The 71348-nt window shown below is 44.6% G+C and overlaps 5 protein-coding genes across 6 annotated transcripts in view; 3 read left to right on the top strand and 2 right to left on the bottom strand.

Moving 5' to 3' along the window:
- LOC123401242 (zinc finger CCCH domain-containing protein 19-like) overlaps nt 1-1433 on the bottom strand; it is a 3584-nt gene extending 2151 nt beyond the window's left edge. The window contains exons 1-2 of the mRNA XM_045094992.1: nt 1215-1433; nt 261-371 (exon numbers count right to left, since the gene is read on the bottom strand). Coding sequence (XP_044950927.1) covers nt 261-371; nt 1215-1340 — 237 coding nt within the window. The 5' untranslated portion in view covers nt 1341-1433. The remainder of the gene's footprint in view (nt 1-260; nt 372-1214) is intronic.
- A 7004-nt stretch (nt 1434-8437) lies between these two features.
- LOC123403503 lies at nt 8438-23706 on the bottom strand. The gene is made up of 17 exons (XM_045097433.1): nt 23466-23706; nt 20097-20215; nt 19885-19930; nt 19582-19654; nt 19434-19491; nt 18917-19012; nt 18710-18827; nt 18071-18337; nt 17488-17589; nt 16957-17314; nt 16754-16867; nt 15932-16563; nt 15511-15704; nt 14138-14357; nt 13783-13902; nt 12632-13399; nt 8438-11983 (listed from the first exon to the last, which is right to left on the bottom strand). The coding sequence occupies exons 1-17, from the start codon at nt 23658-23660 to the stop codon at nt 8873-8875; spliced, it is 6591 nt and encodes a 2196-aa protein (XP_044953368.1). The 5' UTR covers nt 23661-23706; the 3' UTR covers nt 8438-8872.
- A 14048-nt stretch (nt 23707-37754) lies between these two features.
- Nucleotides 37755-40189, top strand: LOC123403502. 2 transcript variants are annotated; one of them, XM_045097432.1, is made up of 2 exons: nt 37755-37902; nt 38730-40189. In XM_045097432.1, the coding sequence occupies exon 2, from the start codon at nt 38752-38754 to the stop codon at nt 39895-39897; it is 1146 nt and encodes a 381-aa protein (XP_044953367.1). In that variant the 5' UTR covers nt 37755-37902; nt 38730-38751; the 3' UTR covers nt 39898-40189. The 2 variants fall into 2 exon arrangements, with proteins under 2 accessions (XP_044953367.1, XP_044953366.1); XM_045097431.1 differs by having other exon boundaries at nt 37755-37937.
- A 441-nt stretch (nt 40190-40630) lies between these two features.
- Nucleotides 40631-42932, top strand: LOC123403501. Its single transcript, XM_045097430.1, has 2 exons — nt 40631-40844; nt 41508-42932. Exons 1-2 carry the CDS (start codon nt 40699-40701, stop codon nt 42703-42705), a joined length of 1344 nt encoding a protein of 447 aa, XP_044953365.1. The 5' UTR covers nt 40631-40698; the 3' UTR covers nt 42706-42932.
- A 10243-nt stretch (nt 42933-53175) lies between these two features.
- On the top strand, nt 53176-58903 carry LOC123404135 (inactive leucine-rich repeat receptor-like serine/threonine-protein kinase At1g60630). Its single transcript, XM_045098059.1, has 2 exons — nt 53176-55060; nt 57898-58903. The coding sequence occupies exons 1-2, from the start codon at nt 53665-53667 to the stop codon at nt 58554-58556; spliced, it is 2055 nt and encodes a 684-aa protein (XP_044953994.1). The 5' UTR covers nt 53176-53664; the 3' UTR covers nt 58557-58903.
- The last annotated feature ends 12445 nt before the right edge of the window (nt 58904-71348 follow it).

Here is a 71348-nt window from a genome sequence, read left to right as displayed (position 1 = left end):
CGGGTAAATGGTCACTATGTGTTTGTGCAGAGCAACCGTTGCCGGCCAGAAGAAAGTAAATTATACAAACATTTCATAGCATACAGCGTTGATTTGTTTAACTGAAGTACTCCCTCCGTCCGGAATTACTTATCACTAAAATATGTCTAGAGACATCCATTTCTATGACAAGTAATTCCGGAAGGAGGGGGTAGTAAACAAAGTGACTAGAAGTGCTGCAGCTCTGACTGAAGAGATGGAACAGAGGAGGCTGTACGTACCGGGTGCCTGAATGAACATTTAGCATTCGCGCAGTTGCCGTTGAACCAATACCAGCAGTCCCTGGGATTCACCCTGGCAGCGTCGCTGTGACGGTACTCGCACTCGCTCCCCTGGACGAAGTAAAAAAACAACAACGTGTCAGCAGTGCAAATCATATGCTGGTTAGGTTTACCATTGTGCTGAAATACGCAGCGATAACAATCATGGTGACCCAACTCGAGATTTATTTACGCTCCTCAAAGTTAAAAACCAAGGCATTATAGTTGGCCGCGTTGGTATTTGGGCAAGCCGAGAGTATGTTGGTGTGACAGTTGGAAGACTATATGGCAGTAACTAGAGTTTATGGAGAAGCAATGGTAGACCTCTGCGGGTGCACCGGTGTGCAGTAAGTAATAACTAGAGTAACGCATAGAGAAATTAAGCAAGATGCAGGTATAAACGGAGGCCGAAATAGCCACGGAAGCAAGATTCAGACAGAGGTATTGAGTGCGAAAACTAGGTTAGGTACAAATTAAGCAAGATTTAGAGAGCGTGCAGTGATGCCCAGGAAGCCCTAGTTTGTGGCGGCGGCAATTGAAGGGCGTGACTGCATCAGCTTGTGTTGAAGCAGCAGATCTCGGCTGAAACCGTCGGCACCGAGCTGGGCGGAAGGGCAAAACCAAATCCAAATCGTAGGCCGGGCGAATCGGCGAGGAGGGAGGGGGGGCGGGCGGGAAGAGGATGATAGGATAGGGTAGGATAAGGAGAGCCCTGCGGCCCAGATCGAGACCGCACCCAACGGCCCACCGCCAGCCAACCAATTGGCGGCGCGCGAGCGAGCTCGGGGAGAGAGGTGATGGAGGGAGGGCGGCGCGGCGAGGCGAATTATGCATGTATCCATGTATGGATGTGGAGGGGGCTGAGCGGAGCGGATGGGAGGGGAAGGAAGGAAGGAAGGAGTGGACGGGAGGTACCTTGTTGCAGGTCAACGGGGATGCGAGGTAGTAGATGCAGTCGGTGCCCCGGCGGCGGCGCGCCTCCTCCTCGTCGGCCGGCGCGTGCGTCGCCTGGGACTGGGCGGCGGCGGCGGCGGAATCCATCGCCGCGAGGTCGAGTCGAGGGAAGAAGCAGAGGAATGGTTGAGGCAGGACCTGGACCTGATTTATTATTTACCACAGCTGAAGGCAAGCTGAAGCTCAGCAGCTGAGCTCACTGACTTTGTTGGTCTGTGAGACGGGACGGCAGGATCTCATGTGAATCAACACTTTTGGGCATCATCATCCACAATTTTTTGTTTTCATCTTTTGGCTAGTAAATTCCGGAATCGACCTTTTTTTCAAAAGAACAAATAAATCTGACATTATTTTTAGTGTCCATGGTGATGCCTAAAATTTCAGCGGGCCTACACCATCAGCTGACCCGTTGACTCGCTCACGTGGCAAAACAACCACACGCCATGAATCTTTCCGTCTCTCATGCAAACCAGACGTCAGGAATGTTGGGTTCAACAAAACAGACCAGTTTTATTTATTTATTTCAAGTATAAGGTCGATTTCGAAAGTTGTTAGCATAAAAGGTCAAAACAAAAACAAAATCATCCCATCACCATTGCAATGCCACTCTGGACGCCGTTTCTTTCTTTTACATGTGACGTCACCCCCTAAAAATGCATCATCTCTACTCCTAATTAAGAAGTTGGGTAGCCTGATACACAAGTTTTTTTCGTAAGCGGGTTTTTTAGGGCCAAGCGAACCCACAGTGGTGCAAACTGTGCGGTTCGCATAGGGCCCAAAATTCGGAGGAGGAGGGGCACAAAAAATTAGATAGGCTTAATATTAGAAAAATAGCGCATTACTGGATCAGTGGGTCGCTGGTCGCTGCTCCTGAGCCGACGAGGGTCAAAGGCACAAGGCCATTGAGGCTCGAGCCGTCGAGCGATGATAGTTGTGTGGTTGTCGATGTCGCTTCGCTCAAAGAAAAAGGTCGAAGGCTCCGTTGTTTTCGGATCGGGATCAGTAGAGCACGGATATTGTAAAAAAGGAGTGTTGCGTCGCTGCCCGCTGTTTCTGGTTTCCATCTCGATCGTGATGTTGGCTATAGGTACTAGATCATCGCTCTTCTTGTCGGCTCGTCGCCTAGTCCCTCGTCCTCGTCTTTTCTTCTCGTGGTTCATGCGGTTGTGTCTTCGTTCCTGCCGCCGTTCCTTCCTCGCCTCCTTACCTCCTTTCTTAATTTTCAGATTTGTTGACGTCGTCATCTTATTAGATTATCAGTGACCGACTCCAGTCTAATTAGGTGATCGGACAGGACCCAAAAGTAGCTGAGTTAAATGGTTCGTCTAATTATCAAACATTGACACATGATCTTCAATTGATATGAATGTGGATGTTCAAATAAATATCAAGCAGGAGTCGAATAGGTATGACTTTTTTATATGTTCAGTTGTTATCCAAGACATTGTATTATATACATTATAACATTTTTTCTATGAGATACATATACATTATAATTGCTCGTTATTTTTTGGTAAAATAGGGCCTCAATTTTTAGTTTCGCACAGGGTCCAGATTTTGCCGACTCGACCTTTTTTTTGGTTTTTTCCATCCCACCTCCCACCATTCCCTCCGGCTGGTTTCCTTTTCTATTGGTTTATTTTTCTCTCTACTCTTTTCATTCAAATCAACACTTTCCTAACATATGAAAGAACACATATCTCACTTTTCTAAGTTGTCAAATCTCACTGATCTCTCTAATTAATGCAATTTGTTTTATAAAACAAATGATATTTTTTTCTTTCAAATCAACATTTTCCTAACATATGAAAGAACACAGATCTAGCTTTCCTAACTTATCCAATCCCACTGGTCTCTCTAATTAATGCAATTTGTTTTAGAAAACAAATAACCTCTTTTCTTTTAAATTAATATTTTCCAAACATACAAAAGAATACAGATCTAGCTTTCCTAACTTATCCAATCTCACTGGTCTATCTAATTAATGCAATTTATTTTAGGAAACAAATAGTCTCTTTTCTTTCAAATCAATACTTTCTTAACATACGAAAGAACACAGATCTAGCTTTCCTAACTTATCCAATCTCACTGATCTATCTAATTAATGCAATTTATTTTAGGAAACAAATAGTCTCTTTTCTTTCAAATCAATACTTTCCTAACAACACCAAACGAGGCATCACGTTAATCTTCCGAACACCTAAACCCTAAAACCCTAAAACCCAAAAATAATTTCATTCAAAAAAACCCAAAAATAAACAAAATCTGAAACTCTTTAGTCCCGGTCCGTGTAACGAACCGGGACTAAAGGGCCTGCCCCTGGGGTGCTACGAGGCGCCCACGTGGAGCACCTTTAGTCCCGGCTTGGAACAGAGCCGGAACTAAAGGTTAGGCCTTTAGTCCCGCCCCCTTTAGTCCCGGTTGGTGAACCGGGACTAAAGCCCCTTACGGGCCGGGACTATAGGCCATGTCCCCACTAGTGAGAGTAGGATAATGTATAGAAGAAAAATGCAACCATGGTGCGCTCCTTCTTTTTTTTTTTTTTGCTTCATCTAGCTTTGTTTGAGGGACCACGTGAAGGCCACTGTTGAACACATATTTTTTCTTTATAAAAATATCACATGGACGCTAGCATCAAGCTCACTCTACACCACACATATGTACATATGTATAATCATCATGTGCGGTAGCTTGTTAATCATTCTCATGATTCTATTTCTATTTCTACATGCACCATGCCGACATCGCAGCAATCATGCATAAAAAAAGATTATATATGTATGTTCTGAATATTATGAACTTGCTGTCACTCCTCGAAATAACCACAAAATATGTATTTTTTCATTGTGGAAAACAGATCTTTATTGTAAAGGTTGGCTGGAAATACAAAGCACCCCAAGCATAATACACATTACATCAGGGCCGTTGAATCACCGAACAACCTCTGTCCATATCGCAGCCGGCTTGATCTTGTCGATGAAAGTCGAAAAATCTTCATGCATATATCACTAAGGACCAACATCCTTCCTGGAGCCGCAGTCGTCGCTGATGATACCCTTGAACCTAACACCAAATAATCTCGTTGTTGCGTACGCACGACGAGAATCCCTAACCTGGCCGCCTCCAGTTTGGTCTTCTATTCTAACTTAATCCCATCATTTTCTGTTTGGACTATTCCTTTCTTGTTAGTTATCATGATGGATCCCATCAGGCCTCATGTTCGGACAGAGAATTTTCCCATGAGGTTCAGTTGACATATCAGCAGCTCGTATATGGCCAATAAGCATTGACCAATAGTAGACTGTGTGCACTAATTACTGATTCAATTTCTGTTGATCATGTAATGATATCTATTATGTTTTGATTTTTGCACGGGGTGAAGCAAACACTTATTGGGAGGTACTCAAATTTGATCACTTTGTTGTAGAACCATGGTGTTCATTAAATAATTTCTTGACTAATTTTGAATCTTTGCCAATAGTTTAACATATTTTCAAATGACGCCTGCTGGGCACATGACAATTATGTGTGTATGAATTAGTATCATGTTGCTTGACATTGAACTCATAATCTTTTTTCTAAACAATGTGCTTTGTTTCCTGTCAAAATGACCATTGGTATTTGCTTTCTAGAAATCTTGTATGTTGCTTATGGTGATACTAATGTTATCTTTCTCGGGATTAGATTATGATCTTGAAGTTTACATGACGAGTATGTAATCTTCTCTGATAATTAAAATGCCACACAGACTACTTTTTTGCAAGGATTGAATTTTTTAATGTTTTCAGTATTTGTTTTGATTTTTTTTAGTCAACACGGATGTAGATGAGCTTGACCTCAGAAATGATTTTTTGCCACTTATGCCTTTTTACACTTGCATGTGTAGCTTCTTTTAATTTTTTATGGCATTGATTCTTGTTTTTTAAGTCTTTACGTGTGTAGATTACTCCTGCGGTGAGCTGGCAACTGGTGAGTCCGAGTGTGTGTGATGCCTTCTCACGGCATCTTGCCATCAATCTAGGTGGTCATTGGTCAATATCAAGCTTGACGAGTAATTCCTGAAGGTTGATGTACGCTTCCGTTGCGTCGCTGACCGAGGCCCGATCTGTGTAGGAAGCTGCTATTTTTTGACAGATTGGCAATGAGACACTTGGATAGGAGAAAAGAAGCATGAAGAGCATGAGAGATAGATGTTAAGAACTTAAATAATGCACGCATTTACATATTTCCTTGTGATTGTAGTATGTCATCAGAGTTTTCGTGTTGGTTGTACTATTGAATGTTCAAGCCAGTCCTAACTCATTACACCGATCTCAATTTTCTGTCATGCTCGGAGATTTGATTTGTGACTCTACAAATCAAAAAGCATGTCTAAGGCTCAAGGTAATGTTGAAACTTGGAGGCGATCAAATCCTATGCTTTTTTAGTTGCAAGAGCTAAAACTGACGTTACAGACATCTTGTCTCTAAAATTTCAGTTTATATTTATCTGTGATGGAGACAGGGGGCGCAAAAAGCTCACACGGAGCTTGGTTTGTCAAGCTTCTTTCTATTCTCAAGGAGGTGAGGAGTTCTCTTCATAAGGAAGATGATAGCCTTGAACCCAAGCTTCCCATTCATAGAGAAGTGCTTGAACGCAAGATGCTCCTCCAAGTCATTTGACGGATGCAAAAACGACTTTTTATGAAAGTGACCTAATGGTTAAATGTTTGGCATTAAGCATACCTTTTTCGTAGGTCTTTTTGGGGGGTTGGGAGTAGTATATGTTGTTTGGGAGGGCCTACTTTTTTTAGAAAATAAGGTTTTATTCTTTTGTCTCTATACTTATCAGAGTTCAGATTTATTTTCAGTTAGTTGTGAAAGGTACTTCTTAAATTTCCATTCAGCTATTCACTGCCAAAAAGACATCAAAATAATATTTCGAAAATTAATAATATAATAAATTAAAATATAAGATTTTGAAGAGGGCTTGCTTGCGGCAGTGTGAAAAAGGATGAAAGGAAATGAAGGGTAAGGAGAAAGAAATGTTGCAAGGGGGGAGGGGTTAAAGAGATACCACGGTTTCCTAAGAAGAAAGAAGTAGGAGAGCTAATCAATTTGTCTTGGAATTGAAACCATGTCTTATCATACTTAACACACATTTTTAATTATAACAACTTTTTTATGTCTTTATGTTGATCTGTGGCAATGCACGGGTATTTAGCTAGTAATGTATAGAAGAAAGATGCAAACATGGTGCTTTTTTTTTCTTTTTCTTTTTTTGCTTCATCTAGCTTTGTTTGAGGGACCACGTGAAGGCCACTGTTGAACACATATTTTTCTTTATAAAAATATCACATGGACGCTAGCATCAAGCTCACTCTACACCACACATATGTACATATGTATAATCATCATGTGTGGTAGCTGTTAATCATTCTCATGATTCTAGTTCTATTTCTACATGCACCATGCCGACATCGCAGCAATCATGCATAAAAAAAAGATTATATATGTATGTTCTGAATATTATGAATTTGCTGTCACTCCTCCAAATAACCACAAAATATGTAATTTTTTTATTGTAGAAAACAGATCTTTATTGTAAAGGTTGGCTGGAAATACAAAGCATCCCAAACATAATACGCATTACATCAGGGCCGTTGAATCACCGAACAACCTTTGTCCATACCGCAGCCGGCTTGATCTTATCGATGAAAGTCGGAAAATCTTCATGCACATGTCACTAAGGACCAACGTCCGCCCCTGGAGCCACAACCGTCGCTGATGAAACCCTTGAACCTAACACCAAATAATCTCGTTGTTGCGTGCACGACGAGAATCCCTAACCTCTCCGCCTCAAAGAAGCTGGCAGGAATCTACGACCGAACTTAAGTAGCCCGGAAGACAGTAACCGCAATCACAAGGACCACACACACAATGGTCCATTATTACAAACTTTTTACAGCATATATATCGGAGATGCTAGCAGCGGAAGACATGAAATACGGTAGAAAGTAGGAGCACGTGGTACTGTATGGTGTATGGTATTGTCGCTGCTGCTGGTGCTATACGTATGGCCGATTGTTGAGGCTGAAAGGAAAACAAAGAAAGTAGCCTCACTTGTTAGTTACTCCCTTCGTCCACAAATATAATACCTCATCTGTCCCAATATAAATGATTCTGATTCAGTATTAAGTTAGTATAAATTTTATGTTAGATTCATGATACTTTGTTGAGACAGAGGGAGTATGTTTTAACTTGTATGCGAATCGGATGTATATATGCATGTTTTAGGGTGTTTGTTCGTTTATTTCAGTCCGTATAGTTTATGTTAAAATGTCTAAAGCATTTTATATTTCATCGCCGGCCGGGGCCTGGGAATCCATCGTTTGTCAGCTCCTCCTCGAGCTCTCCAGGGGGTAGGGTGTAGTAAAGGCATAGTGAGGAAGCAGCCTCAATTTATAGTTGCAAAATCCTTCTCCTACTCATGCCACGCGTTCGTGTTGGTCCACATGTCTTTATCTTTTCGTTCCATTCCGCACGTGTGTTTTTTCTTTTCCCTCCTTTCACACACACACACACGTCTACTTGAAACAATTAAGACGTTGCAATTCTGTATTTTTGGAAGGAAAATGGTTACTATCTATCGACTGATTTTGCCTCCCCGTAAGCCCCCTCTCTCGCATGCCAGGAGGAGGACGTGAGGTGCTACAGTGCCGGAAGGATCAAGGCACGTCGGCGGCTGAATATTCATAGTCAACATTTTAAAAGTTTGGCTCATAGCACGTGGGCGGCTGAATATTCATAGTCAACATTTTAAAAGTTTGGCTCAAGGCACGTCGGCAGCTGAATATTCATAGTCAACATTTTAAAGGTTTGGATCAAGGCACGTCGGCGGCTGAAGTGGTTGTTCGATGGTCTCAAAATCTCAATGTAATTTTATGTTTGAGATATTTTGTACTTCCAATGAACATGAACTTTTATAATAGATCTGATATTTTCTAAAAATAAAAAAGATAAGAGGATATAGTAGGATGATGGATACAAGAAAACTGGAAAAAAGAGTGTGCCCTCTTTTTTCTGCTCTGGCTTTGTTGAGAGGCCACGTGAAGGCCACTGTTGAACACATTTAATAAACAAAAGCTCTGAATATTGTGAGCTTGTCACTCCTCAGAGACAGATAATCATATGAAAAAATAACAATGCAGAAAAAGGATCGAGGGTCCCGCTTCGTTTGGGATTATATATCGTCATTTCACAAAGCAAAAGATGACCAAAAAAAAAGATTTACACATGCATGAATACTGCTCCAGCCAAAACAAGGAAAACAAAAGGAAAGGATTGCCAACGACGCTACTGTACACTGAGCTCAACTAGAGTCTACAGCTAACATCCATATATATCATCAACTCCGCACCTAGGCCTCAGGATATATATAAATACAGGTTTCAAAATTCAAAAAAAATAGTTCGCCCAGTTCAAAACTAATCGAATTGTCGCTTGGATGCACCTCATCAGCCCTTTCAGCCAGGTGAACTAACCATCTTTAGCAGCTCCTATAGATAGATGTACAAACCACTTTGAGTTGACAAACAACAGCAGCAGCATGATCCTGCGCTGCAATGCCCAGAACGTCTGCTACCCGATGTTGGCCACGAACGGCACCAGGCGCTTGTGGTCCCGCTTGCGGCCGAGGGCGCAGGTATCAAGGACGCGCCCGAGAAGCAGCCGGGTGTTCTGCAGCGCCACGTCCCGCGCGACCAGCCCAGTGTCCACAGGGGTGGCGACACCGGCGCCGCCCTGGGCCGCCATCATGGACCCGAACCCCGACCCAGCGGCGTACTGGAGCGGCCCGCTCCGGGCCTTGAACGACGACTGCGGGAGCAGCATCCTCTCGAGCACCTTCTCACCTGTCATCATCCCGTGGCTGCCACTGTTCTCACCCGACAAGCCCAGGCTGTCGTCGCTGCCGGACGCGCCGCCGCCACCGCAGCTCCGCAGCAGCGCCTCCAGCACGTTGAGCGCCTCGGCGCACAGCGCGCTCTCGACGAGCTGCGACACCACGTTGTACACCTGGGGTATCTGGGACGGGTCCACGGGGGTCTGCTGCAGCAGCGACTTGAGCATCAGGAGCACCACCCGCTGGTAGTCCAGAGGGCCCCTCTCCAGGAGCCTGAGGAGGTGCCCGAAGGCCAGGGACGAGTGCTTGGGGAACCACTCGGCGCAGATCGGCGGTGAGGCACGCGCAAAGAGATCCTCCAGGGAGATGATTTCCCCGTAAGAGTATGATCTGAAGACCTCGGCTAGGACATGAAGAGATTTCACACGGCACCATCCTGAGATATTGGATGCCACATAGTAGGCCTTCTGGTTCTGTTCTTGTAGAGGTGAGGCTGACCCTAGGGAAGATACATCCTTGGTGAGCTGCAACCCGAGCCACGGAAGAAGACCTGTGATGTGCATCAGCAGCCTTGTCTCGGGATTCCCAAATATAGAATCACATGTGGGTATCGTGATCCTAGATAGCACCTCAATCGCAGACCCATGACTGGCGCTGGACATGAGCCCTTTCAGTACCAGCGGCTGCACGCCTTCAAAAGCAGGGACTTTTCCGGTCTCAGTGACAGACAGCAACCTCTCTGAAGTAGTTCTCGACTCCAGCCTGTGGAGGTCACTTATGTAACCATTGACGTCGAACTCATCACGGGGCATGCTGGATAGTAACACATTTTCAGTTGTCCGGTCACGGAAGGTCAAGCGATCAATCACCCTACAGAACAATTCAAGCACTTGGCAGTAGATGTGGACAAAGTCGGTATGCATCAGCGCCACACAGCCCCAGAACAGCTGCGGGTAAAGTATCACCTTCTCAGACTCCATGTTCTCAACCATGACTTGAAGTGTCAGCAAGTTTTCCATCGCAAACCCCAAAACAGCCGGGACAGGGTTACCCAAGCATCTGTGGACGCACCTCAGAAGCAACACACAGCTATCACTCTTGACACTAGGACGCAAGGCACGATATATCTGGTGCGATCGACAGGCCAGGTGACGGGATGTGCACTCCATGGCCCACTTAAGTGCTTCAGCCCCCCAAGTCTCACGAAGATCCCCCTGGAAGAAAATTGCACTGACCATGCTTTGTACGAGTGCTGACAAGAGTGAAGTGCTAGGAAGCTCAGTCCGGACAAGGGTAGGATCCTCGTTCTCCCACATCAGGCTGCCTCTTTTAGACTGGATGTATTTTATCAAGCTCACCACATGCTGTTTATTCTCCCTTTCGCTGCTTTCAACCTCATACAGTTCAAGATGCCGGCCAGCAAGCGAGTAGAGGAGATTCACCAGCAAATCCTGGCAATGCTCAAGCACAATGTCTTCCGAGCTATCCATTGAAACACACGTGACATGGAATAACAGAGGCAAATTTTCACGGAAGTCCTCATCATTTTCATAAGCAATTTCAGCAAGGAGAATCAAAGCAATGTCGGCACGTGAAAGCAAGTGCTGGTGGCCCTGTAATGCAGATTGGAGCTCATTAGCATTAATCCCATGAATTCCACTGCCCCCTTGATGCAGAAATTCATCGTTTGAATTTGGGGTGTCAAAATAGTAGTCTCCACTATCCCTGGAAACATGACGGCTCCTCAGATGACCAGCCGAGCTCCGGACACCCATCAACGGTCCTGACATGTTCATTAACGCTGGAAGGAGCTGGCCTGACCGGCCTGTAGTGGGGTTTGGGATGTTGGTCACTTCTGGGGCCAATGGGCTCAATGGGCCAGACACACTTCGTCCAGTTACCGTCGATGTCCGCCAGCTCAAGTTCCCACTGACATTCCTGATTGCACCATCAAGAGAACCACGGACAAGCAGGGGGGACATGTGAGGCTGGCTATCAATTACTGATGATACCTGAGAGGTAGTAGGTCCTTGAGAGAACTCTAGCACAACATTTGCAGAAGCATCAAACTTCCCAGGCCTGATTGGTTCCTCGTTGTCTTCAAGCATTCTCTGAGATAACTCACAGACCAAATGATCAATGGTCTGCTGTGGGCAAATTCGAGCTAGGTAAAGACTGACACGCTTGGCAACTGAAAAGTACGTAGCGAATGCACCAGTGATCTCTGCTGATGGATTGGCATCGCAGTCCTCTATCCCTCTGGTAATCAAGAAGTTGAGCACAGGGATAATATTGCGAGTATTGCTTGCAACGGTGCTCCATAGTTTCTCAATCTCATCAGGAAACTGATCACCATGCTTCCATGTCACGTAATAAAGACTTTTCAGCAATCTCTCACTCCACCCAGATTCCTTTAATCTCACAAAGTTGAGATTTTCTATCCAAGGAGCCATGCATGTGAGGACCTGATGCTGTGCTATAATGTCCACTGCATCAAGCTGGCGCTGCATAATTTCCTCGCATAGATGCTCACTGAGTTCAGGATGGTCCTTGGCAAGCTTTGAGGACAGCTTGTACTGGAATTGTTGGTACGAGTCTGGAAGGTTGCCAACAACAGATGCCCGATAATGTCCGATGCCATCAGCGTCATCTTCAGCCCATTCACGGAGAGAGAGTGTCTCCAGCATCTGGAGGGCACTGTCACGGATAAGTTTTGTTTGATCAACCACCTTGTAGAGGATCAAGCTTAAAAGTCTCTGGATCTCACATTTTGGAATTTCTTGACGCATGTAAACTTCAGCCAGAACACTGAAATACCCATCCGCTATTGCAGCGTCTGGAGAGTAGCACTGCAAAGATCAACAGATGATTGAAACCATCAAATTTAACAGTGATGGCAAGCAATACTGTAAAAACTATAAGCATAACATCCTAGAAGGAAATAACCACTTTTATATGGAACAGCTCAAGCTTAGGGTATCCCCTGAATTATTTGAGTTCCTAGACGCTTTTATATCTTCCATAGTACTCCCTCTGTTCACTTTTATAAGACATTTTAGACAACTGAAATTCAACTGTTTTGGGTGTTGTCTTAAATGTCTAAAACGTCTTACAAAAGTGAACGGAGGGAGTAGCTTAAATCGTATTGTATTTTGCTCTGCTCACCCCACCCCAGGGGCAAAATGTCCCTGCTCTTGTAAATAACTTTCCCTTATTAATTTTAACACAGTAGGAGCCACCTCTCCTGCTGTTTTCTGTTCAGAAAAAAAAATGAATAGCACCATCCTAAGCTGAACAAGATAAATCAACAAGATAATGGTCACCAAATAATTAATAGGCCAGTTTGAGAAGAGAAAATCAACATGAATGTATATTTTTTGCAGCAAATGCAACTAAATGGCTAATCTAAAGAACACACCATGTGTAACCAGTGCAATTAGTTCATTTGTTGCCACACAGTCAGAAATATAAGACATAAAAACAGAAGCAGAACTTACCTGGTCTATGCAAGCAGGGAACAAATCCAAATTTGTCTGCAAAATATTCTTCAACGCAGTTTTTGCTAAGAGAACTCGAAATAGACTAGCCTTTTGTTTGTCCTTCCCACCAAAGCGTCCTCCATCGGTATGCTTTGAGTATGATGGTGTTCGAGGATCTACTGGTGAATGCCCAAAAGGTGCTCTCAGAGCTGGTTCCCCGAACAAACTATTGATCCACAATATTACACGACCTGACATCTTTCTAGCATTATCATCAAAACAAGGACCATAAAGCAAAGAAGCAATAGCATGCATGGAAGCCCAATTGATGGCTTCCAACTGCTCAGCCATTTCCCTGTCAAATGCAAGCTTGTCGAGTGATTCCCTTGACCTATTATGTTGAGTGGCTTTATATCGCTCAAGTTCACGGCGATAATCAGTGCCGCTTTCCTGCCCCCATGAGCTGCCAGATTCATCACTCCAGTTAAGGAGAAGATCGAAAAGTTTCTTACGTATTCTGTTGTCAAACCTCTCGGACCTTGCATCAACAAATTCAGGAGCTAGATATCTTATGACAGATGCTAATGCATATCGGAGAGGCTGCAAATCCTGAAAGCCATCAGATGATGCCATGTTGATTTGGCGGTATGTTTCTTCAATAAACTTTAGAAAATGTAAACGGAGAACCGGCTTCCGAATAAGCATCCCAGGCCAAATCTTTTCAGCTATCATTCGATGTATGTTTGCAACATGAGTGCGCAAATCCTCACGGCGGGACCTAGGATTCTGCAGAGGCAAACAGATCAGAAAATAACTACAGTGAGAGAGTATGCATTATTGTGCCTTTTTTAAATGTTGATGTGCTTGTTCTTGCATATAGACTAAGGCAAAAAAATAGAAATATAAATGATTTGTGCATTTTACTATATTTTAACAAATAAGTTAGAATATTGGGCATGGAATATGGTCAAAGAGAAATGAAAGAGCTTATTAAGCTACATAGCTAAAATCATAGCTATGTAAAGCCAACTGAATCAAATAAGGTATGTCATCAGAGAAGTAAAGGTCAGGTTTCACTGATACGGAAAGGTCTACCAAATATTTGACCTCGTAAGAAGTTTAAGGAATAAAGAGGCAGTGACTTCAATGAATCCAAAAATTTAATGTACCTTCCATTTTGATTTTCCTTCAGTTTCTGATGAAACATCCTCAAGAAAAGATGCAAGTTCACCAAACATGATTTCACATACTTCTAGATGTGAGTGCCCAAGTGCAGCCGTAGCAGCAAGCTGCAGAAACAAAAATAAAGCAAAATGATAAGTCAATTCATGTATTGATGCCATAATCAACTAATCATGTACTATGTTGAAATGCTTGACTAAGATTCAATATACAGCAAAATGGCATTAATACTTTTTATCCATAGTCTGTTAGCTCATGATTGTTCCACAAAAAGGCATTATAGTGAAAAACTAGAGTAATATGCAAGGTGGGTTTGACCACTTGGAAAAATAATCATCTTACTGCATATCCTTCTGAACCATGGCGCAGAGATGGGAAAATTGTATGGAAGATGTCTCTCGCTGCTTTGGGGGTGAATTCTTTGTTATCAGGTGGGCAAGAGCATGCAAATGTTGCATATATCAACCACTGGTCAAGCTTGGCCTCAGAATCTTGTAATTGCTGAGACTTTCCACCTAGCTCGGAGGGAGTGATCTGATCAAGTCTCCTAACGACTTCTAATCTGTTGAGTCACGAAAGAAAGTCAATATGAAGCCCAGCCAAATTGTCAAATCAATGCAGAAATGTGAGTTGTTTATGAAGTGAAACTTAACAGCAGTACATAAACTTTTTAGATAACTGCACATCTTCATGTACCGTCCTGAAACAAATATACACCTTTTTTGGATGCAACCCAATGGTTCCCGGGTCTCTAGAAAACTTCCGGAACCAAAAGCTCTAGAATGAAGAGAAAAAGGAAAGAAAGAAGCAAGGTCACATTGATCATTGCTCTTGGTAGTGACAGAAACTGACACTGGTCCTTGACCTTGATACGAGCAGAAAACTGACAATGGTCTACGAAGTAAGAGAAAACCCTGACATCTCATCAATTCTTCACAAGCCCACACTATAATAACATAACATACTTCAACACTCAACCATCTTAGTGGAAACTTGAATAAAAACTAATCAATATTTCAAAATGACTCAAGCTCTAAGCGTTACACGATCACATAAGAGCAGTAGTTCTGATATTACCAAACTGTACAATGCATCTTTAGTATTGGTTTCTCACTTGACCATCAAATTCAATAAAACGACATACTAATTTTTTACACCATATAGTATATTTGTTTTTATAAGCTATTCAAAGAAATATAAGTCATCTGCAGCAACACATTCCTATGCTAGTTTGAATAAACAAATTCAGTAAATAAACCAAAGTCAAGGGCATGTGTCTATTGGGTGTCTCAAGCTCTCATCTAGTCAACCCTCCATCTAAGGAGATTTTAACACAACTGGTCAAACTCCCCATCTAAGGAGGTGAGCTGCTATTCCAAATTTCTTGCTGACAGAATTCGGAAAGAGAAAAGGCCCTACTGTAGTGTTTCCATAGTGCAGAGAAGCCTCTGCATAATGGAACACACAACAGAAAACTGACGTGGGAAAAATAAAAATAAAGATCAACTATAGCATATTAACAAACTAAACCATATATACAACAACAACTCTACGGCACAAGCGCACAAGATTACGAGAGACTGCAACCATGTGGTGTGGAATAGGGTACTGACTTGTAATTATTCTCTCTGCATGAACGATATGGTGGATAACATGATCACACTTTTCTTAAAAAATATATACAAAAAAATAAAGAAGAAGAGCGGAGTTCTTGCCTTGCAATATGCACAGAGGCAGGGCAAAGTTCAGCCGCATATTTCACAATTTCACTGAGGTAGCGGGCCCATCTGCTTTTATCAGCGCTCTCCAAGATGGATTGAAGTGTCACATCAGAAGGGATGGGATCCATCTCACGTCTCAGATCATAAGGTCGCCCTGGATCCCAATAACAGCTCTGAACAATGTCTTCCTGCAAAACTATAAATATTTACTTATCTGGTCAAGCATGAAAAGGTTCAATGACAAGTTTCAAGGCTCTGTTGGGAATGTGCGGGTATCGAAAACCGTAAGAATATTAGAGGAAAGAAACATCGTAACTAAATATTCAAGTTTCAAATTAAATTGTTGCATCTCAGACAAGTCTTCTGACAGCTCAAAAAAACTTAAATCCAACAAGCAATGATACAAGGAACTCACCCCATTCTCCTCTATGATGTCAATGATAAAAATTGGTTCAGGTTCAAGTCTCAGTTTATTGTCACCTTCATTTGTTGAGTAATCTCTCAGATCATTCTTTAGAGACCGAACACATCGCAATAACTCCAGAGCTGTAAGCCGTATTTGAACATCAGCAGAGCTGAGAAAGACAAGACCAACCGCATCCATTTCCCAGGCACGGAATTCAGATATATCTTTGGACTTATGAAAAGGAGATGATCTCTGTAGTGTATCGCCTCCTAGACTAGAACGTTTAAAGCTTTGCATATCTTTTGCCAGAAGTTCCTCAGAGAGGCAAGCTCTCCACAACCGCATAAGCTCTACTAGGCGTCCCAGTGAATTGAGAATCAAAATAGGGAACTCATCGGGGAGTTTCAGGATAAAAGTAGCCATTCCTTTCAGCACAGCAAACCGACGATCAGGTAGAAATCGTACGATCCTGTTCAAAACTAGCACGGCTTCTTCACGGACGACAGGGTCAATACTTGTCACATGTTGAGGTATAATCTCAGTCATTCTATCATTACGCCCCACCTCTTCTATCAAGTATGGTATACATTTAAGCACAGATCTGAAGAGTGATCCCTGAGATTTATCCTTTGTTACATTATCTGACAATACGATAACAGAAATCAGGGGTAAATATAGCAAATGGATTACAGAATCTGCTGCTCTCTTCCACAATTTTCAGTTTCAGTATTGTCCAAAAGAGGTCCAAAATAAATACATAGAAACAATAGCACTTGGCGGTATTTTGAACATTTGCTACATATGATGAATTGATGATAAGTAGCAACATACCAATTGTAGCCTTCGATGATGTAAGAAGGGCTAGGCTATAAGCCTTGCTACAAGACCTTAATATTGACTCGATGGCTAACTTGACTTTTGGAACATAGTGGCCAATACCATACACTGAAAATACAGAAGAAATATACTGTTCACCATATGGTGACAAAATAATTAAGTTTGAAAAATTGATACTGCTGCCAAAACCATGTTACCTTGGAAAACGTCCAAGCCAATTTGTTGATTTGATGGAGAAACAACAATCTCAAGCAAAGCCCTAAGACCAACAACCTTTGCTTCACTTAGACTATCTGGTTTCAACAGTTCAAGTATCATATGATTCATTGCAAAATCCAGGTTGCTCTCAGCCAAGGTCACACAGAACTCAACAAGTTTATCATGCTGGACATCTTGAGTCAGTAATCCTTTCTTCAACACAGTCAGCAATTGAGAGGTCACACTGTCTAAATAGTCCCACACTTGATTTCTGGGCTGATAATCCGCATAAACGTTTACATAAAATTTTACCAGCCGGTGGAGACAATCTAGTGCCATTGATCGATGATTCTTATCCTGTAAAATAAACAGCCAATCAGATGTATGCTTCATGCAGCACAAAGGAAGAATGCAAGTTTCATAAACAGAATCTCTATTATAAAGGGAAAAGAACAATACAAAATATTGATCAGTAAGATGGTATGAGATGATAATCCTGTTCTCATAATTAATATGTAGACATAAATTACCTTAAGATACTTATACAGGATCTCCAAATGCTGAGAGAAGTTAATGTTGAACGTCTGGGAATCACCAAGGCAAAGAAAAAGAGTGACCAGTGGAAACCCAACCTGCAAATAAGATTCAGCATCGAATATAAATAGGAAAATATGTGCTGCAACAACAAGTCAGAAACTACCATGTCACGAAAATAATGAGTGAGAGGAGTTATTGCCGTAATAGGCGTAATTCATCCACAACAGTTAAAACAACTTAATCCACACATAACCAAAAAAATCGTTAACACACTAAAAATTTAAAGAACATTAAAAAGGTCTCAGTCCTGTGTCATTAAATTCTCATGCCAGCAAGCAAATAACATGTAAAAACATTTGAATAAACTGAGTGATTTGATTGATTAAGGAGTAAGATAAAGAGTTTCGGACCATTTATGGAATCTAATATTTCTTCCAATTGAGAAGGCGGTGATCACTATCTAAGGTAAAAACAGGAACAATTGAAAGTAAGAAGTGTAAAGACAATGTTGATCAAACTGATAATGCAGGTTCAACTGTTCAAATATAATTATTAAATAAAATGCCATCAACTTACAGCAATATGCTTGCTCTGCTTATCCATCCAATACATGAGCTGCCCTCTTATTCGAGTAACAGCATCATACCAAAGTGACAGTGCAGGTTCCACACCTAGTGGAGGCCAATGATTTTTGCCTCCCTCGGCAAGTGGGGCCAGTATACTTGAGAGCATGTTGCACAAAGCATGTTGCAGTTCACTCTTTCTCTTGTTTGGAGGTCGATTTAGAGGATTTGCTTTTGCGATGAAAGATACTGAAGCATTCAGCCCACCCTCCGTCTTCACCTGGACAAATAAATTAAGGGAGCAACATAAGCCATCATAAATTTTATGATATAGATGCACCATACATGGCAGAAACAAAATCAAGGCATTCCATGCAGTCTTGTTATCCAACCAAAAAGTTCATTAGAAACATACATGATTCGGATGCATCTACTTATTGCTCATGTTACGGTTTGGTTAGCAGAATTGGAGCACAGTAGCATGCTAGGGAATATAATTCCTAGGAAGATCCTTTTTAAAAATAAATGAAATGGGTACAACAAGTTCTATATGTGATAACAGAACATATCACATTGGCCATGTCATGCCCTTTGAATCCTTATGAACTGGGACAAATATTGAAATAATGGAGTAGTCTGTGCATAATCGTACCCCCAGTTTGAGGTAGCGCATCCCATTAATAATGTTGAGTGTCTCACTTCTAGCAACAGGAGTATCAACACGGCGATTATTAAGCTCAATAAAAAACCTCTCGGTCACAGAACTAAACCTGCATGAATAATCAGAGTTCTCAGTAACTTAGACAGAGAGATAAATGTCCCTCTGATCCATGGCAGTAGGACACATTAAGAAACGTACCTGATGCGTGATAAAGCTCCTAAAAGTTGAGCAACATGATCTAAAAGAAGACCTCGCAGATCAACCAATGAAGGATAGTCTACTTGGCTAACAACCCTGGAGAATGCAAATAAGGTAGGGAGGGACTCAGCATCTACAAGTACATAAGTTTCCTTCTCTCTATTTTCAGGGTGATAAGTTTCCTTTTTATGGCACATGTACAAAAAAATTGAGGAACTTGGCACATGTAAAAAAAAATAAGACAGCATATTGGTGTTGCATACACATATTATTTATGTGCTGTTCCAGTGCTCAAACAATTGGCCGAGCAGCCTATTAACTGGCTGATTGAACGGTCACCAAGTTGAATTCAGCATATTCAACGCATTTTGTTAATATTTTAGAAGGGAAAGTTTGTGCTCATTTGCTAAGAATTAGATGTTCAATGTACAGCATTCTGCTTTAAGATTGCACAAGCTGGTATTGCCATGTTCTTACCATACAAGAAAAAGCATTTAAGAAGGCAGTAAATTCTCACCTGTCTGCATTAATTAGCCAATCAAATACGAAACTTTCCAAGCCATTCCAAAGTTTCTCTGGGCAAAATAACGCATAAGTTAGCCAACTATGTTTAAAATAATTAATTACGCAAAGACCTCACACAAACAACGGCAAAAAGAAATAACCTGTGATTCCCTCTTGTGGGCAATACTCAGCAAATCGAATGCAGGCTGAGCTGAAAATGCACTCGACAGCAAGCTGGGTAAAGGGAAGGGAAATCCAGGAATATTTTAGACAGGAGAATGCATTTTAAAATATATAGGGAAAGAACAAGTTTGAGAGATCAAGGATGAAAATGTTTGCTAGTGACAATCTCTAACTATAAGATAACCTATGGAATGCATATTTGGTGATGTTCATTGAGCATACAACCTAAGAGAATGTTGTTTTTTGTAAGAAAAAAAATAGATGGTCGGTTGATAACAGACCTTCTTTTGATATGTTGAGGCATCATGAGCACCTTTTGGCGATTCACTGTGGAATAGAGGTGTACAAAACTTCAGTGAAAAAAATAAAATACTGCAGAGAGTTTCTAGAGTAGGAGTAAGCAACAATGCTTAAAGCTCGGTGTAAAATAAATAAAAATCTTAAGTCTACCAGGTTGGAAAATTTTCAATAGTTATGATGGCGATCAGTGTACCTTTCTCTCCACCGAAGAAGAGCTTCGAGAAGAGGTAGAGGTGTGTGCCTTGCGACCATGGCAAGTGAATCAAGTACTTGCTCATAGCTTGGGTCAGATGGCCGTAGGTATTGTCCATCCTGCTTATTAAGAAGAAGAAAATTAGTGTTGCATGATTATAGCATTTTCTCTGGGAACATAACACGCAGCATCCTGCTGATGTGGATGATAATGAAAGAAATGCCTAACGTTTAACAGCGGAATGCACAGATATAGTAGATCATCAATGCTTTCCAAAGGAGCAAAAGGCGGAAATCGTAAAGCACAACTGAAATTAGTCTCCGAGAGAATTGATCAGGGCAGCATTTCCACCATGTGGGCAGGAGGGAAAAGTGCGCATAGGTTAGGCCATGAGCTAAAACCAAACTCAACCGCGGCACGACGAACCGAGTAATCATTGCTCTCCATACGAGCACACGAGAAGAGCTGCTGCCGCGTCACACGCGAGCAGGAGCAACTAAAATCCCAGCATTTTTCTAGTTGTCAGACCTCTGGCAAAACCTAATCGACGCTGAGCATTTCAGCCGTGTGGGCAGGGAGGGGGGCGCACGCATACGGAGGTTAGGTCAGGAGCAAAATCTAAATAAATTCAAGCGCGTCGGCGGATTGTGCCGTGGCGACGCCGGCAGGGGCGAACCTAGGGGGGGCAGAGGTGCCAGTGCGGCTGTCGTTGACCTCGCGCGCGAATGGGGAACGGGCGGAGAATCGGGGAACGCGGGAGGGGAAGGGGGGGTCACCTGGGCCTGGGCGGTCTCGATGCGGCGGCGGGCGAGCGGGAGGAAGCGCGCGAGGAGGGAGTCTACGATCTGCCTGGCGGCGCCGCCCGCGCCGGCGTCGTGCGCGGAGGAGGCGGAGGAGAAGGCCCCCGCGGCGTGCGGCGTGGGGGGCAGCGGCGGCGGGTAGGAGACCCCCGCCGCCGCGAGCGCCGCGGCGGCGGCGAGGTGGTGGGAGGTGCGCGGGGTCGCCAGCTCGCCGGCCCGCCGAGATCGCGTCGGAGGAGGCGCGCCCGCGTCGCGTCCGTCCCTCCCCTCTCCTCTCCTCTCCGTGCTCCACTGTCAGAGGAGAGGGAGCCGAGTGTGTGACGACCCTCCTCCCCTCCCCTCCCCTCCCCTCCCTAATCTAAATCTAATCCATCGATTCAGGTTCATGTTAAAACACTCCACTCACTAAAACCACATGCTCCTTATTATCATGTGTGTTAAACTTGTTCTTCATGTGCTCCTACATACATGAATAAACCATCTTGCCATCCACATCAAGCAAGTATTAACCATCATCATTGTGTATTGATTGACTACTCTCCTTTCTCGAAACAACAAAAACATCGTACCTCCGCGTAAATCATGTCGTGGGATGAACTGGATTACGGAGGCCCGGGTTCGAATAACTTGCCCCCTTTTTCAAAATCTTTTCAAACGTAAAAATGATTCAGGCGAATCACGATCCTAACTAGGTAACTCTGATGCTGGAAAGGAAAGCACGGAGACAAACCAACAACAAAGTTTGTTGTCGTGGAGCGTAAAGACGGAGTACAAAGGCCCGGGTTCTAGTGACCTGCCCTCTTTCTGGAATCTTTTTAAAAAAATAGTAATGGTTCGGATGAATCCTGGTCCTAATTAGGTAACTCTGATGTTGAAAATAAGAGCGCGACGACGAACCAGCAATGAAGTCTGTCATTGCGTAGCGTAAGTCATACGATTTTCTGCACCAAAAAAGATGTCGCTCCAACCGGTTCCGAGAGAGATGTTGTTGAATACCTGATATGTAGAGACACTAGTGAGCACGAGCTTTGGAGACTATGAGTTGCTAGCGGCAACGAATGTCGAGTGTGTCACCGCGTAAATCGCTTCGATGACAGTCAATAGCATTGCAAACTTATGGGGAAATAAGTAAAGGCAAATGAAGGTGTGATGTGATGTAGCCACACGATGAATAAGGGTGGTCCGTGGACTACACTAGGATTCGGCCCATCATTTCCATAGTTGCAAAAAAAAAACGTCGAGGCCTTAGCTTCCAACGGCCTAAGACCATCAACGAATGAGCTTTCAACACGGCTAGTTACTTTCCTTTCTATACCCTTGTAAGCATACATAGTTGGTCTTGATGTCTCAGCTTCCTACTTACATCTCCATAGGGAAGCAAGAAAGCGATGGATGACTGAGCACTAACAATGAACTGACAGACGGGCACACAACACTACCGGGTTGAAGGCAGGGCAGTCCTCGGTTGTCGTGGACCAACGAATTGTGAAGCATGGATGTCGCATGAGTTAATTGCAAAAAACCACCACATTAAAATGAAGGATTGCAGAAAACACTGTTCTACACATTTGTTGCAGAAAACACACCAAAGCTGCCTAATTTGTTGCAAAAAGCACTAACTCATCTGTTGGAGCGTCTTAAGCATGATTATGACATGTAGGGCCCATTTTTGGTGACGTGGCATCACGGACCCGTCACTAACGTCGTCAAACATTGCCACTAGCGGTTGGACAGGGAGAAGACCTATTCACATGATATTCATATCCTATAAACCAAATGAGGCCATGACATGCTTTGATAAAATTTATTGTTTTTGTCGTTTGATAAATTATATGCTAGTATATTAATACTGGTAGTGTAATTTTTTATGTCCATTGGACCACCCTCATTCAAAACCCTGCTATGTTACTGAATGCACACAATAATTTTTAAGATGTGCATTGAAGGCCATGACATTAATTAACAAGACATATGCTATGACATTGACAAAGTAACATTATATGAGTTAGCCGGCCTTGAATTTGGTCCATCAAGCAATGGTAAGACAATCAATTTAGCCATGGCACGAGAGAATCGGGGGATGATACCTTGCACATGTAGTTATTTATAACTCGTGTTTTTTTATTGCTTCGTGTTGCTTTGAGTTTGGTTGTTGAATCTATGGATTTGTGGATTTTCTACCGCATTAGCCTATCGCGGCAACGCTAGTAGGTCAGGTGACCCCGCATCAAATCAAACTAATCAAGCGATCCATGCACGGCTAGATCTGGAGCGAGAGACAAAAAGAGCGGACAAATCTGAAAAAGCATGAGACAAAGAGAGCAGACAGATTTGAAAAGCGAGAGACAAAAAGAGCGGCCAAATCTGAAAAGCATAAGACAAAGAGAGCAAACAAATTTGGAAAGCGAGAGACAAAGAGAACAGCGAGATCTGAAAAGCGAGAGACAAAGAGAGAGGCCAGATCTGGAAAGCGGGAGACAAAGGGAGCGGCCAGATCTGGAAAGCGGGATACGACGGAAGCGGTCAGATCTAGAAAGCAAGAGACAAAGGGAGGGGCACTATGGGGTACCTGGGCCTGGGCGATTTCGATGCGGCGGCGGGTGAGCGAGAGGAAGCGGGCGAGGACGGAGTCGACGATTTGCCTGGCGGCACCGTCGTGCGGGGACGAGTCGTCTGGCATGTCCGAAGTGAAGAGGAACTGGGGCCAGTATGGGACCTCCGTCGCTGCATCAGCGAGGTGATCGGAGGATCGTCGGGTCGCCATCTCGCTCGCCCGCCGAGCTCGCGACGGAGGCGTCACGTCGCGTCGATCCCTTACTTCCCCTCTCCTCAACGTGCTCCACTATCTGTTAGATCCGAGTATGTGAGACCTTGTGCCTCTGCTTGGTTTGGTCAATCTTAAAACGCTCCACTCACTAAAACCATACACTCCACCCCCACTTTACGACTTAATCCCTTTCACCTTGCTTTTTTGCACCCACCCCCTTGGGTTCACCTTTTTTAGGGTTATACCTTTTGTTTCTTAACTCAATGGGTAAACATACCGTAGATTAAGTTAGAAATTACCACTTCCCAAAAAACTAATAGAATTTACCAATATATCTCAATAAATCAAATATTTTTCTCCCCTTTCCACCCCATGCATCCCGTGTAGATTCCTTCCCCATCATATGGCCACCAGACAAAGAGCACGCGTGGCGCCGGTCAAAGTAATCCAGATTGTCATTGTCCAAGTCATCGCCGACTCCTTCCGCCAGGAGCGGCATTCCGGAGCCAACATTGTCCTCTCGGCGTGCATGATGTGCTAAAGGCCTCTAAGGCGTGTGGTTATCTGAGGTGCACCCGCGCTATGGGGAATCCTCGATGTTGGACACGTCTTCGGAGACCCTGCTGCGGAGGAGTGGACGAGTGGCGACGATGCATCGACAGTGCCTTCGGAGGGATCACATGTAGCATGCAAGTTGTGTCGATCGCCATGGCCGCCTAAGTAATTTCTTCTTCTCTTCCAAGCAATCTCTATCCATGATCGTGGGCTCGCGGATCCTAGATCTTTGCTGCATGTGTAGCCTCTGCATCGAGCTTGCAGGAATCTCCCGCCTCACTTCGTGGTCTAGGTAACCCTCCTCTAGTTTAATGGTTGCTTCCACTCGCCGGACACTTGTGAGTTGCGCAAGAACTTTTTGTGGTTGCTACCACTACCACCGTCCATCACACTACGAGAATGCCTTCTTATCTCAATAATTGGTCCCTTCAACAGCATAACCAAAAATTTAGTTCCTTTTTGCATTCTCACTTCAAGAGAATGGCCCAACGAACCAATCTTCACCTTCAAGGAATGTAGGGTTCGACTCTCTGTGACGAGTCATGTGACCCTCTATGTTCCTAACATTTTTCTGTTCACTTAAGCCGCAACTTATGGTAATGTGATACATGAAGAAATGGATGACCATGCACACACTAGTAGGAAACACGGCTTTCGTTCTAACCGGATCAGAACGGTAGTCCCGATAGTGTTACGAATCCGGACTAATGTGAGCATTAGTCCCAGTTCGAACGATGGAGACACGACACGGGGCTCGATAGGCATCAGTTCCGGTGCAAATGGGACATTTAGCTTCGGTTAGAGACACCAACCAAAACTAAAGGGGTTACGACAAAGCGATATGCTTTAGTCTCGATTGGTATCTCCAATAAAGAGAAGAGACACATAGGAGGAATGGCAGTTGATGAAAGAAACAAACACGACTGTTGCCAAAGGCAAACTACACGCGATTAAAGAACAAGGATTAATTAAATCCTAACACTTACCACACATTCCATGAAGTAGGGCTAGTTTTGGGTAATCAACCAAGACGGTAGGAGTAACTACTACAAAAGCCCGTGCGTTGCAACGGGCAAATAAATAAATCGCAATACCTGCTACGCGTGCCGAGTGACGAATCTTGGAAGAAAATGAAGGAGGTCTCAAAGTTAAATATGCGTATAGGAATCAGAATCTCTCAATTCTTTGGTCCAAATTCAAATGTTTTATAGAATAATAGTATTTTTCTTTTCTATTTTTTGGAGGGGGGCTCGAGCCTATCGAAACCGTGCTAGATTCGCCACTTCATGTGCCATCACTCACCATTTCTTACATCCGTTGTCATAAATGTGGTCATAAGTTTAAATTGATTATTACTTTATGAAGCATGAATTGTGGACATGAATATATCACCCTGATATCCTTCATTTGATGGAAGCGTAGTAGTGCATGGATTAGTATGATTAATCACCTGTCTTTAGAAAAAATGTGTGTTGCAACTTGTGAAAACAAGTATATCACATGTTCCTTCCCACAGTAAGCATGACTCGAGACCTCCACAAGTGTTGGGGAACATTGCATGGGAAACAAAAAAAATCCTACGCACACAAAGACCTATCATGGTGATGTCCATCTACGAGAGGGAGATTTGATCCACATACCCTTGTAGATCGCTCAGCGGGAAGCGTTAAGAAACGCGGTTGATGTAGTGGTACAACTTCGTGATTCAAATCACCGTCGTCCCACGATCCGTTTCGATCTAGCGCCGAACAGACGACACCTCCGCGTTCAGCACACGTACAACTCGATGACGATCTCGGCCTTCTTGATCCATCAAGAGAGACGAGAAGTAGATGAGTTCTCCGGCAGCGTGACGGTGCGCCAGTGTTGGTGATGATCTATTCCTGCAGGGCTCCGCCCGAGCTCCGCAGAAATCTAATCTAGAGGATGAACTACGAGGTGTAGGTTTGAGTTGCACGTGGCAAAGTTGTGTATCAAAAGCCCTAAACCTCTAGTATATATAGGAGGAGGTGAGAGGCAGCCTTGGGCAGCCTTGGTGCACCAAGGAAACCCTCCTTGGGTCGGCCGAAGTGGGACAGAGGAGTCCTTCTCCAATCCCACTTGGATTAGGACTCCTTCCTTATTTTCCCACATCTTTTGTTTTTTCCACTTTTTTCTCATGGGCTTTCCTTGGATGACTTTGTCAGCCCATTATACCTTAGTGTATATCCAATAAACCCACGCGGACCCCTTGGGGTGTGGTGGGCCCACCCAGTGGGCCCGCAGAACCCATTCCTCACTCCCGGTACACTATCGGTAATGCCCGAAAACTTTCCGGAATCAAAACACCAACCTCCTATATATCGATCTTCATTTCCGGACCATTTTGGAAACCCTCGTGACGTCCGTGATCTCATCCGGGACTCCGAACAACCTTCGGTCACCGACACATGTAACTCAACTATACTAAAACATCATCGAACCTTAAGTGTGCAGACCCTGCGGGTTCGAGAACTATGCAGACATGACCCGAGACACTTCTCGGTCAATATCCTATAGCGGGACCTGGATACCCATATTGGATCCTACATATTCTACGAAGATCTTATCGGTTGAACCTGTGTGCCAAGGATTCATATAATCCCGTATAACATTTCCTTTGTCCTTCGGTATGTTACTTGCCCGAGATTTGATCGTCGGTATCCCTATACCTATTTCAACCTCGTTACCGGCAAGTCTCTTTACTCATTCCGTAATAAAAGATCCCATGACTCACACTTGAGTCTTATGTGATGTTGTATTACCGAGTGGGCCCCGAGATATATCTCCGTCACACGAAGTGACAAATCCCAGTCTTGATCCATGCTAACTCAACGGACACCTTCGGAGATACCTGTAGAGCACCTTTATAGTCACCCAGTAACGTTGTGACGTTTGATACACACAAGGCATTCCTTCGGTGTCAGTGAGTTACATGATCTCATGGTCATAGGAATGAATACTTGACACGCAGAAAACAATAGCAACAAAATAACGTGATCACATGCTACGTTTATAATTTGGGTCTTGTCCATCACATGATTCTCCTAATGATGTGATCCCGTTATCAAGTGACAACACTTGTCTATGGCCAGGAAACCTTGACCATCTTTGATCAACGAGCTAGTCAATTAGAGGCTTACTAGGGACAATGTTTTGTCTATGTATCCACACATGTATTTGTGTTTCCAATCAATACAATTATAGCATGGATAATATACGATTATCATGAACAAAGAAATATAATAATAACTAATTTATTATTGCCTCTAGGGCATATTTCCAACAACAAGCCCATACAATTTTAAAAAACATCCATTTGTATTGCCACTTATTATTTCCCTTACCATCCATGGCTTGCAGGCGTTCCGCACGGCTAAGCTTAACAGCTCGATCGACCTTGTCGGAGTGTGCACCTCGTTTGTCGGTCGACCCCGCCAGCGTATTATCCCTACGAGCTATTTCTCAAACCTCCTTCAAAACAATCAGACCAGTTGGGTTAGTGCCCTTTCAAATCATCCTTTCTTGTTGAAAAAAAATGTGGATCAGCCCAGTTCATCCCATCCGGGAGTTAGGGGACAGAGCGGCCATGGACCAAAACAGATGAAATTATGGAAGCAAGAAGTGCGTTGCACCAGGCGTAAAAGAGACACAACATGCTTCATGTGCCATTATGCACCATTTTTTATATCCAGTTTTGATAATCATTGATAATAAGGTTAAATTACTCAAGCAGCAACCTTGCACCCGTCCTCACACAAATCAACAACCTCCAGGGGTCGGAGCCGAGCGAGACCATAGTTCTCCTTTCAATTTTTGCACAACTTGCTAAACAAATCACTAACTACAATTTAACCATGGTTGATATGAGTAATAAGGGTCATACAAAGGGACTTCAAATGTTTGATCTCCGCCACCAAAGAAGCATATACATACCTGTTTTTGTCCCTCCCTTTCAGAATATTCACCGCTGAAAATGAGTAAATCGTGATGCAAGTTGGTAGTTCCGTTTGTTGTATAACAATAGATAACCCCTTCAAGTTCGGACGTGAAGAAGACAACATACCATTCTTCATCCGATGGAAGAGTAGTTTTGCATAGATCAATCATTTTTGTTTTGTTTTTCTGAAAACGCACATAATTCCTTATTTTTAGTAAACTTATCATTTTCATAAAAACTGGAACGCATTATCTTCCACCCACTCATATGATGCATGCAGCCAGAATATATATTTCTTCTTATTCCATCCACGAGACATAATAATGTTACCAAGATAGCTTGTCAGACAACACAGATACATTGACACGACAAAAAAGGTAACTATATTCATACCTCGTGAGTTATATTCTAAGTAGAATATAGATGACGAAGAATCAAAGCTTCTATGCATACTCTTGACAAAAGGAAGAAATAACAGTCAGCTTCATGTAAAAATCAATTATGCTGCAGTAATAGAAATAGAAGTTACGAAAGGCTGACCAATTATTCCTGCCCACTAAGAAAATCTGTAGCACTATCAACCATAAGCATTGCATTATTGCATACGGCTGAACTTGACATATATATAACACCGTGCGTCCAAACCTATTTCAGCAAGAGAAAGAACAATTCTTTTAGTTTGACTTGATTTTTATTGGCAAGTAAAATTGTTGGAAGTGTAGGATGCCGAATTTACATGGACCATATCAAACACAGTAAGCTGATGTTTGCTATCAGTATAAATTTGACTTTGCCATGTCTGGATTGCAAGAATTTTCACGAGCTTACCTGAGTACAATGTTGCTGGTCCGTCTTCTTGGTAGAAACCAGATGTGGTCTTGTTGTTGGAGCTTGACTCCGCACTCGGGCATTCCGCTGTTGGACGCTCTCGCCGGATTGGCACAACGACTTGTCTGGCCTCATGACGATAACACTTGTCGTCGAGCCTGGAGCATCATACCATGCTTATATCAAGATCCCCAAAACTAAGATAAGATACATAGAAATCTTAAGAGTATGTGTCAAAACGACGTGACCATGAATTTCAAAATATGTTCCTAGGGAAAGTTAGATAAGAAAAATGCAGTATTGTGTTAACTACTTCCTTGCATCAATTGAAATTGCTAACTGTTGCAGCTAATTTCACAAAGGAAAGAAGATGGTAAAATAATACAAAGTTTCCATCCTATAACCATAAGTTAACTTGACACCTGCTACTACCTTAAAATTGTGGCTGGAGTAATATAGAAGCTAGCGTGGACGGACCAATACGTAGCATAACTGAAGAAAACAAAAAAATCTAAGGAGTAAGGACAAATTGAGATTGCTGGATCTGGAGGCCTATATCATAAGTTCTAACAGTAGAGACAAATTAAGATATTTATAGAGAAAATAACACACCTCTGAAAATAAAAGGAAGGACCGAACTATGTCAATGACATACATTACTAATTAGTATTGATCCTCGTGCCGAGCACCTCCATCATCGTCATGGTTCTACTTCTATCGGCTACGGCACAATGACTGGCACTCTCTGGCAATAGCTAGACGAATGCTGATTGACAACAAACCTTCCCTTGCAACGGCACCAGAAGAATGCTACTAGCACTCCCCATCAATGAAACTAGAAGAATGTTATTGATGGCCCACCAGCGCGTGGGTTCGCAGCAGTTTTCGAGGGTAGACTATTCGACCCAAATTTGTTGATTCGCCAAACAGGAGGTGAGAGAATACTCTCAAGTATTAGCAGCTGAATGCGTCAGATTCAACCACACCTGAAAGATTAGTATCTGCAAACAAAGTAGTAACAGCAAAGTAGTATGATAACAACGGTGTCAGAAACGATCTGTTGACACGGCAGACTATTTCTAACGATTGTATCTATGGCGCCAAGTTGCCTCATTGACGGAAATTGTCAGTTCCCGTCAACGACCAGCGAATCAAGATTGTAGCAGGTAGCACCGTGTAACGAGTAATAGCAGTGGCAAGGAACAGAGTAGTGACAGCAGTAGCAAGTACCAACAGTAGCAAGCGACAATAGTAGCAGTAGTAGCAGCAGATCAAGACAAGTAACAGCAGCAGAGCAAGACAAGTAACAACAACAGCAACAGTAGTAACAGCAGTAGGACAAACTCGTAGGCAATGGGTCGGTGATTTGTTTGGATGATATTCATCATGCAACAGTTATAACACGGAGAGATATGTGGCTAGCTCCCGTTCGTCAATGTGATGTAGGCATGCATTCCGTGTGTCGTCATACGTGCTTAGGGAAAAGAACTTGCATGACATATATTGTCCATCCCTCCCGTGGCAGCGGGGTCCATAAGGAAACTACGGGATATTAAGGTTCTCCTTTTAATAAAGAACCGGACCAACGCATTAGCACTTGGTGAACACATGAACTCCTCAAACTATGGTCATCACCGGGAGTGGTTGCGGTTATTGTCACTCAGGGGTTGCCGGATCATAACACATAGTAGGTAACTACAACTTGCAAGATCGGATCTAAAACACACATATATTGGTGACAACATAATAATTTCAGATCTGAAATCATGGCACTCGGGCCCTAGTGACAAGCATTAAGCATGGCAAAGTAGTAGCAACATCAATCTCAGAACATCAATCTCAGAACATAGGATCAACATCAATCTTGAAGAGATCATCCACTGACGTGCTTACTGCATCCACTCAAGTGAGTTCCTCTGCCCCACTCAAGTCCAGATGCCGTCCATATGTGTGGATGCCATGAATATGTAGAGATGCCTCCTTATGTTTGACACTAATTTTTGTAGTGTGTAACTAGGTTGGTTATTAGGATTCTTGTTACCAAGTGTGAAGCTAGCTACCATCGATAAAAGTTGGATGGATGCACATAGGTATAACGCCACATGTATATTTTAAATTTCTTAGATGCCGAAACTTTATATAACACACTGCACATGTACACTTGCATGTAGGCATACAGAGAAGTACTTACATGGGCTCACCAAATTCCTAGGCTACGCATTTACTAAATCATCAGTCGAGAATAAAATCTTATGTCCTTGCAAAAACGGTGTGAACTCGTACTGGAGAGAAGAATCTGAAGTCCGTGAGCACCTGGTATGCGAGGGATTTGTAGATGGCTACAAGCAGTGGATATTTCATGGTGAACGATTTGTACAGTAAAATAGGGGACAACTCTCACATATTGCAGAGAGCATGCTATCACTATCCAGAAGACTGGGAAGGTAGCCACACATCATGTTTCCAAGGAACTGCTACAACATAATGTCTTCTTGAAATAAGGTTAGCTCATCATTGGCGTGTGATATTGACTCATGATTACTTTGTCAGATGAAACCCTACAAGCCAGGGGCATCTTCCTCGACCCGCCGTTAAGGTACTATCCTTAATAGTCAACGGTAGTTTACATTAAACTTATAGTAAACCAATACAAAGGGTATATATACCTTTGAAGGCATAGAATTTTGTTCAGTGATCAAAACCATAGCAATGACAAAATTGCTGCTGCTGCCACAAAACTGCTGCTGCCACAAAACTGTTGTTGTAACAGAACTGCTGCTGCCACAAAACTGCTGCTGATGTAACAAAATGGGCACAAAACTGCTGTTGTAACAAAACTGTTGCTGCCACAAAACTACTGTAACAAAACTGCTGCTGCCACAAAATGTTGTAGCTGTAGCTTAGAATGTTGTAGCCACAAAACTGTAGCCACAAAACTGCTGCTGCCACAAAATACTCCATAGATATGTTGTAGCTTAGCATACTCCACAAGACAGGTATGAATGATGTAGTTGTAGCTTAGAATGCTGTAGCTTAGCATACTCCACAAGACATTATTTGGATCCATCATGGATGTTGTAGCTGTAGCTTACAATGATGTAGCTTAGCATACTCCATAGATATGCGTAGCTGGCCTGCAGTGGAAAACTCTATATACGTTGGTGTTGTCGGCCATGCTTTTGCCGTTGTATTGCTGCAACGGCCCCGTTCGTACGCGATAAGTTGGTAAACCACAAGACAAGTTGGTTAGCACGAGGAAATTCTTGTGAAATTTAGGTGAGTTTTTGTTGTTGTCGGACTCGAGCAATGCAATGTAAACAAACAAAAATACTCCCATATAAAATCTACTAGCAAACTCGAGTGGAAATTTCCCGTGTGCTACTCCAGTTAGCTATAGTACAAGATTCTGTCTGTTTTGCTATAGTAAAAAAATACATAAAAATCTTAAAATACTGAGCATTTTTATAAATCCGCTATGACCCTTACTATGTCATCTATGTTGTTAACATTGTAGGAAAGACAAGAGGACAAGGAAGGCACCATGAAGCTGTTGGTTTGAGCCTGTATAGTGGATCTAGCTATCGTTTTGTAAATCTATATGGTGGATCTCTTAGCTATCATTTTGTAATGGTGGATCATTTAGCCATACCGGGAACAATGGAGTAGAAACAATGCACATTTTGGCTCTTGTTAATTAGCTGGGTATTTTGTAGCAAACAAACATAAATATTTGCAAGTGTAACGGAGCAACAAAAATTGATATGTTTGCATCTGTTTTAATATTTCGGAGTACATGCATACTGTATGGTGAGTTAGATATCTAACGTGGTTGATATTGTTTAAGTAAGGCCAAAATAATATATATCATCAACCTCTGCTGAATTGTTGGTTGGCATTAAGTAAGTTCAAATAATATATATCATCAGCCTCTGCTGAATTGTTGGTTGATAAAACAAAACATCATCAGACTGTTGGTTCGGAAATGTTTATGATAGGGCTGATGGCAAGTTGGTCGGCAAAGAAGCCACCATCAGGCAATCAGTTGGGGAAGGTTCATACATGGAGAACAAACAGTCGGTCGGAAAAAAAAAATAGCAACGACACATCGGTCGGGAAAGGTTACTTCAAGGGCCAACAGGTCGTCGGTCGGGAAAGATCCATGACATAGCCGATGGACTGCCGGTCGACAATTCTTCCTACTATCGTCGGTCTGTTGGTCGGCAAAAGTTTGTCGGTCGGCAATGGGCTTTCCCGTCTGGTTTTCCCCCAACAGACCTCATCGGTCGGCAATACTTTTTGTTGGGGAACGTCGCATGGGAAACAAAATTTTTCCTACGCGCACGAAGACCTATCATGGTGATGTCCATCTACGAGAGGGGATGAGTGATCTACGTACCCTTGTAGATCGTACAGCAGAAGCGTTTAGAGAACGCGGTTGATGTAGTGGAACGTCCTCACGTCCCTCGATCCGCCCCGCGAACAATCCCGCGATCAGTCCCACGATCTAGTACCGAACGGACGGCACCTCCGCGTTCAGCACACGTACAGCTCGACGATGACCTCGGCCTTCTTGATCCAGCAAGAGAGACGGAGAGGTAGAAGAGTTCTCCGGCAGCGTGACGGCGCTCCGGAGGTTGGTGATGATCTTGTCTCAGCAGGGCTCCGCCCGAGCTCCGCAGAAACACGATCTAGAGGAAAAACTATGGAGGTATGTGGTCGGGCAGCCGTGAGAAAGTCGTCTCAAATCTGCCCTAAAAGCCCCATATATATAGGAGGAGGGAGGGGGACCTTGCCTTGGGGTCCAAGGGATCCCCAAGGGGTCGGCCGAGCCAGGGGGGAGGACTCTCCCCCCCCAAACCGAGTCCTACTTGGTTTGGTGGGAGGGAGTCCTTCCCCCTTCCCACTTCCCCTCCTTTTTTTTTCTTTCCTTTGATTTTTTCTCTCTTGGCGCATAGGGGATTGGTGGGCTGTCCCACCAGCCCACTAAGGGCTGGTGTGACCCCCCCAAATACCTATGGGCTTTCCCGGAGTGGGTTGCCCCCCCTCCGGTGAACTCCCGGAACCCATTCGTCATTCCCGGTACATTCCCGGTAACTCCGAAAACCTTCCGGTAATCAAATGAGGTCATCCTATATATCAATCTTCGTTTCCGGACCATTCCGGAAACCCTCGTGACGTCCGTGATCTCATCCGGGACTCCGAACAACATTCGGTAACCAACCATATAACTCAAATACGCATAAAACAACGTCGAACCTTAAGTGTGCAGACCCTGCGGGTTCGAGAACTATGTAGACATGACCCGAGAGACTCCTCGGTCAATATCCAATAGCGGGACCTGGATGCCCATATTGGATCCTACATATTCTACGAAGATCTTATCGTTTGAACCTCAGTGCCAAGGATTCGTATAATCCCGTATGTCATTCCCTTTGTCCTTCGGTATGTTACTTGCCCGAGATTCGATCGTCAGTATCCGCATACCTATTTCAATCTCGTTTACCGGCAAGTCTCTTTACTCGTTCCGTAATACAAGATCCCGCAACTTACACTAAGTTACATTGCTTGCAAGGCTTGTGTGTGATGTTGTATTACCGAGTGGGCCCCGAGATACCTCTCCGTCACACGGAGTGACAAATCCCAGTCTTGATCCATACTAACTCAACTAACACCTTCGGAGATACCTGTAGAGCATCTTTATAGTCACCCAGTTACGTTGCGACGTTTGATACACACAAAGCATTCCTCCGGTGTCAGTGAGTTATATGATCTCATGGTCATAGGAATAAATACTTGACACGCAGAAAACAGTAGCAACAAAATGACACGATCAACATGCTACGTCTATTAGTTTGGGTCTAGTCCATCGCGTGATTCTCCCAATGACGTGATCCAGTTATCAAGCAACAACACCTTGTTCATAATCAGAAGACACTGACTATCATCGATCAACTGGCTAGCCAACTAGAGGCATGCTAGGGACGGTGTTTTGTCTATGTATCCACACATGTAAATGAGTCTTCATTCAATACAATTATAGCATGGATAATAAACTATTATCTTGATACAGGAATTATAATAATAACTATACATTTATTATTGCCTCTAGGGCATAATTCCAACACTTTTTCCCAACAGACTGTCTGTTGGTGGAAGCTGTTATACCGACCAACTTGTGTGTTAAGAATAACATCCTATTTAGATTCTACATATTTTTTTAATCAAATTTCATACATAACATGTTAAAATCGGAGTTACGGTTTAAAAGATATGGATAGTTTTGTTTTAGATAAAATTTGGATTGATTAACTGAAAAGTTAGGCTTTTTTTGTTAAAATACGGAGGGCGGGTTGATTACCTAAAACATCAGGGGGTTTTCTGAACAATGCAAAAAACGATTCGTTTTCTGACTTATAGCTGGACTGCAGGTTGATTTCAGAAAACGTCAGGGGCTTTTTTTGTAAAAGTGGCACGACGAAATGTTTTCCTCACTTAAGAAAGGACTCCGGGTTGATTAACTGAAAAATAGAGGGCTTTTTCATAAAAATGCCACGACGGACGACCAGGAACCGTATATGCTTTATTATTACTAGCACAAATGACCGTGCGTTGCAACGGAAGAAAAATGAACAATAAAAAAAGTGTAGCCCATTGGTAAAAACGCGCGTGGATACTGTCAAAAAAAGACACGTACGTAAGGTCTTAGATTATAAAATATATACAAAGAAAGAACCTAGTGCAAGTATATCATGTCCAAAGATTATAACATTTTACAAATATTGATGCTTAAGTTAACATGTTACAATATAAATAGTCGGTACGAAATAAAGACAAATATTGATTAGCATTGTATCCTAAATAGTATTTTTTAAAATATTTAATATGTAAAATAACAACATATTCAAACTCTACACATTTTCCTAATCAAGTTTCATATATAACATGTTTAAATTGAATTTATGGTTTAAAAGATATTGTTATTTGAAAATACATATTTATTCTGAATGGACTTCGAGGTTATTAACGCATATGTGAGGGGTTTACGTAAAAAATTTTAAAAACGATTCGCTCTGAATATAATTTGGAGCACGGGTTATTTAGCACGATAGTAAGGGGGTTTTGTGTAAAATGTGAAAAAAAAGGTTCGGGCTTACTTAAAAACGTACTGCGGATTAATTAGAGGAAATACAGGGATGTTTTTATAAAAATACCGCGACGGACGCCAGAAGCAATGCGTGCTTTATTATTATAGCAAAATGGTCCGTGCGTTGCCACGGAAGAAAAAAAACATAATCTTCAATGATGGTGACCACATTATGTTTACATATCATCGCTTGATTTAGAAATTTTATGCACAAATGCAAGAAAATGTTTTTTCTTCTAAATTTATTTAAAAATGGAAGCAATCTTTACATTTTCAAAAAATATATATCATGGTTGTCAAAAATCTTAATAACTCAAAAATTTATTCTAAATTTCAAGATTTTTTTAGAAAACATAGAATAGTAACCCGATCCATCCAACAATTAATTCTTCTAAATTCAAACAGCTATATTGTCACAAAGACTTATAAGCATTAATATTTAACTACATACATTAGATCTTTCGTCAACAATTTTACAAATATGAGAATAATTTTAAAATCGAGAACAATTTTTACAATTCACAAACATTTATTAAAAATCGTGAATATTTTTTATATTTCGAACGGGTTTAAATATTTTCTTTTGAATTGGCGACTAATTCAAGAAAAGACGAACATAATTTTTGATATTGGAGGATTTTATTTTAAATTTTCAAACATTTTTTGAAACGCATGAAGATTTTCTAAATAAACAAACATTTTTATAAATCAGTCATATATTTATTAAATTCATGGACATTTTTTTGGAATTTGCAAAAAATATATAAAATCCGGTGTTTTTTTTGAATCCTATTTTAATTCAAAATAAAAATGCGTCAGCATTTTAATTCAAAATTCCTATTTTTTAATATGCAAAAGTTTTTGTAATTCTAAATTATTTAACTTATAAATAAACAAAAATGGAATGGAAAATTTTAAATAAAAAAAAGAAACTACCAAAACAGGCAATAGCTATTTTTAAAATTTTAGGACAATTTCTAAATGCATTAACATATTTTGAATTAGAAGGCTTTTTGTTAAATGCCTTTAATAATTTTAAATACATGGAATTGTATTTGAGATCATGTACTTTGCTTATTATACAAACATTTTTTCTAAAATTGCAAACATTTTATTGTATATGCGAGTATTTTTTTACAAAACTCCGAGCAGTTTTTAAAGTCCCAAACATTTTAATTTTTTAAATATGTCGATTTATATTTTTCAGTTTATTAGAATTTTAAAGATTATTTGAAGTTCTAATTTATTTAAAATAAAAGAATAAAACGGAACTGAAAATAAATAAATAACGGAACTAAAAGTAGGCGTCTGTTCATGGGCCGGCCCATACAGTATGCTGGATATTCTCGCTGCGTGCAGAGTGTAATATAGGAGGTTTTTACATGGGCCGGCACAGTCCAAGATTTTTCGTTTTGTGAAACGTTTTCTATTTCTTACCGGTGGCATGGTGGGTAATTTATGCAAAATTTAGGGGTAATACGACGAGAAACCGAATTTGATTCATTATTAGGGAGAGATTAGGCAGAGATAAAGTTGGACGGACGGAACTATTTAGATGCCTGCTCACCGTTGATCTATCATAAAGTTGGTGGTGGGGACGAATCGGAGCCATTGGTCGTTTTCCTTTGCCCCGTCAGCCAAGGAGAGTAAAGGTCGGCGACAGAGCAGATCCTTCCCGGCGAGGCATCGGCGACGGCCGGCGACCGCATCGGCATCGCCCGAGTCTCCTTACCCACCCGACCCCCACCCCACCCGTGAGGCTCGCTCTCCTGCGCCGAAACCCTAGCTGGTATCAGCATATCTTTGTTTCCTTTTTTTCTTTCTTTGGATTGGATGAATCGCTTCCGCTTCTTATTGGTTGGATATTTTAGTGGATTCTGGCGTAAGATGCACCGTGCTTACCTAACAATAACATAGGGCTAGATTTAGAGTAGATTGAATGGACCAATCTAGATTTTGACTCGGCTAGCGCTGCGATTTTGACCCCGGATTCAGTTTTGGTCTGTCCCCCGTTTCGAGCAAATTCGAGCGCCCCCCTGCAATTCAACGGAATCGAAGAAAGAAAGAAAATCGCACACTTTGAAAAACAATTTATTTTTAGTGCAGCCGTATCATCATGTCATCGGTTAGAGGGGCACCTGTCCATGTACAGATGTATACTGCTAGCAGAAAGACACTAGCATCGAAATGTTCTGAATGTGCTTCACAAATAAGATCAAATAAAATGGAGGACACATTTCCATAACCAAGTTTCTTGCAATTAGCTTACTCTGAACCTGGGCTTATTCTGAAAAGGCAGAGCACCTGCCATTAGTCCTAAAAAAAACAAAACAAAAAAAAACCGGACACGACATGACGACCCACCAAAATGTAATCGGATTAAACTGTTGTTTCTAGTCTATAGCAAGTTCCTTTGGTTGCTTATTTAACACAAGAATCATCACAAGTTTATTTATCCATGCTTCTTATTCCTGCTACATAGCATGTTTCTTTGACACACATGCATATATACATACATGCCATTTGCCTCGTATTTCCTAGTCAGTTTAGTGCTTACAGTATTTTTTCCCATTGCTTGCAGATTTTTTCATCAGCAGCACATCATGCAGAGGCCCAGCAAACTGCCTGCCATCTCTCTCCCCGGATGCCCTACCTTTTTCGGACCCCAAGGTTGGGAGGACCTCCCAGATGGCTTGCTTCACTCCATCATTGGTCAGCTGGGCTCTTTCCGAGACATTATTGGCTTTGCCGCGGCATGTCCCTCTTGGCGTGCTGCCTTCTCCTCGTACCCATCCAAGTCCACGCTCCGTACAAAATTTCCACCTCTCCTCATCCAGCCCCATATTCGTGTACAAGGTCCTCTTCTTCCTTGTACCAGTGGTTGTGGTGAGCTACACCCATGTAAGGTTGTTGATCCAGCCAACCTAAACACCGCCCTTCGCTGTTGGATCCCTCAAGATACCCTGGAGAAGATGACATTTATTGGATCCTCCTATGGTAATCTCATCTACTACTGCAACGGATACTGTCGCATCATCGATGTGTTCACCGGTGACAAGGTCTCAACTCCACGTCTCCCATCCCGTGCTGAATGTTCAGAAATTCACTTGACTGGCATTCTAACAGCCCCACTTGCATCATCCAACTCACGTCTCCTTGTCAGTACCGAGTCCTTCCTGTTGGATTTGCCCATTGGAAGCGAGTCCTGGTCCGAACTGCAGCTCCCTTCCCAGTTTGTAATAGACCATTTTGTGGAATTCGATGGCCAGTTCATTGTCTCGAATAGCTATGGGAGATCCTACAGTCTGCAGCTGGCCCCTCAGCATGGTCTGCAGGAGATAAAAACCAAGCCTGTGGGAGGAAGGCCGGTGGTAGGAAGGCTGGTGGTTTGTGGTGATATGCTTCTCATTCTGAGTTTTGGCAGGTTCCACCGCCTCGACATGTCAACCGAGCCTGCGACACGGGTGGCCGTGGAGAAGCTGGGTGAGCGGGCACTCTTTATAGGGGCGGAAGTCAAGAGCACACCGCATTCTTGCATGAGCCCGGAGCTATGGGGAGGAAGGAGCGACATCGCTTACTGTGCTCGTACATCTCGACCTTGGTATCTCTATAGGCTGTGTGGCGTGCCAGATCGCCCGCGGGGTAGAACAAGACAGATCGAAGCTGCAGGCGTTGGAGGCACCCCAGTGCAGTCATCAATTCGGCCGCTCTGGCTGTACCCAAGCATGTTCTATTCGGATGGCCAATGAATAATCCAGCCAACTAGTAAGTAGAGCTTGCCGCCGCAGCACTGGCTTCATCTGAAATTTCACTTTGAGATCCAGGGAGCAGAGATTGGTTTTTGCTGCATGGGTAGAATATATGTTACTCGTGGCATGCATTAGCGGCTGGAAAGTTTGGTACGTATGATAAGTTTTGACTTTTGTGGTGAGCTTTACTAGAAGGCATAATAAAACTCAGTTATCCGGTTTTTACCAACCTGTGCTCCCTGTCTAATACACCCTCTGCTCGTTAATATAACATGTTTGTGCTTGTACTTGAGCTTTGTGTGTATAAGTTTGTCATTGTTTGCTTTTTTTTTTAGAAAAAGGAGGATTACCCCCGGCCTCTGCATCAGTATGATGCATACAGCCTCTTTATTAAATAAATAAATAAAGTAAACGAATGATCTAAAATAAGATCAAAAGTTCCACAACCGGCAAAATAGGCTTAGATGTCTACTCATCTATCCTATTAGTGGACTACCATCCAAACCGGTTGAAGATATCCCGCGCTACTCATCTATCCTAGATATAGATCAGTATGATGCATTCCTACTTTGGGTTTTTTCTTGTAATACCCTTCTCTAATCAATGGATTCGGTAGCTCTCCTGCCAACATTTAAAAAATAAAAATACAAACCTCATAGGACGACACAAAATAAAAAGGAAATAACAAGCCAGTCCATAAAGTTTGCATAAAGGACCCCTAAGCGAGAACTGAAAACGCAATCAGGTCCAAGATAGCATCAAATCACCGCCGCCGCCGGGGACAGCAGCCGGCAGAGAAGAATGAAATGGACTCTGCACTGCTGCATCACTGCCTCCCCAAAGGCATCTAGCCTGGAGGAGGAAGAAGAAGAGCCCGCGCAAACATGCGCCCTTCCCGTCGGAGAAGAAGGCGCCCGCGACAGCCGTCCTCCTTCCACAACCACGAGGCTAGTTCCACCTATCTTTTTTGTTTCATTTTTTCTTTCCATGATTCGCTTGCTTCTTGATGGCTACCTACCTGATGCCGGAATTAGAGTAGATCTAGTGGATTGACCTGTGCAGTGCAGCCAAGCATTTCGACTCAGGACCAAATTTGACCTCCCCTGAACTGAAACGGAACAAGGAAAAGCAAGAAAGCATTCCGAAACTTCTGAATAACATTTCAATGCATCGAAAAGCGCCATATCGGTTATAGGGGGCTGTAGCTGCCCCTGTTGTTCCAATGCTGTTAGTCCAACATAAAGACTACAATCCTTTCTTATTTTCTGAATGTAGTGATTTCACGCACAAAATCTTTAATTCTACTCATTTTAACTCAAGGGAGGCACCTCATTTTTTGCAGCAAGCTTATTCGTGTGCTGGGGGTGCTAAAAGCTTATTCTGAATCTGAACATGACATTGCCCACCCGAGTGCAATTACAACACCTTCTTGTTTGTTTGTGTGGTGTTTTTCCATGAATGCTTCTTATTCCTGGTGCACATCAACTTCCTTTGACAGATAGACACACATATTTCATCTGCAGAATAGCATCTGCTTATCCATGGTTGTAATTAACACGCTATTCGTCTCCTATTTTTTAAGCAGCTTACAGATTTTTTATTGCTTGCAGAGGCTTGCCATCAGCAGCACATCATGCAGAGCTTCAGCAGACTGTCTGTCGTCTCTCCCCCCGCCCCCCTGCTTTCTCCGGACCCCAAGGTTGGGCTGACCTCCCAGATGGCTTGCTTCACTCCATCGTTGCTCGGCTTGGCTCCTTCCGTGACCTTCTTGGCTTCGCCGCAGCATGTCCCTCATGGCGTGGTGCCTTCTCCTCATACCCATCCAAATCTATGTTCCGTACAAAACTCCCACCTCTCCTCATCCAGCCCCATGTTCGTCGTCTACAAGGTCCTCTTCTTCCTTCTACAGACGGTTTCCATGAGCTACTCACATGTAAGGTTGTTGATCCAGCCAACCTAAACACCGCCCTTCACTGCCAGATTCCTCAAGGGACTCTAGAGAACATGGTATGCATTGGCTCTTCCTGTGGTAATCTCATCTACTACTGCGATGGATATTGTCACATCGTCGATGTGTTCACCGGCGTGGAGGTTTCAACTCCACGGCTCCCATCCAGTGCCAAAACTTGGAAATTCTGGTTTAGTGGCATTCTAACAGCCCCCCTTGCATCACCCAACTCGCATCTCCTTGTCAGTACCGACTCCTCCCTGTTTGATTGGCATGTTGGAAGTAACTCTTGGTCTGAGTTACGGTATCCTGACCTGGTTGTAGTAGACCAGATTGTGGAATTCAATGGTCAGTTCCTTCTCTCGGATGGCTTTGGGAGCATCTACGCTCTGCAGCTGGCTCCTCAGCTTAGTGTGCAGGAGATAACAACCGAGATCCAGGACTGGAGTGAAGAGCTGGATGAGGAAGGATGGACGGAAAGATGGCGGCTGGTGGTTTGCGGCGACATGCTTCTCATGCACAATGCTAACAGGCTCCACCGCCTCGACATGTCAACCAACCCTGCAGTATGGATTGTTGTGGAGAAGCTGCACAATTGGGCGCTTTTTATAGGGGCGGAATTAAAGAACGCGCCACTTTCTTGCATGAGGCCGGAACTATGGGGAGGGAGGAGCAACATCAAGTACTTTGCTTCTAAATCTCAAACTTGGACTCTCGTTGGGTTGTGTGGCACGCCGGATCCCGTGCAGGACGCGCCACCCATCGAACCCGTCGTAGGAAGCACACAAGCAGTGCGATCGTCAGTTTCGCCGCTGTGGTTGTACCCAAGCATGTTCTACTCCGACAGCTTGGCTGAGTGATACCAGCTTCATCTGAAATTTCCCTTTTGAGATGCAGAGAGAAAGCAGAGATTGGTCTTTGCTGCATGGCTCTTTGAGAGACGTTCTTGGTGGCATTAGCGTCTGGAAAATTTGTTACGTAGGAGTGCTCCCTCCGGCCTCTGTGGTTGGTTTGTTGAACTTGGTAAGTTTGAACGTTTGTGGTGGCGGCACTAGTGCAGTGCTGTGAGCTTAATTTACTCGAACCATCGCTGGTGTCTCGTGCCATTAATACATTTTTTTTTTTTTTTGAAAAGGAGGATGAGCCCCCGGCCTCTGCATCATGATGATGCATGCAGCCATTTTATTTAATCGCAAAGGTTGAACCGTAGTGCAAGGTACATAAACAGCCAGAAGTCTACCGAAAAAGAAAACTAAATACATGCCAACATGGGCTAAATCAAGCTCAGACTAAGATGCCTATACACCTAGCCTGTTAGTGTGCAGCCATCCATATCGGTTGAAGATAGCCCGCGCTGCCGTCTCCCACCGGTTGCACCCAATAGCCAAACGATCCCTGAACTCCGGAGGCGTGAGTAACAACCACGTACGGATCAAGGAGGTTGCTCTGTATATGACCTGTAAGAAGTTGTTGAATCTATTATTGTTAAAAATCATATCATTCCTGCTATTCCAAATAGCCCATAATAAAGCACATGATCCAATCCTAATTTGCTTGGCTATATTGTCTTGCACTCCGTTAAGCCATGTCCCAAATAACATGTTCATACTTAATGGAGTATTAATATTAAAAGCTATATGAATAGTGCGCCATAAAAGTCTAGCCAATGGACAATCGAGAAAGAGGTGTTTTATCGTTTCATTATTATCACAAAAGCAACATCTAGGGTTTCCCACCCATCTTCTTTTAATCAAATTATCTTTCGTGAGTATGACCCCTTTGTGAATAAACCACATAAAAATCTTAATTTTTAGTGGTACTTTAATTTTCCAAATATGTGAAGAGGTAGGAATTGTTCCGGTATTAATGGTGTTTGTGTACATCGATTTCACTGTAAAACTACCACTTGTAGTTAACTTCCAGTGAATTTTGTCTGGTTGGTCAGATAGCTGTACATTCATAAGCCTTCTTACCAAGTGTAACCAATAATCCCATCTTTCTCCCAGCAGTGACCTCCTGAAATGAATATTCAGGGGGGTTGTCTGCATAACTGTAGCGACATAATCCTGTTTACGCCGTACAATATTATATAATACCGGATACTGCGCAGATAGTGGTGTATCTCCCAACCACGTATCCTCCCAAAATCTGGTCGTGGTACCATCGCCTATGTGAAACTTCACCATACGGAAAAAGGATTGTTTTATCTTCATTAACCCTTTCCAAAACGGTGAATCCGTGCGTTTCACAGTCACTTGTGCCAGAGTTTTGGTTTGTAGGTATTTATTACGCAAAATTTGCACCCATATTCCTTCCGTCTCCACTGAAAGTCTATAAATCCATTTGCTTAATAAGCACATGTTTTTCACCTGTAGGTTTTCTATTCCTAACCCTCCCTGATCCTTCGGCCTGCACATCATGTCCCATTTGGCAAGCCTATATTTCTTCTTACTTTCATCACTTTGCCAAAAAAATCTAGATCTGTAAAAATCTAGTCTTTTTCGTACCCCTACAGGTATCTCGAAAAAAGATAGGAGGAACATTGGTAAACTTGTTAACACTGAGTTAATAAGCACTAGCCGGCCCCCGTATGACATAAGTTTGCTCTTCCAGCAACTTAGTCTTTTCTCAAAACGATCCTCAATGCTTTTCCATTCTTTATTTGTAAGTTTTCTGTGATGAATAGGTATACCCAAATAAGAAAATGGCAACGATCCCATCTCGCAACCGAATAATTGTTTGTAGGATTCTTGTTCCTCCTTGGCTTTACCAAAACAGAACAATTCACTTTTTTTAAAATTAATCTTTAGCCCCGAGAGTTGTTCAAACAGGCACAGTATAAGTTTCATATTCCTAGCTTTGGCTATGTCATGCTCCATAAAAATGATTGTATCATCCGCGTATTGTAAGATGGACACTCCTCCATTAATACATACTTAGTCTCGCTTAATCTTTGGCTAAGTGCACCTGGCCATTTGTGTTTTTTCTGTGGTGGAAGACACAATGCATTTTCAGGGCCTCCCCTGTTTCAATGAGTAAAACCAAAGAGTGTTTCTGCCATGTGCTACAGTACTACTCCCTCCGTCTCAAATTCTTGTCTTATATTTGTCTAGATATGAATGTATCTAGTCACATTTTACTATTTAGATACATCTATTTTTAAACAAACCAAAGACAAGAATTTTGGACGGAAGGACTAGTTGTTAAGCTTCATACAGTAGCCAACACAACCAAAAGTTTGAAATGATGGAAAAGGCTATTGCAATCCACATATATTGTAACACCCCCTCTCACGTTTGTGACGGAAAAGACAGATTAACACGTGCAATCGGAAGAGAGTGACGGGAAAGACAAGTCAACACGTGCAACCGAAAAAGAGCAATGGCACGTGAAACTCACGTATGACTCAAGAGGCATCTGCGTGGACATAAAGGGGGGCTAGCAGCAATTTTTAATAAATTACGAAAGCCATGACTTGAACTCGAGACCTTAGCTTCGATACCATTTTAAGATTCATGCGCTAGTTAATGCAACCAATAGTCTGAGTTGATAAAAAAGCGAGTGCAATCTACATATACTGTAGCACTAATGATTTTGTTGTTGTTGTTGTTGTATTTGTTCAGCTTCTCACATGTAGCACTAGGATGATGGATTAGTTGCTTCCTGAGATGATTTCTTGTGCATAATAAATCTTGCTTGTTTAATTGCTGCCCTTTATGTCTTAAACTGTAGAGATATACTTCCTCTGTTTTTAAATATAAGACTTTTTAAAGATTTTATTATGAACTACACACGAAGAAAAATGAGTGAACCTATATTTTAAAGTATGTTATATACACATGTATGTAGCTTTTAGTGAAATCTTCAGAAAAACTTTGAATCGGAGGGAGTATATGAACAACCAGGTACCAGTCAATAAATCTGTCCCCATTGTAATTGTATATATATGTATGTATAACAACCTACCGTCAAGGACCCTCGCGGTAGGGTTGCACGTCCTATCGTAAATAAATAAATAAACATAAAAAACAATGCGGGTTGGCACCTGTCGCCGGACACCTTGACGATATGATTGTACAGGTTACCGTCAGCATATTTGACGGTAGGTGTTGGTCGTGTTAATGTGGATAAATTTTCTACCGTCAGGTCTCTCCTTCTCTATGTGGGCCATTCTTGTTTACAGTGGCGCAAGGTTTCATTGTGCCGACTGATCTTCCTTCTCGGACCCATGGAATCTAGCTACCGGGCAATAGGCTGTCTGCATGCATGATTTACTGCTGCTCCGATGCTTATAATACCACTTCACTTGATGTTCCTCCCGGCCGGGGACTCTAGTGTTTGCATCCATGATCCATGTATCTACCACAGAAGAAAGGGGTTGGCTAGATATATAAGAAGCAGATGACTGGGGTCTTGATCCAGGCAGATTTTTTTTTGATAAGGAGAAAGCGAGCCCCCGGCCTTTGCATCAATCAATGCATGCAGCCATATTATTAAATATAAATAGAATAGTATCTTAGATCCAAATAGCTCAAAAAGCCGAAAGTGTAAAAGAAAACATGAATGAAATAGTAAAAAGATGCCACATCCGGCGTATCTAAACTTAGACTATGATGCCTACACATCTAGTCTATTATTAGCACGTCATCCAAATCGGTTGAAGATAACCCGTGCGGTCATCTCCCATCGGTTGCACCCAATATCCATAAGATCCCTGTGCTTCGCATGACTGAGTAACGACCACCTATGTCTGGCAATGCTAGTCTGGTACATATGCTTGAGCCATTCTCGATCGTCTCCAAAATTAAGAGCTAGACCTAACACTAATTATAAACCCCAGGCAGGTTAGGGCAGGTAAAGCAGGACAGATAGCTCATCTCCTGACCTGCTGTCGTTGGACTGCCTGCCTTAACTAATCATAATCAATCAGGGTGCCTAATTTGTACAAGCCGCGTCACCATCATTCATGCATGCATTGATGCATGGACCCTCACCTCATCTCACCTCATCTCATCTCAGGCTCAGCGCGTGGACAAGGACCAACACATCGTCCGAATTGATCATTGCATGCTACTGTCACAATTAAACCCAGCAGTTTGTGAAAAGGAAACATAACTATGTCTCAACAACTTAGCGGGAGCAACATACTGTCTTCTTCTCCCCAGTCTCAAGGAGTACGTACGTAACACCAAGATTTTTACAACTAACAACGCAATGCGATGAGCCTGTACAAAGTCTCCTTAATTTGGAATCGATTAACGCAGGACGAGTGGTTTGTTTTTCCAATTTTTTTCCCATTTCACAAGTCCAGCATGCTTCCACATCAACTTTCTGTCCTCTGGTGCCTCCACCACCACTGTTGTTGCATTATGGATTGTTACTGTTCCTATTGTCCTACACTCATACTACCACTTCACTTCATGTGGGACTTGCAGCATGAATTATTGATAAAGTAGTTGCACCATGAATCCATGTCACATGCTCCCCCCTGGTGCCTCTACTTCTCCTGGTACACATGTCGAGTAGAGTCCTTTGCGGACATAGATGCAGGCCGGTCATCCAACATCATGTTCAACCAGGTTCAGACTCATCCGAATACAATGTACGTGTTGATCAATAGCAATTTGACGAGGTGCATTTTTCTTATAAAGGAAATATATTAATATCGCGAATATATCAATTACACGCAACCTCTGCTACAACGCAATACCCTAATAACATTAACGGATGCACATAACAAAAACAACAAGAAGAAGAAGCTAAAAAAGAAAAGCTCTGCTACAGAGTTTCAGCCTTTGCAGCAGTAATACAACCACCATCAAAACAACACCCGAGATTCAAACCCTAAAAACCAAGACGTGGTATGTTAATAAAATACTTGTGTTATTTTTCGCACAACTCCAGAGAGCTTATTCACGTACGTTGGTGAGAGCCCTGGGCCCTCGCGCTGCCCCCGCGGGCGAACGCGGGGGGGGGGGGGGGGGGGGGGGGGGCTAGCCGACGTTCTCGGCCCTCCTCCACTTCTTTCCCTCCTCGCCGCCATTCGCTGCGCCGTCGGGCGAAGCCTGGCCGGCAGGGCGGCGGCGGGGTTTCTCCCCACCCTTTCCGTCTCGGCTAGCGCGGGACAAGGGGATCAAGAGGAGCGCCGGACGAGCATGGGGTCCGGCGGCGCGGCAGCGACGACCTGTTTGTGGCGAGGTTGTGGCTGCGTTGGGCATCGTGGGTGCGGACGAATCCATGTCAGATCCATCTGGATCCAGTGGGAGGGATTTGCCTTACTCAAACCCATGGATGATTGGCAGGAACAAACAACCACGATCATTGTTGTGAGATCGCAAGAGGAAACAACCCCCAAATGGAAGAAGGGAACCAAGAAAATGAGGCTACCCACCTGTTGGGCAATCTGGCAGGAACGTAACCAATGCACCTTTGATCACTAATGGATCAGGAGAATTCTCCAAAAGCGACGCCTCAAAGAAGAAAAAGTGCACAAATGTTGTCGTCACCCGATCGTAGATCTTGGTTTTCACTATGAAGATAGTCTCCGCTCTCAAAAACAATGATGTCAACAAGATCATTGCCAGACACAATCAATTAGGACCAGGCCTTGGATTTTCATCCTGAAAGGTAAGACCTTGAACATTCACATGTGATGTCGGCCCCACTTACATACCACTGTTACGAATCCCGAATCTCTAAGCAAGTTCCTCAGCGTGGTAGGCTCCAATCACCATTATCAGTTGTTCAACCTCGACTTTCATGATATTCTACGCCTCTGACTTCACCATGGAGCAAAACATAGCTCTTGATGGCAACTATAGCAGAGCTTCGCGCCGCTCCCTCTTTAACGAAGGACTAAAGGGCACGACCGAATCCCACCCGATCCAGCAGTCTCCAGGCATAACACGCCCATGGGAATTCGCCAGCAGAGCCTTCTGAAACCCGACACTCCGGTCAAATCAGAAGGAAAGACGTCAGGCAGATCTTCGTCTTGACGTAAGAGGAACCCTAGGACCAAGAACCGCCGCCCGAGCCCCTCCATCGATCGGAAGCCCGGGAACCAACCTCCCAGCTAGCAAGGCACTCCTGGCCGTCACGGAGGCCGACGGAAGAGCAACCCAGCCAGCCGGTGAAGGTTCCCATCCAGATCGCAAACAGGTCCCCAGCCAGCCAGTGAAGGTTCCCATCCAGATCACAAACAGGTCCTCAGCCAGCCGGTGAAGGTTCCCATCCAGATCACAAACAGGTCCTCAGCCAGCCGGTGAAGGTTCCCATCCAGATCACAAACAGGTCCCCAGCCAGCCGGTGAAGGTCCACCAAAGTCTGCGAGCGCCGCTAGCGTGAAGGCCACCGTCGCTGTCGGTGGAGGCCGCCGGATATCGGATCTTGAGGGAGGCGGGCGGGAGGGGGGAAGGGGGGTTGGAGCGAGGAAGGAGGGAAATTGCACCACCGCCGCCTTCCCAGAGCTCGACACGGATTTGTCGGCCGGCCCTCCGATGGCCGCGATGTGGAGGTTGGACGGAGGGTGTGATCTGGGCGACGGCGGGTAGGGTTTTCCTTGAGTCGCCCGGATCGGGCAACGATGGGATTTTCTCTTGGAAGTTGAATCAGTGGTGCATATCGTATGCAATCTTCACAACCAAAAAAGGATGGATGCTCATAAGTTTTTTACATGCGCCCAATCACAAAAGTGTTAGTCCGTGCAAATTTTGCACTCCTAAAAGCGTTTGTCCATTCCTCCTCTTTCATCACTATGTTGCTGGCTCCTCCATCTGTGCTGCCAGTGCTTCACCATCTTTGTATGCACATACGGTTTGCATGATTTTCTCTGTATCGAGATCCAACTCTTTCATCTTAATGGTCAACACTTTGGTTTCCTTCGAAGTGGTCACGAGCTCGGTCTTCTTTTGGTCTTCTTCTCTATCGGTGTTCTGAAGATATCAAACCTCTCCGCCTTCTTCTTTCTGATGTCATGGCGCTTGACACATGTATCCTCCTTGTCCATGATGCCCTCGAACTTCTCCGTCATCTAGACCACCACCCCTTCTCTCTTTTCCTTTCCCTTCTCTCACTTCCTCCACTGAAAGAAAACAATATAAAACAGTCAAGCAAATGCGACAGTATAAGACCGGCCCAACAATGCTACCTTGAATGCTAGACGTAATACATGGGACCTCCTATATGCTGCATATTGCGGGAAATGAAGTACGCGTCGCACAGGGGGGCCTACGCCTGGGTAAAAGCAGCACTGCGCAAAAATCCCGATAAACAGAGGTAACTATGGGACTCAAACACGAGATCTCAAACTTCTACTGGCATGCAGGTAGCCACTAGAGCTCACGCTGCAGATGACAAATGGTTAACACGTACCTTTAAGAATAGGTCGTAGAGGTAGATTCACACATATATTGATATTTTTATTTTTGGAAATTATGAATTTTTTAATATGCATATTTTTTAAAAGTAAAATATTTCTTTTAAACTTGACCCAATTTTACAATTTTTGAACATATTTCAAAAATGTAAAGAAACCGAGAACAATTTTAAAAGCCCCAAACATTATTTTCAAAATGCGAACACCTTTTGAAAAGTGCGAACATTTTTTAGAAAACATAAATAAATTTAGAAACAGAAAACATTCTGTACGAAAAAATATCATAACATGAACAGTAATTTAAATCATGAACAGTTTGTGAAATCCTGTTTTTTTGAAAAAATGATTTTATTCATGTTTTTCATTTTTAATAACCAAATAAAACTTTAAATTATATAATTTACTTGGAAAACATGATTTTATTTGAATTTCTGATTTATTTTTTGGAATTCCGAACATTTTTGAAAAATTATGAATTTTTTAACGAAAACATTCCAAACAATTATTGTAAAAAGGAATATACTTTCAAATCCCCGAACAATTTTTGAAAAAATGCGAACATTTTATGAAAACACAACCACTTTTCAAAACTTTGAATGCTTTTCAAATCAAGACCATTTTTCTAATCGTGAACAAAACTATCAAATTGTGAACAAATTTTCAAGTCACACACATTTTTCAAATTGTGGAATTTTTTTGAAACGTGAACAAATTTCAAATTCGTGAACAAAATTATAAAACTGTTAACATTTCTCAAACTATGAACAATGTTTTAAAACCTTAAACATTTTTTGAATTGTGAACAAATTTTGAAACATGAACAAATTTCAAATTTGTTTGTGAACATATAAAATTGTGAATATTTTTCGAATCTGCAAACAAATTTTGAAACCACGAATATTTTCCAAATTTTGAACAAATTTTGAAACAGGAACAAATTTCAAGTTCATGCATAAAATTATAAAATTGTGAACATTTTTTGAATCATGAACAAATTTGGAAACATGAACTAATTTCGAATTCATTAACAAAATTATATTGTTATTAACCTTTTTTGAATTGTGAATAAGTTTTAAAACCATGCTTTTTCTTTGAATTGTGGAAATATTTTGAAACATGAATAAAATTAAAATTTGTTATCCAAATTATAAAATTGTGAATATTTTTTGAATTTTGAACTAATTTTTGAAACTGTAAACATTTTTTGAATTGTGAACAAATTTTGAAATCATGAACATTTTTAGAATTGTGAACAAATTGAAAATATTTTAGAAAAAGGAACAAAATTTGAAACTGTTAATATTTGTTACAAAATAAACTTGACAAAAATAAAATATATATTAGAGGAAAACAAAATACAAAACAGGAAAATTTCCGATAAAACGGACTAAAAACAGAAAAAAGCCCGGCCGTTGGCTGTACTATAAGTGGCCCGACCTAAATCTCGGCTTCCCTGTGCGAAACCCCGATTATTCGCCGCAGAGAGCGCAAATAGGATTTTCCTGAATTTGTGGCCACCTGTAGTTCCTGCGGCCGGAGGAGCCTGTGGAGAAACTTGATGGCAAAATGGGAAAATAATAACTGAGTGTCCTTCTTTAGAGGTGGCCAAACGGGCCAGCCCGACAAGGCACGATACACGTTAATCGTGCTTGGCATGAACCGATACATACATGAGGTTACGGTTAGTAAACGGGTTATGCTATACCGCCCCGCGTGGTGCGCCTGTTAGCCTAGGCACGAGCCCTTGGTTAATCGGACCGCCAGTAGGCACGGCTGGGCTGCATATTCTCGGTATGCTAAGCCTTTTAGTCTGTGACAGCTGAAAAATCCTATCTGACGCCCTCGGGCGTTGAAAGGATGTGGCTTCGCTGAAGCGTGGCCACCCGACGCCACAGTTTGGGCCGGGCCATGGTCGCTCTGCCTTTGCTTCTTTTGTTCAAGATATATTTTGAAAAATATGTTGAATGTGCATTTAAATATTGTTCAGCATATATGTGTACTTAAATATTGCGAGTTCGAGTCGGTTCGCCCGCCTAGCGCTCTTCGGCGAATGGCCTACCTTGCCATTTAGCCGGTGCCGTGTGTTGAGTGCGTGCTAACGGGCCAGCCCGCCGGTTTGGCCTTCTTCTTCCTCCTCCTCCTCCTTCTTTTGAATCTGCTATATATAAAAAAACTGAGGCATGGGAGCAGAGGATTGCAGTGCACGTGCCAGCATTCAATGGACCTCACACCCACACCCAGACGGTCACGGGCACACACACATGATGGAATGGAAGGAACTGCGCTACGTAGATTTGGATTTGGATTTGGATTTAGATTTGGATATAGGGCGGGTACGAATTGCATTCCTTCATTGTTTGATTTGATTTGATCAAGGCAAAGCAAGCAAGCATCTCTCCCGTCACTACTTACTTACTTACTTACTACTAGTATAATGTTAGAAACGAGATTAAGCGTGGTATGGATGGATGAACCATGAACCAACACTTGGCTTGGCTGCAGCAGGAAAGAGGATCACGGTCAACTGCACTGCCATGGCTTGGCACGCGAGCACCAGGCATCCATAATAAAAGAGGAGATTCCTGCCTGCCGCTCTGCACTGCATGCAGCAAAGAAGGAAGGAAGGAAGGGGATTATTACTGTCAGCAATTATACTATACTGTTAGTAACAGTAAGAGCATGGTTAATAGTATAGCCAACTGCTGGCTATAAGCATCTTTATAGCTCATCTTATAGCTGGCTTGTACAATAGTTAGCTGTAAAAGAGTACTACTTTTATCATATATGGCCTACCTTTCATTCTCACAAAGCACCTAGGAGCACGTGCTAGAGCCGGCTCTTCACGAAGAGCCCGCTTCCCTTCTCTCTCCTCTTCTCTCTCATCCAACTCAGCAAAAATATAGTATTTTAATCCTTACAGCCTGCTGACTGTACCTTATTGTACTTGCTCTAAAATGGGCGTCCGTCAGGCTTTCCACAGCCCCGAGGTCAGGAGACACTCCATTGACCGACTCACACTCGCTAATGTTGGGTGGGTTGGTTGGTGGGGATAATCACTCTGCTGCTTCACTCCAGGTCGCAAAGTTAATCATCCACCTCTGCATTCTCTTGTGCATGGCATGGCAGCATGTGGGCTACTGTTTTCTTTTCTACCGCTGCTGCTACTAATCACTCCAGCATCCACCTTCCACTAGTGCTCTTCTTCCTCCTCTCGCCCTCGCCGTCCGTCGCCGGCCGGCCCACGCCCACGACCGAGCGCGAGGACAATGCCTGCCTGACGCATTTAGTTAAGCAGCAGCGGCAGCAGCTCTGCCTTGTCCTCTCACCTCTTTCCTTTACAGCTACCTCCCCTCCCCTCCCCTCACTGCTCCCCCATTAATGCCGCCCACCAGGCATTGCTGACCTCCCCTTCCTCCTCCACCGAGCACTGCCCACACAACCAACCATGAAGCCCCCCGGACCCCTATCGCCGCGCCACCTCCTGCCCCTCCTCCTCCCGCTCCTGCTCTACCACCTCGCCACCGCCGCCGCCACCGACGCCGACGCGCTGCTGGCCCTAAAATCCGCCCTGGACAGCTCCAACCGCCTCCCATGGCACGCGTCCACGGCCTCCACGCTCTGCACCGCCTGGCCGGGCGTGCGCCAGTGCGACCCCGCCGGCCGCGTCACCAAGCTGGTCCTCGAGAACCTCAACCTCACGGGCCCCCTCACCGCCGCCCTCCTCTCCCCGCTCGCCGAGCTCCGCGTGCTCAGCCTCAAGGCCAACGCGCTCTCCGGCCCCGTCCCCGACGGGCTCGCCGCGGCGCTCCCCAACCTCAAGCTGCTCTACCTGTCCGGCAACCGGCTCTCCGGGCCCGTCCCCGCCAGCCTCGCGCTGCTGCACCGCGCCACGGTGCTCGTCCTCTCCGACAACCGCCTCTCCGGCCGGATCCCGCGGGAGCTCGCGCGCGTGCCGAGGCTCACCTCGCTGCTGCTCGACGGGAACCTGCTGACGGGGCCCGTGCCCTCGCTGCCGCAGACCACGCTCCGGGGGCTCGACGTCTCCGGCAACCGGCTGTCGGGGCGGATCCCCGGCGTCCTCGCGAGGCGGTTCAACGCGTCGGCGTTCGCGCGCAATGCCGGGCTCTGCGGGGCACCGCTCGCCGTGCCCTGCGCCGTTGCGGCGGCGGCCCCCGGGCCGATGTCGCTCTCCCCCGCCACCGCGGCGTTCGCGCCGCTCCCTCCCCCCGGGGGATCCGGCGGCGGCAGCGGCCGGCGAAGGAAGGCCGCGATAATCGCCGGGTCGACGGTGGCCGGGGCGGTGGTGCTGGCCCTCCTGGTCGCGGCGGCGGTCACCGCGTCCCGGCGCGGGCGCGGGCGCAACAAGCGCGTGGCCGGCGACGTGGACAAGGGCACGCCGGAAGAGCATGCCGAGGAGGACGCGCAGCAGCAGCAGCAGCAGCAGCGTTCGGCGAACGGAGCGGCGATGAATGCGGCGGTGGCGGGCGGGCGTGAGTTCTCGTGGGAGCGGGAGGGGATCGGGAAGCTGGTGTTCTGCGGTGGCGCGGCGGAGATGTACAGCCTGGAGGAGCTGCTGCGGGCGTCGGCGGAGACGCTGGGGCGCGGGGAGGCCGGGAGCACGTACAAGGCGGTGATGGAGACGGGGTTCATCGTGACGGTGAAGCGGATGCGGTGCGGCGACGCGGGCGCCGGTGCGGCGGAGTTCGGGCGGCGGGCGGAGGAGCTGGGGCGGGTGCGGCACCCGAACGTGGTGGCGGTGCGGGCATACTTCCAGGCCAAGGAGGAGCGGCTGCTGGTGTACGACTACTACCCCAACGGCAGCCTCTTCTCCCTCGTCCACGGTCAGTCTTCTTCTTCCTCGTAATCCATTGTCGCCATTGCCATGCTCGGTTAATTAATCTGCACCGCTTAAGTAGTGATTCATGTGAGAAGTTATGAAGGATGAACCAACCAACCAAGGAATCAATCGAACGGGAAGGGAAAAAGATGGTTTTTTTTGCTGTCACTCACGGTCACGGCATTGAGGGAGCAAATCACGGGGGAAAGCATCCAACCATCTCTCTCTGTTTTTCTTTCTTGTTGGGTACTGTAGACTAGTAGCTGAAGCGAGCATGGATATGGCATGCAGCGCCAGTAACTGAAGCACGCGGCACTGTCTGGACTCTTCTGGTTGCCATGCTGCATTCCGTGACGAGAATGGCATGCGCAAGCCTCATGCTTGTGCTTCACCACAAGTGTACATAAAAAACCCAGCTCTATGCATAATCTATTTATGAAAGAATGGCTCGACATGTGTCCTAGGAGTGGTGTCAAGCCATTAGCCATGTGAATGGATTCATTCCATGGTGGAGAGTAGTCAGCTGCTTTGTTATTAACTCACTCTTAATCATGCTGCAAGTCCAACCTGACATCAAGTCAAGGAGTGGCAGTAAGTAATTCATGCAAGCAGGAGCAATGAATATGGTCGATTCTAGATCAGATCAACCTCCTTTTTCAATTCTCTTTGTTTTTCCGGCGGGATCATCCACTCTATGGATCCAAGTGTAACCCTGTACATGCCACTTAAATCCTACGTACATTTTCCCTATTCCCTCGTTCTGAAAACCCAGGAATCCAAAGAGGACCTAGAGGTGGGAGAAGAAGTAGAATCTGGCTATATTATTCAGGCATGCTACTATGGTACAGCACCTCTGTTTCCAAAATAGGAACAGGTTTGCTAGTAGTATTCCTTTTATTCATTCATTCATTCATTCATTCACAAGCTGCTCTGCCGACTTGGTGATAGTAGCAATGATCAAGTTGGTGATAGTAGCAAGGTGAGGGTCCATGACATTGAGGCGGCCTGTACAAATTAGGCACCCATATTGATTAGTTAGGGCAGGCAGTGAAGCGATAGGAGGCCCGGCGGATTGAGTAGCATAGCATAGCATCGTGTCCTGAATTTGGAATTGAATCCAATGCATTATTAGAGTAGAGGCAGTGCGCGTCCGCGGCTACCTACAGTTTCGTCAGTGCATCGATCCACATCTTGGGACATACAAGATGTAGATAGATTGATACTAGGCTGATTTCTTCAGTGCTCTGCTCTCCCTGGAACTGCTCAAGCTCAAACATGTGTACCAGGCCAGCCATTACTTCATTCAAGATACATGCTAATAGCAAAGTGGTACCATCGAGTGGAGCAGTAAATCATGCTGTAGATTCCATGAAAGGATAGGAAGACGCTCCCCGTAAACCTAGCCAGCCACAAGAGTCACTGGACGAGATCAATACATAAGAAATGAGCAAAAAACAGGTACTAGATCTCACTGAACAAAGAAATGAAATACCGAGGAAGAAGCTTCATGGCACGAGCATGCTTCCGGGGAGGTTGCAACCGTATGAGTCACCAAGATGGCGCTAGTTTCTTGCAAGAAAAAAGTGACCCTTTTTCTTTTTCTTTTGTTTTGTTCTTGTCCTCGCTCGCTAGAAAGAAACCCATGCGTCATGAATGAATGATCGGCAGCCAAGCACACCTGCCTTTTTTAAGAAGCCAGGCAGTCAAATGCCAACTTGGCCTGAATCCAAGACCTGCAGTAGATAGATAGATAGATAGGCCCCTCCTGCTGGTAATCACTATGGTAAGTGTTGTTAATTACTGCCTGCCTCCTGCTGGGTAAATTCTTTCTTTCTTTCAGGCATACTCTAGCGTAGTAGTATTTCTTTTCTTTCTTTTTTGTTTTTGTTGACGCAAGCTGCTGGATCGGTAATCAGATTCAGACAATGCCTGCATCTCTTCCACGCCTGGTGTGTCCTTATTAGTGTTATTTGTATGTCTAGCTCTTAATTCAGAAAAGAGAATGGCTCCAACATGTGTACTGTTCCCATGGCATTTGGCACCCATGTGGCCTCCTGCTGGATCAAGGCCATAGCTAGGCAGAACGTTTGAGGGGTTATATTAGCTATGCGTGGCTTTATTGCAAGAAAAAAAAGCGAGTGGTATCTAGTATAATAGAAGAAACCCACGCATGCCCATGTATCCTGGTTGACGATGATGGGCAACTGCAAGCACACCTCTCCAAGAATCAAATTCTTCAGACATACTGATGGTGATTTCCTTTCTTTCTTTCTTTCTTTCACATGCTACTAGCAGTAATGACGATCTGGCCAGAATCAAAATAATGCACATGCATTGTCCTTTTCCACGCCACGCACGCACCGTCCAAATCTTGTTCCCGAATTTGGGCAAGGCATAGAGTCAAATGCCAGCATGTCCTGAATCCAAAAACACCTCCAGTAGATAGACTCTACCGTACGTGCCTGCATAATTTGTTTCTTCACTGCGCGTTCCACCATGTTTTCTCTTCACAAAGCTAGGGACAAACGCATAGATACAACGGCACATGCTGTCCTACGCAGATTTGGATCAAGGCCGTAGCAGCCTGAGTCACAGTGGTCCTTGTTAATCACCACTACACTATAGTAATTGTTGCATACAGAGTCACAGTGGTCCTTGTTAGTTGTTACTAACAATCACTATATAGTAATTGTTGCATACAGAGCGGTCCTTTTTGATCTGCAAGCAGTAATTGTATACTGTCTGGATGGAATATCAAATGTTAAATGTTAAAACAAAGGAAAAGATGTGGATCATGCATGTTTTGCGAGTTAAAGTGTGGTATAATGGTTGGAAATGCAGGGTCTCGGCCGTCGAGCAAGGGCAAGCCGCTGCACTGGACGTCCTGCATGAAGATCGCCGAGGACATCGCCGCCGGCCTGCTCCACCTCCACTCCTCAGCCATCGTGCACGGCAACCTCAAGCCTTCCAACGTCCTCCTCGGCCCCGACTTCGAGTCCTGCCTCACCGACTACGGCCTCGTCCCCGCCCTCCACGCCGCCGGCGCCGACGCCTCCTCCGCCTCCCTCCTCTACCGCGCGCCAGAGACCCGCTCCTCGTCCATGCTCTTCACGGCCGCGTCCGACGTCTACAGCTTCGGCGTGCTGCTGCTCGAGCTGCTCACGGGCCGGGCGCCCTTCCCGGACCTCCTCGAGCCGCGCACGGGCGCCGAGGACGTGACGGCCTGGGTGCGCGCCGCGCGCGAGGAGGAGATGTCCACGGAGTCGGGCGGCGAGTCGGCCGCGTCCGGCGCCGCTGGCACGGCGGAGGAGAAGCTGGGCGCGCTGGTGGGCGTGGCGGCGGCGTGCGTGGCCGTGGACCCCGGCGCGCGGCCGGCCACGGCCGAGGCGCTGCGGATGGTGCGGGAGGCGCGCGCCGAGGCCATGTCCTCGTCCAACAGCAGCGACCGCTCGCCCGCGCGCTGGTCCGACGCCGTCGTCGTCGGCGCGCCGACGGACTGATAAAGTGATAAGAATGGTCTGGTTAGCGTCTTCAGTTTGGTCGATCGGAGGATGGATCGAGCTGGATACATACATTGATGGATGATTCGGATGAGATCGTCTCGATCTCCGGCTAGCTAGATACTAGTAGGAGTTTATTTGGTTTGGTTGGTTTGATCAATTGTTGGATTTGTAGATCGCTAGCTTTGAATTCGAAATGCACCATCGATCGTCATGTAGTTAGTTATTACTCCTACGTAGTTTGTGTCATCAGATTGAGCCATGGAAGTGTCGAAATCGTACCCTTCCAGGGCGACGGCTGCGTGTTTATATTATATAGAAGGGGGCGCGATAGCTTACATTGTTGAGATTACATCTTGAAGATAAAGAAAGACTAGAGATAGAGATAGATGTTTAAGTTACAAACAATATCTTATATCTAAACAACCTATTCTATCTCAATCTCTATGTCAGCCGAGACATATCTCAACCGGTATAGGAGTATCGCATGTTTAACAGGAAGTAGATAGAAAAATGCAAAATCCTCCTCTACTCGTCTACATGCCAACACCGTTGACAAAACAGTCGATTTTTTTCTTTTCTAAAACACAGCACAGTTGAGACAACAGGGACCAATACACTCACTCACATATATACATACACTCATCTTTATAAATGAACACTCACTGAAAAAAAAAACGCAAATTGGATGCATAAGCATTAAAAGATCTAGTTTCGGGAACGAGAACGAGGATGGCGTGTGAGTGAGACTAGACGATGTTCGTGTCTGATCTTAAGGCGGCGAATGTGCTCGTCTACCACCAGCGAGGAGGATTGGCTTTCCATCCTGACCTTGATGCATGGCGGCGTGGGAGGTGCACACTGGTTTTTTTTAAACACAAGTACAATTGAGACAATACGAACGCAGACGCACGCATTCGCACGTATACTTATGTGCACATCCTACTTGTATTATCATCTTTGAGAAACCGGGGAAACCCAACATAATTTGTATAGTACTCCCTCTATAAACTAATATAAGAGCATTTAAAATATTACTTTACGTTGGATATGCATGGAGGCATCTATTACTAGCTACGAGCATTCATTCATTCATATCGACATTGAAGTGCATGCACACACATACAGCCCGTGCCCATGAACCAACCAACAAAATGAGAAAGGGAAAAGATGTTTTTTCTTGGCAAGCAGTTGCAGTCGACCCATCTTTTCTTTTCTTTCTTGTTGGATAGCTAGCCATTCACTCCATAGCCAAAGCCGGCTTGTTGGTGCTACGTATGTGACACATTGGTATGCTCAAGCCTCATGCATGCTTGTGCTTCACCTATACGTACATACAGGTGTAAATAAAAGCTTGTGTACGTGGTGCCTGGCCTAGGCTAGGGTGTTTGTTTGGTCCAGCACATACTTGCTACTAGTTTATGAATAGCACATTCATGGCGCAACAACCTTATCAGTAGTAATTCATGCTGCATGCAAGCCCCACATGAAGTGGAGTCGTAGCAGGACAATAGGAGCGGTGATAATTCATCATGCAATAGTGGTGGTATGGTAGATCCCACAACACAGAAAGTCCCACATGTGTGTAAGCATGCATGCGGGGCCTGTGAAAAGGAAAACAAAACTCACCGGGACGGAGATTTAAAGATCAATTTCAGATGTACTCCCTTCGTTTTTAAATATAAGTCTTTAAGATATTTCATTAGATGACTACATACGAAGTAAAATTAATAAATCTATACTCTAAAATATGTCTATATACATCCGTATGTACTTCTTTAATAAAATCTCTAAAAAAACTTGTACAAGTATTTAGGAACGGAGGAAGTATATATTATGTACGAACAAAATGGTCTAAATCAAGAGTTACTGTTTTTTTTTTACGGAGGCTTGATCCAGATCCTTACAGGGTCGGCCTGCTTGCCGTTTCCCCGCATCTAGAGCAAGGCAGCGCTGGGTTTGCATGTGGTGTCGGCGGCGTGCCTCGCCGCGGTGGCGCGGTCGCCGTTCCCTCACCAGTGGCGCAAGGCCGCATTGACAGCAAGATCCATCCATTGAACGAACGCATCCATAGACGGAACTTCATTGCTTCAAAAGATGGACCTTCAAGATGCTTAGTTTTGATTTTTAAAATATATTTAGTTAACCATTATGATACAATCATTATGTGAACGTTGAATTTTAGGCGGAGACATGTTTTTGGATGGTGGGTTATACGTGTTTTCATTTTGTTGGCCATCAGACACATTTAAATGGCAGGGTAAAAAACTCATTAAATTAAAAACCAGATTCAGAATATTTTTTTTTACTATAGATTATGACACCTGTGTTGGATCACAAATATGTCACACATTTGAATATACAGTTTGAGATATAACATTTTGTAGCCATCCAAATTTTTTGATAAAAAATATATTACTACGATGCCATGTGAACTCATTTTGTTTATGCATGTGCATGCATACTAGTGTGATAAACATGTGAATTGACTCTCTCAGAGCATCTCTAGCAGACCCGGTATAATCGTCAGAACTGTAAAATTCGGCGACTATACGGGTTTGGGCTGTTTTTCCTGCCAGAGCAGATACTGTAAACGCGGCCCGATCCGTAACACTTTTGCGGTGACGCGTAAACGCGAGCGCTCGACCGTTATATCTGCGTGTTCGACCGCTGGATGCTGGTCGAAACCCTATCCCTACGCCGCCGCGAAAAGTCTCCTCACCTCACCGACGTGTGACAGCCCGATGCCGACGTTCCAGAAGATTCCCCTCTCTTTCCGTTTTCGTCGTGTGTCTATTTTCTTTTGTCGCATCATCATCGCATCATGCGCATCATCTGCATTGCATCGGCATCTCCGTTGCCGCCAGTTTTCAAAACTTGCATCTGTTATTAGTTGTCGCTTCTCTTCACGTTCGTCGTTGTTCGTTCCGAGCCTGACCGCACACGCACGCGCCCGCGGCTCCGTCGAAACCCTGTTTTAAAAGTGTGCGTTAAACTTTCTCGGATCGAGGTGAAACTCGGCATGTGGCCGTGATTAGTTATAGCTAGGCCGTCTATCGAAATTCGTCGCGATCGGAGTTCGTCTGGTACCCGAACGGTCGACCGTAGCGGCACCGTATTCGGGCTACCGTCGGACGTCTGTCGGTGTTTTAAAATTCGTGCCGCGTCGCCCGTTCTCCCTCTCGTCTCCGGTTATCCCCTCTACACGGCCGCGTAACCATTCCCGCGTTCGGAATCGTCCGAATCCGACCGCACGGTTGGATCCGGAACGAAATTCCGGCTAATCTAGCCCCCCCATATGTCTATAAATAGACCCCCTCCTAAAATTTAAGCAAACCCCCTCTCTGCCTCGAAATCCGTGCCCCCCGAAACCCTAGTCAGCCTCCACCTGCTTTCTCTCGTTCCCCCAGCGTCGCCGGCCCGCCAGGCCCGATCCAGGCCCGCCTGGGCCCAGATCCGAGCCGCCCCGCTCCTCCCGAGCTGCTCCTCCTGCCCGAGCCAGCCCTCGCCGGAGTCCTCCCGCTCGCCGCCGGGCTGGAGCCCCGCCTCGCCCCGGAGCCGTGCCCCGCCTCCGGCCAGCAGCCGCCGCTACCGACCAGCCTCGCCGCCCTGGCCTGCAACTCCAGCCGCCGCCATGGCCGTCCTCCTCCCGGGAGCCCCGTTCCTCGCCGTTCGTTGCCCCGCCGGATCCAAGCCGGGCAGCTCCCGCGCCGCCCCTACCGGAGGAGCTGGATCTGGCCAGTCGCCGGCCCGTCCTGGTCTTCTCCCTTGCGCTCTAGCCGCTTCCTCGCTCGGCCGCCACCTGGGACAGCCGCCGCCCGCCAGATCGAGCGGAGCTGCTCGATCCCGTCCCCGCCCCGCTCCCACACCGCGCGTGGCACTCGGCTGGGCCCCGAGCCGGCCCACCTACGCGCCTCCAGCAGCCCCGGCCTCCCGCTCGGCCCAACTGCGCCCTAGGCCATCTCGGCCTCTCCAGCAGCCTCGACCCGGGCCGCCTCTCCACCGCCGGCCCAAGTGGCCTCAGGTGAGCGCCGGCCCCGTTAACCCCGCCCAGTGCGTTTTTTTTAATTTAGCGCTTGCTCTGTTAGGCCCATGAACGAATTAGGCCCGTTAGCATATTTTAGGATTTTCCAAAGATTTATTAGTTCCAGAAAAATTGCTAGGTTTTAAAATGACCGTAGTTCCTAAACCGTATATCGGATCGCGACGAGTAGCATATGTATCTTGTGTAACTTTTCGCGTAGAATCCGATTTTATAACTTGCACTTTTGTTTGACGTCGTTTAGCGTGCTGTTTGCCTAGATAAGCGTGCTGTACTAATAGGTTTCGACTCGTATTTATTTTTCGTGCAAGACCGGGTTGCCCGTATGCCTTAGATTAAATGCCTATGTTTTAGGGACTATTTATCCATGTATTTTAGAGCGGTCATTTGTGGCTTTATTTTGTGTTGCAATCCCACTTATTTTATATGTTTCCGGGGTAGAAAAACCCATTGGATTTTTCTGTGCAATTAGTTTTAGTTTTTGAGGAAATTAGTTCGCGAGATATTTTGTCATGTTGCCCTTTTGTTTAATTGTAGGATTTATTCCGTGCGTCGTTTGACGGAGTTGTCAACTAGAGAGTTGATCTTGGATGTTTTGTTTAGCCCCTGGTATTTTTGGTTGCAATAGTAATGCATGTTTATGTGTTGTTTGCTTGCTCTCAAGTTGCTAGAAATAGTGCTGTTTTAGAGGAGCTGAAATATTTCTAAGTCTGGAATCTGTTATATTTTGTTGCTGTCTTGTCTTGCTTGCACCTTGTGAACTGTAGATCTTTTGAGATTGGTCCAATGGAGTTAGTTGTACCCCTTGTGTTTCTCTAGCATGCTGTAAATTTTCATGCCATTTGGAGTCCTGTAGCCATAGATTTTTCTGCTGTCAATATAGCTTCAGGCTGAAAACTGCACTTTCATGAGGTGTTATTTTCACTAAGTCTGAAATAGTGTGTGAGATGCCATTTTGTGTCTTCTTTCCCTAGTGTTCCTTGCTGTCATGCTAGTTGTTGTTAGTTGTTCGTAGTAGTGCTTTTTCCCTCTTCCGTGCCATGCCTTGCTTGTGCATATCGGAGTTGTGTAGCCGTAGTTGTGGGGCGTAGTAAACGCTATGTGGCTTATTTTGGCAGATTGTAGTCATTTCTTGTTTTGCTCGTAGTTTTTGAACCGTAGCTCCGATTTGATCGGGTCCTACATGAAACTTGCTTAGAATCTCGTGTAGTTTCATGTTCTCTTGCTGTTTGTATGTTTTTAAGTGTTCGTAGCCATCGTTGCACACATATTGCATTCATGCCATCATATCTTGCGATGCTTGTAACTTTTGATTTGTAGCTCCGTTGGAGATGTTCTTTATGTGTAGATTGCTTGCCTTGACGCGTAGAATCACGTGAACCTATTTGTTCTGTTGTTTAAAACCTAATTAAATGCATTAGTTCAGATCTGGACAGAATTGTTAATTAACATGTGAGGTCGTTTCGGAGGTGCTATATGACATTTCCGACCTCATTTAAAATACCTAGATATGTAGTTTATTTACGTTTCACCTCTTGCATGTTTGACAAGATTAATATTGCCGTGTAGATAACCGGGAGTGAACTAAATAATTCCTATGTGGAGTTTCATCAATATGCAACTCGTTGCATATTGAACTTCACTTAATGTGTAGTGTTTGTTTGTCGTGAATTGTCATGCTGTGACTTGCATGTATCCAGCTGCTCATGCATCATATGTGTTGTGCGTCCTGTGGTGAATATCGTGTGTTGAGTTGTGTTTCCGGTCTGCTTCGTCTCGATAGAGTTCCGCAAGCGTGTCGGATGTGAGGACCCGTTCGACTACGTCGGTTCGTCTGCTTCACGGAGTCATTCTTTTTGCTTCGGGCGGCCTTGCTGGATTAGTTTTACCTTTGACGAGATATCTTGTGCATCGGGATTCCGGTGATGCTTTGGGTAATCTCAGAGTTGAGGTTTTCCACTAGGGAATCCGACGAGATCGCGAGCTTCGTGATTGAGGATTTCTATGCGGCTTGTGGTAATTTGTGATGGACTAGTTGGAGCACCCCTGCAGGGTTAAATCTTTCGGAAAGCCGTGCCCGCGGTTATGTGGCAACGTGGAAGCTTTGTTTAACACTGGTTCTAGATAACTTGAAGTTAACTTAATTAAAATATGCCAACTGTGTGCGTAACCGTGACTGTCTCTTTCGTGAGTTCCTTCTCCGATCGAGGACACGGTGGGGTTATGCCTGGCGTAGGTAGGTGTTCAGGATCATTTATTTGATCATCAGTAGCCATGACCGATATGCGTAGATCTTCCCCCGTCTTATTCTTGTACTCGTAAGTTTAGCCACCAAATATATGCTTAGCCGCTGCTGCAACCTCACCACTTAACCATGCCTCACCCATTAAGCTTTGCTAGTCTTGATACCTTTGGAAATGAGATTGCTGAGTCCCCTGTGGCTCACAGATTACTACAACACCAGTTGCAGGTACATGTAAAGGTTACTTGACGCGAGCGCGTTGATTGTTCATTTGGAGTTGCTTCTTCTTCTTCTTCTTCTTCATCGATCTAGGATGGGTTCCAGGTCGGCAGCCTCGGATAGCAAGGATGGACGTCGTTCTTATTTTGTCGTTTGTTTTCGTATGTAGTCGGACCCTGCTCTTACTCTTGATGTTTATGTAATGTACTGGTGTGACTCTGATGTAGCTTGTGGCGAGTGTAAGCCAACTCTTTATATATCTCTTCTTTTCAGTACATGTACTTGTTACAATATCCATTCTTGCGACACGACGAGGTGCGCTTCTATCCCTGACGAGGCCCTCGTGCCAAATTGAGGATAGGGTCGCATCTTGGGCGTGACAAGTTGGTATCAGAGCCGTACCAACCTAGGAGCCCCCTTGATTGATCGAACTTGGCCGAGTCGAGTCTAGTGAAAAAACTACTTTGAGTCTAGTTATATATCGGAGAGTAGGATTCTTTTTTCTCCTCTTCTATGCTCTGGTGAGGGATCTTGACGTAATAATTTAATTCTACTCCTCTTCTCACTCAATTTTTTTTTAGGATCACGCGGATATTCTTGCGATCTATATGATGCCGATGTGACGGAGTTCTGTCTTGGTGCCTCCTGTCTGACTTGATTTTCTTCCGGGGAGTTGAGCTCCACGGGATTCTTGAGCACATCGTTATCATTCAGATTTCTTAGTATCTCAAAACGAAGGATGTTCGTAATTGCTTCAATGCTAGTAGTGGCGAGATAACCCCGATGTCCCCAGTACTGGTGCAGATTGTTCGGGAGTGTTGGAAATATGCCCTAGAGGCAATAATAAAATGGTTATTATCATATTTCCTTGTTCATGATAATCGTCTATCGTTCATGCTATAATTGTATTAACAGGAAACACTAATACATGTGTGAATGAATAGATCATAATGTGTCCCTAGCAAGCCTCTAGTTAGCTAGCTCGTTAGTCAATAGATGATCATGGTTTCCTGATCATGGACATTGGATGTCATTGATAACGGGATCACATCATTGGGAGACTGATGTGGTGGACAAGACCCAATCCTAAGCCTAGCACTAGATCGTATTGTTCGTATGCTAATGCTTTTCTAATGTCAAGTATCTTTTCCTTCGACCGTGAGATCGTGCAACTCCCGGATACCGTAGGAGTGCTTTGGGTGTATCAAACGTCACAACGTAACTGGGTGACTATAAAGGTGCACTACGGGTACCTCCGAAAGTGTCTGTTGGGTTGGCACGAATCGAGATCGGGATTTGTCACTCCGTGTGACGGAGAGGTATCTCTGGGCCCACTCGGTAGAACATCATCATGAGCTCAATGTGACTAAGGAGTTAGTCACACGATGACGTGCTACGGAACGAGTAAAGAGACTTACCGGTAACGAGATTGAACAAGGTATAGGTATATCGACGATCGAATCTCGGGCAAGTTCTATACCGACAGACAAAGGGAATCGTATACGGGATTGATTGAATCCTTGACATCGTGGTTCATCCGATGAGATCATCGTGGAGCTAGTGGGAGCCACCATGGGTATCCAGACCCCGCTGATGGTTATTGGCCAGAGAGGTGTCTCGGTCATGTCTGCCTGTCTCCCGAACCCGTAGGGTCTACACACTTAAGGTTCGATGACGCTAGGGTTATAGGGAATTGTTATACGAGATTACCGAAAGTTGTTCGGAGTCCCGGATGAGATCCCGGACGTCACGAGGAGCTCCGGAATGGTCCGGAGGTAAAGATTGATATATAGGACGGATGGTTTCGGACACCGGAAGTGTTTCGGGCATCACCGATAACGTACCGGGACCACCGGGACCACCGGAGGTGGTCCCGGGGGACCACCGAAGGGGGGCTGTGACCCCAAGAGGTAAGATGGGCTAAGTGGGGGTGGGAACCAGCCCCTAGTTGGGCTGGTATGCCTCCCCACTCAGCCCATGGCGCAGGGGAAAGGAAAAGAGGGGGGGGGGACCCTAATTTAGGTGGGCCTTAGGCCCACCAGAGGGGTGCGCCACCCCTCCCCCTTGCCCTGGCCGCCACCCCTTCCCCATCTGAGGGCTTCCGCACCCCTTAGGGGTGGGAACCCTAAGGGCTGCGCCCCCTCCCCCTCCCCCTATATATAGATGAGGTTCGGGGCTGTTTGAGACACGGTTTAATCTCTCTCTCTCGCAGCCCTGCCCTCTCCCTCCTCCTCTCTGCCGGTGCTTGGCGAAGCCTTGCCGGGAGACCTCGTCTCTCCACCAACACCACGCCGTCGTGTTGCTGGTCTTCTTCCCCAACCTCTCCCTCCTCCTTGCTGGATCAAGGTGCGGGAGACGTCACCGGGCTGCACGTGTGTTGAACGCGGAGGTGCCGTTGTTCGGCACTAGATCGGAATCGCTGCGAGTACGACTCCATCAACCGCGTTCTAGCAAACGCTTCCGCTTAGTGATCTTCAAAGGTATGAAGATGCTCTTACCCCTCTCTCGTTGCTGGTCTCTCCATAGGAAGATCTGAACATGCGTAGGAAATTTTTTGAATTTATGCTACGTTCCCCAACAATGGCATCCGAGCCAGGTTTTCTATGCGTAGATTCTATGCACGAGTAGAACACAAAAGTTGTGGGCGATGGTTTGTCAATTTGCTTGCCGTTGCTAGTCTTATTCTTTTCCGGCGGTATTGTGGGATGAAGCGGCCCGGACCGACCTTACACGTACGCTTACGTGAGACTGGTTCCACCGACAGACATGCACATCGTGCATAAAGGTGGCTAGCGGGTGTCTGTCTCTCCTACTCTAGTCGGATTGGATTTGATGAAAAGGGTCCTTATGAAGGGTAAATAGCTTTGGCATATCATCGTTGTGGCTGTCACGTAGGTAAGAAGGTGTTCTTGCTAGAAACCCAAATCAGCCACGTAAAACTTGCAACAACAATTAGAGGACGTCTAACTTGTTTTTGCAGGGTTTGACATGTGATGTGATATGGCCAAAGTTGTGATGTTGCATGTATGATGTATGAGATGATCATGTTATTGTAATAGGTTTCACGACTTGCATGTCGATGAGTATGACAACCGGCAGGAGCCATAGGAGTTGTCTTAATTTATTGTATGAGATGCAACGCCATGTGCTTGCTACTTTTACTTCATTGCTAACGGTTAGCCATAGTAGTAGTGATAGTAGTAGTTGGCATGACGACTTCACGAAGACACGATGATGGAGATCATGATGATGGAGATCATGGTGTCACGCCGGTGACGATGATGATCATGCGATGCCTGAAGATGGAGATCGAATGAGCAAAGATGATAATGGCCATATCATGTCACTATATGATTGCATTGTGATGTTTATCATGTTTTACATCTTATTGCTTAAAACGACGGTAGCAAAATAAGATGATCCCTCCTAAAATTTCGAGAACGTATTCCCCTAAGTGTGCACCGTTGCGAAGGTTCGTTGTCTCGAAGCACCACGTGATGATCGGGTGTGATAGATTCTAACGTTCGCATACAACGGGTGTAAGCCAGATTTACACACGCAAAACACTTAGGTTGACTCGACGAGCTTAGCATGTACAGACATGACCTCGAATACAAGAGACCGAAAGGTCGAACATGAGTCGTATGGTTGAATACGATCAGCATGAAGTTGCTCACCATGGTGACTAGTCCGTCTCACGTGATGATCGGACACGGGTTAGTCAACATGGATCATGTATCACTTAGATGACTAGAGGGATGTCGATTTAAGTGGGAGTTCATACTTAATTTGATTAAATGAACCTAATTGTCATGAACTTAGTCTAAAAGTTGTCTTTATAAATATTGTAGATGTCCAACGTCAACCTCAACTTCAACGCATTCCTAGAGAAAAACAAGCTGAAAGATGATGGTAGCAACTATGCGGACTGGGTTCGCAACCTGAAGCTCATCCTTGAAGCAGCTAAAAAGGCTTATGTCCTTAATGCGCCGCTAGGTGACCCTCCCGCTCCCGCAGCAGCCCAGGACGTTCTAAACGTCTGGCAAGCGCGGAGTGATGACTACTCTCTGGTCAGGTGTGGCATGTTATACAGTTTAGAAACGGGGCTCCAAAGACGTTTTGAGCAACACGGGGCATATGAGATGTTCCAAGAGCTGAAGCTAGTTTTTCAAGCTCATGCCCGTGTCGAGAGATATGAAGTCTCCGACAAGTTCTTCAGCTGTAAGATGGAGGAGAACAGTTCTGTCAGTGAGCACATACTCAAAATGTCTGGGTTACACGGTCGTCTGACTTCACTTGGAGTCGAACTTCCGGATGATGCTATCATTGACAGAATCCTCCAGTCTCTCCCACCAAGCTACAAAGGCTTTGTGCTTAACTACAACATGCAAGGGATGGAGAAAACCATTCCCGAGTTGTACTCGATGCTCAAGTCTGCAGAAGTAGAAATCAAGAAGGAGCATCAAGTGTTGATGGTCAACAAGACCACTAGTTTCAAGAAAGGCAGGGGTAAGAAGAACTTCAAGAAAGACGGCAAAGCTGTTGCCGCGCCCGGTAAGCCAGATGCCGGGAAGAAGAAAAAGAACGGACCCAAGCCTGAGACTGAGTGCTTCTACTGCAAGGGAAAAGGTCACTGGAAGCGGAACTGCCCCAAATACTTAGCGGACAAGAAGGCCGGCAACGTTAAAGGTATATGTGATATACATGTTATTGATGTGTACCTTACCATCGCTCGTAGTAGCTCCTGGGTATTTGATACCGGTGCTGTTGCTCACATTTGCAACTCAAAGCAGGAACTGCGGAATAAGCGGAGACTGGCCAAGGACGAGGTGACGATGCGCGTCGGGAATGGTTCAAAGGTCGATGTGATCGCCGTCGGCACGCTACCTCTACATCTACCGTCGGGATTAGTTTTAAACCTTAATAATTGTTATTTAGTACCAGCTTTAAGCATGAACATTGTATCAGGGTCTTGCTTAATGCGAGACGGCTACTCATTTAAGTCAGAGAATAATGGTTGTTCTATTTATATGAGTGATATGTTTTATGGTCATGCTCCGCTGGTGAATGGTTTATTCTTGATGAATCTCGATCGTGATGTTACACATATTCATAGTGTGAGTACCAAAAGATGCAAAGTTGATAATGATAGTCCCACATACTTGTGGCACTGCCGCCTTGGTCATATCGGCGTTAAGCGCATGAAGAAGCTCCATACTGATGGACTGCTAGAGTCTCTTGACTTTGAATCATTTGACACATGCGAACCGTGCCTCATGGGCAAGATGACTAAGACTCCATTCTCAGGAATAATGGAGAGAGCCTCCGACTTATTGGAAATAATACATACTGATGTGTGTGGTCCAATGAACGTTGAAGCTCGCGGTGGTTATCGTTATGTTCTCACTCTCACCGATGATTTGAGTAGGTATGGGTATATCTACTTGATGAAGCACAAATCTGAGACGTTTGAAAAGTTCAAGGAATTTCAGAGTGAGGTTGAGAATCAACGTGACAGAAAAATAAAATGTCTACGATCTGATCGTGGAGGAGAATATTTGAGTCACGAGTTTGGCACACACCTAAGAAAGTGTGGAATCGTTTCACAACTAACGCCGCCTGGCACACCGCAGCGCAACGGAGTGTCTGAACGTCGTAATCGCACCTTATTAGATATGGTACGATCTATGATGTCTCTCACCGACTTACCGCTATCATTTTGGGGATACGCATTAGAAACTGCAGCATTCACTTTAAATAGGGCACCGTCTAAATCCGTTGAGACGACACCGTATGAACTGTGGTTTGGCAAGAAACCTAAGTTGTCATTTCTTAAAGTTTGGGGCTGCGATGCTTATGTGAAGAAACTTCAACCAGAAAAGCTCGAACCCAAAGCGGAGAAATGCGTATTCATAGGATACCCTAAGGAAACTATTGGGTATACCTTCTATCTTAGATCCGAAGGTAAAACCTTTGTTGCCAAGAACGGATCCTTTCTAGAGAAAGAGTTTCTCTCGAAAGAAGTAAATGGGAGGAAGGTAGAACTTGATGAGGTAATTACACCCCCTTACGAACAGGAAAGTAGCGCAACGCAAGAAGTTGTTCCTGTGATGCCTACACCAACTGAAGAGGAAGTTAATGATGATGATCATGAAGCTTCGGATCAAGTTACTACTGAACCGCGAAGGTCCACAAGGGTACGCTCCGCACCAGAGTGGTACGGCAACCCTGTGATGGAAATCATGTTGTTAGACAACGGTGAACCTTCGAACTATGAAGAAGCGATGGC

The sequence above is a fragment of the Hordeum vulgare genome, chromosome 6H, assembly GCF_904849725.1.
Source record: "Hordeum vulgare subsp. vulgare chromosome 6H, MorexV3_pseudomolecules_assembly, whole genome shotgun sequence".
Classification (NCBI taxonomy): domain Eukaryota; kingdom Viridiplantae; phylum Streptophyta; class Magnoliopsida; order Poales; family Poaceae; genus Hordeum; species Hordeum vulgare.
Note: the sequence above shows the minus strand (reverse complement) of the source record. Positions and strands in the feature narration are given on the sequence as shown.

What these genes read in the sequence shown, in the direction of transcription:
- LOC123403503 (XM_045097433.1), bottom strand. Translation starts at nt 23,660, where the DNA reads ATGGCGACCCGACGATCCTCCGATCACCTCGCTGATGCAGCGACGGAG. An exon ending in TGCGCTACCTCAAACTGGGG is followed by an intron (nt 18,338 to 18,709) that starts GTACGATTATGC and finishes TTATTTGTCCAG; the next exon opens with GTGAAGACGGAGGGTGGGCT. An exon ending in TCCCTGCTTGCATAGACCAG is followed by an intron (nt 11,984 to 12,631) that starts GTAAGTTCTGCT and finishes TGATCTTTGCAG; the next exon opens with TGCTACTCTCCAGACGCTGC.
- LOC123403502 (XM_045097432.1), top strand. Translation starts at nt 38,752, where the DNA reads ATGCAGAGGCCCAGCAAACTGCCTGCCATCTCTCTCCCCGGATGCCCT.
- LOC123403501 (XM_045097430.1), top strand. Translation starts at nt 40,699, where the DNA reads ATGAAATGGACTCTGCACTGCTGCATCACTGCCTCCCCAAAGGCATCT. An exon ending in CCTCCTTCCACAACCACGAG is followed by an intron (nt 40,845 to 41,507) that starts GCTAGTTCCACC and finishes TATTGCTTGCAG; the next exon opens with AGGCTTGCCATCAGCAGCAC.
- LOC123404135 (XM_045098059.1), top strand. Translation starts at nt 53,665, where the DNA reads ATGAAGCCCCCCGGACCCCTATCGCCGCGCCACCTCCTGCCCCTCCTC. An exon ending in CCTCTTCTCCCTCGTCCACG is followed by an intron (nt 55,061 to 57,897) that starts GTCAGTCTTCTT and finishes TTGGAAATGCAG; the next exon opens with GGTCTCGGCCGTCGAGCAAG.